The following is a 60948-nucleotide window of genomic DNA, read 5'->3' on the forward strand; positions in this document are numbered from 1 at the left end:
TATTGAGGGCTTATTATGTACCTTCTGTTTAATAAGCACAGGCTCCTTTAAGACTCATAGCAGTCTACAAGGCCAGTGCTATCATCAGCATTTTGCCAGGAAGACACTGTGTGTTGACCAAGGCTAGCGAGGGCTACATCAGAATAGGAATCCAGGTGTGCCTGGCTCCAGAGCCAGTTAGCCAAGTTTTGTACTTCTTGGTATTAAACATCTTCCTAACTATTACACATTACAAATGTATGTGAAATTTATAAGACAAGGTGCCCCAGTGACACACCTCAAAGCAATGTTTACTTGCTCAGTGCTGTGGAGATGAAAAGTCACATGCTCTTGCATTGGCGAGTTCTTCACATTCTTGGCTATGAAAAACCACTTCCAAAAGGTTGTTTCCTGCAACAAGAATGCTCTTCCCTCAGACACCTGCATAGCTCATTTTCTCATCTCTTTCTAGTCTTTGCCCCAATGCCACCTTAATTTTACATTGCAATAAGAGCAGCTATATAAATACAGTTGATATTTTTCATATGTATTCGTTATGAAATACATTTTAGAAGAAAACCTGTTGTGGGCTTTGATTTGTTCCCCCTGTGGACATCCGAAGGCTCCTGAGTAGAGAAGGCTGACCTAGCAAGCTCCTCCACTCTCCCCACTTGCAGCCGTCCCCATGGCTACAGCTCAGCGGCTGGGCGGGCCTGCCTGTCACGGAGGCTGATGCTGTGCTGGAGTGCTCATTAACACAACCCAAACATGTTCAGAAGTACAATTCCTGAAGGTTGTACTTAAGGACGGAACGTGAAGCTATCACAGACATGATGCTTGTGAGTGCCTAGCACTTGTTTAATTAAAGCTGCAGTGAAGGCTCAGACAGATGCTACAGACCTAGAACGGCCTGGCCCACAGGGTGGGTGGTGCAGACCAGGATGATGAAAGGCCGGGCACAGGCTGCTTCCTGCTCACCCTGGGGAGGGTGTGCAGGGATTCCCCAGTGAAGGATTGGAAGTTAACCTCTGAGCTGAATGACTTCTTATTTGCTATTAGACTTAATTATGCTTAGTCAACTTTTGAGCAAAACTACCTTCACTTTCTTTTCCATGGTATGAGGGTTGTAGTTTTCAATTATTCATCGTTTAGGTTTTGTTAGCTTTCAAGCAATAGAGACTTGTGGATGACATCTGGAATGGGTGGGCCCAAATGGTGATTTTGGTCAAAATTTTTGTTCCTAGACTGAGCCCTAATAGTGAGCAGAAGCAGCCCCTTCTTCTCTCGCCGCCCCCACCCCCCACCCCGCATCCTGCTTCATAGGCTCATGTCTATAAAGCACCTCGCAGCGCCAGCTCATGGCAAACACCACAGATAATGGCTCTCTCTGCCCAGACAGACTTCTTTCTCAGCACTGCTTATATTTCCCATGAATAACAATCACTGTCATTAACAAGGAGGGTGGTAGTCACACCCCGTTCATCTCCAGTCAGATCATACCTTAAAGAGAGACACTAACAAAATTCTCCCAGCCAAGATGACAAGTCAGGTCTTCTGAGTGAAAAGGAATTTTTGGACTGGAACACGTGGTGTTCCCCTGGACTGGAACCCAGATTCTTTGTCCCCTGGAGTAGAAGAATGAATCCACGGACAGAGGGTAGTATAGCAAAGATGGAGATTTACTGAACAACAAGTACAGACTCCCACCCACGTGGGGAGAGGGGAAGAGTCCCACAGGATGGACTCCCACATAGGGAGGGGGAAAGGTTCCCACTGAGTTCCTTTTCCCTATGGCTTATAAAGGCTGCAGATTTTTGTGCCTTGATATCCCCTCTGATTGGTCACTATTCCCTTAGACTGGTTACTATAGTAACTCCTAAGCTCAAAGGTCAACCTCACAGGGGACATGTGAGGTTCTTCCCCCTCCTTCCTTATTGTTTTCTTATTCCCTTTGGGCTTTCTTCCTTTCCTTCTGGATGAAGGGCTTCCTTCTCTTTATTTTGTAAATATAGACCTTTGGCTGCTCCCAGCTCCCTCATTCTATGGAAATGTACCTGTTGCAGCTTTTCAGCTTCCCTATTGTATGGAAATATAACTTCTGCTGCTCTGCAGCCCTGTGCTTCCTCCATGGTCCCCTTAATTTCTAAAATTTCCTAAAACCTGTCTTTTTCACCCCCCAAAATTCCTGTTTCATGAGGAATACTAGATGTATTGGGGTTGTTTAACCTGGACCAAGCATATCAAACTCAAAGGCTAACATGGGCCAAATAAACGAGGCCTGTGGGCCATGGGCCGCGAGTTTGACATGCTTGGCCTGGACTAAAGAAGTTTTTGAAGAAACGTTTGGTAGATATTTGATAGATATCTTCAGCTATATGATGGGCTGTCGTGTTAAAGAGGGTTTTGATAATGTCCAGGCCCCAGAGGACTGACATAGGGTGAATGAGTTAAAGCATGGCAACAATTATTTTTTATGTCTACCTGCTTTATTAGGGTGGTTCTCAGGAATCCTGGGCTAACTTGAGACAATACTGACACTGTTGGTTTGAAAATTCAGGAGACCATGCATACTCTTATTCTAGCCCAAATCAGAACATGAAAATTTCACGGAGATCTTACAAGCTACAAAATTGAGCCCTGCTCACAATGTAGTCCCCTTCCTCACCATGACCTGTAATAGAAGAGACAGGAGATGTCTCTAACTATAGCTCGTCTGGGACCCTGTCTCGGCCCTTGACAGCGAAAGATTTGTAACACTAGCACACAGCTCAGTATTATACTTTAAAGAAGCAAAACCCCAAATATTATTAGTACATATGCTTGATCAGTTCCTAGGGGTAGGGGTCTGCTGGAAATAATAATGTCATTCTAAAGCAATTTGTTGGGAATAATAGAAAAGCAAACTAGGCAAGCCATTATGTAAAAATGAGTTTGTTCGTAGCAATTCAAACCCAACTGCCTTGATGGAATAATGACAGTAGAAGGGATATGAAAGTCTTCCTCCAGCTGAGTTATTATCCCTCCTTGCCGTTAATACCAGGCCTGCGTGATTATTGATGCTATTTCCCAACACTCCTGCCTATTTTCTCTCCTAGGAGAAGGCAGTCTTCCTGCTGCGTCTCTGCTAGGTGTTCATCCTTGAAACCCCAAAATCCCCAACATCCATCATGCTACCAACGCCCCTCTGGGCTTAGAGAAATGGTAATGGGCTTGCAATGAGAGAGGAAGAGGAAACATGCTTATGGTGATGAGGAGGTGGTCTCTCTTCCTGATCTCGGTTGTCTTGAGATAACCAGGTGGCCATTTGTTCACTCCCGTGAGCAGTAACTGAGCACAACGCTGGCTGTGAAAGGAAGGGGGTGGACACATGTATAGACATAGCTTCAGATGCTGAGGAAAAGCCCATGCGTAGGCCCCAAGCCAGGACATTTCCCCTCAGGTCATATTTGTCCACTTCGGATTTCCGTTTCCAGGAGTCAGTGGGTATGTTTCAGAAGGTGAGCTTTCCAGCAACTCTCCAGGGCCCGGTCCCTTCCATGAAAAAGGTGTGGTATCCCCAAAGCCCTTATTTCTTTAATTAGCTCATTCAAGAGATGAGGTTGGTTCTTTTTACTTTCTTAAAATATGTTTTTATTGATTTCAGAGAGAGGAAGGGAGAGGGAGAGATAGAAACATAAATGAGAGAGAAGCATCAATAATGAGAGAGAATCATCAGCTGCCTCCTGCATGCCCCCTACTGGGAATCGAGCCTGCAACCTGGCATGTGCCCTGACTGGGAAGCCAACCGTGACCTCTGGGTTCATGGGTCAGCGATCAACCACTGAGACACACCGGCCAGGCAATGAGGTTGGTTCTTAACAGATAGTTTCTCCTTTCCAACATTCCTGGGAGTAGACATTTTTGTGAGTACTGCCAAGGGAGGGAACAAAGTCTAATTCTACACCAATCAGCGGAGCCCTGTAAGTGAAATTGGGTCTTCAGGAGCTAGTGAATTTCCCATCAGTGTGTTGTGAATGGAGAGAATGAATGAACCTCAAGCAGACTCCATGGGCACAGTACTGGGAATTGTGGGGCTCACTAAGGTCCAAGGTTTTCTGAAACCTCACGCTTCCATAACCTCTAGTTAGTCTCAGGTGGCCAAAAGAAGACTGATATGTACAATCAATATGTTGATTCCACTTTCCATTCACTCTCTGAGTTCTTTGGGAATTTATTGTCTTTTTCCACAGTTTCATTGATTGTGCAATTCTGGTTCCTTTAGGAAGTCTCACAACTTCTCAGACCTTGTTGGATATTTCTTATAAATACACTGCAATTGCAACTATTGCTATTGATGGAACAATTTCTGTCCAAACCCTCTGACCAGGCTCTGAGAGAAACTCCATGTTGTATTCGAGCCTGCTTTTTATTGCCCAATGAATAGAGTTTGCTTTGGGAAGAAACAGACTGTCACGCTTTGGTTTGACTTCAAGAATTCTGGGGCAGTTTCCATTCTAGCCCAGGGAGTTTTACTGTTTTCTGACTTAATCATGCTTCAGAAAGGAGCTCTGAGGATTCATTCTGTAACAAATTTTTAAAGCTTTCAGGTTATAGTCAATGACTAGCTGAAATTCAAAATAGTGCAGGCTTAACTTTTATCTCATTCCACTGACCAAAGGCCTTTTTGAAGATTACTGTTGATTGACAGATGAAAACACACTAATGGTCCCCAAACTGAGATTGGGAGGGCATTGTGGATGGGTCTGCAGCCCCTGGGAAGAGTGCGAAGAAGCCCTGCTTTGTGTATTTCTCAGTCCTCATGTGTCACTTTTTAGGCAAAGGAGAAGAGGTGCCTGGAAAATGTGACCTTCTCCCTTATGGGCTGCCCTTTTTCCTGCTGAATCCCTGGGTGGGCATTTTCAGTGAATGTTGGTTTAGATAATAGGCCAAAAGTTTATTTATTTTGCACGATGGGATGGAGGAGGGAACAGGGGCACCCTAATGCACTTCCAAAATGAGCATTTGTGTTGTTGTTTTCCCAGGAGAGAGGGCAGGTTAATCTTCAAACAGGAGTGGTTTACCAGTAGATGAAGGGTTAGGAAGAACTTTCAGATGCAAGGTATTGCACTGCCTCCCCCGTGAAGTGATTTCCTAGGACAGTGGTCGGCAAACCACTCTGTTGACTAATGAGTTGACTCGCGAGCCACATGCGGCTCTTTGGCCCCTTGAGTGTGGCTCTTCCACAAAATACCACGTGCGGGCGCGCACGTACAGTGCAACTGAAACTTCGTGGCCCATGTGCAGAAGTCGGTTTTCAGCTCTCAAAAGAAATTTCAATCGTTGTACTGTTGATATTTGGCTCTGTTGACTAATGAGTTTGCCGACCACTGTCTTAGGAGAACAGGCAGTTCAGTGTTGTCTGGAGGTGGGAAAATGAACTATATCACCGTTCAAATTTGCTTCTGGCTGTAGAGCTCTATAATTTCTTTCTGGGTATCATTTCTGTTTGGGGAGCAGCAGAAATATTTTATTTCAAATACAGGTAGGAAAACGGGGTGTGGGTGAGCATCTGGGGCCAGAATTCTTAAAACGAGGTTTCTGGTCTCTAATGGATGAGCACCAGAAGCCTATGAACTTCCTGAAATTGTCAATATGTGAAATTGTGTGTCTGAATTTGGGGCTGGGGGTGGGGGTGGGCGGAGAACATTCATAGTCTCTATCAACTTTGCAAGAGAGTGCAGGATTCAAAAACAAAAGGAAAACCAGTAAATAATAGTTGCTCCAAAAGAAGCATTTGCTCGGTGAGGAAGGATCTTTAACGCTGATCATAGCTGTTCCTTCAAGAACCTTTGCACTGTAGACGGTAGATGAGGACCATGGGTTGGGAGGGTGGGACAGAGCCCTTCACTGAAGGAGGGCTGAGGGGCCAGCCAGCCAGAGACAGATCCCCTCCGTCACCTGCAGCAATCACCAGGGAGGGGATGCCTCAGGTCCAACACCGTGACCTCCAACTTGAAATATCACTTCACATTGACTTAATGACTCAATGCAACTGTCCAATCCCCAGGTGGCTGGATGGCATCCCAGCATCTTGTTGAACATGGGTGCTCGCTGGAGCTGTGCATTTCTGAGTTCTTTTTCCCACTGGTCTTATTCTTTAAAGAGACCTTGCATTTACTCTTTCTTTCTTTCTTTCTTTATTTTAACAAACTAGCACTTCGCTAGCATATCTGGGAATACTTCATTTCTATTTATTTTATTTTTTTTAGGCTTTTAAAGTAGCATTTGTTTTTTTAAAGTTAACATGTGCATATATAGGAAACTGAAAAACACAAGCAAAGAACAAAGCCATCCATAATCACAAGCAGTTTACAGTCTGACGTGTCCTTCTAAGTCCTGTGTATCTACACAACCAAGCTTTCATTTTTATGTAATTAAGATGGTACAGTTATGTATCATGCTTTCTCACACATCATGAATATTTACCATTTCAAAGTCCCAAAGCTATGAGTATTTTGATAACCAAGAACACCCTACACCAACTCAATCTGGAAGAAAATGTAATCCTGCCTTACTTGGTGACAAAAATTTCATAAAGGACAAAAATAGCAACAGACTTCTAGATAAAAGATATTCACAAAGTTATAATTAAAATACTGCGTTCCCTTAACGTTCCATTAAAAATGAGACCCATAGCAAGAGTACACAAAGTATAATGATTCTAAGAGAATTATGATTTATACTTTAAAGTATTAGCAAGGTGGCAAGTTTTGACTGAAGTACTTAACAACATATTGCTATAGCACAGTCTAAAGAGATGCACGCATATCAGTGGTTATCACCACCATGTGAATATGAACACATCCACACACACCCCTCGCATGAACAAGTCCTGATGTCCATTTCTCAGATGGTCCAACAACTCCATGTCCAAGATGCCTCTTTTCTAACAATTATAACAAAAAGATATTTACAAATTGGTTAATTCACTAGCTCTACTTTTTATCAGACATTGTCACCTCAGGACATCTAAAAAGCTCCAATGTTGCAAAATAAAGAACCTTGCCCACAATAAACACAGGAACTTTACAAAAATGCATATAGACCTATAGTTATAACCTAAAACTTTCTTCTAGGTATGGAGATATTAGCAAAGAGCCCTTCCCTTCACCCTTCCTCTTCTCCCTCCTCCACCACGTCAGTGACTAAATACAGAACACCTGGCTCCAAGAGGTGGATTAACAAAGACACTCCCAGACGACAGTCCTTCCTAAAAACTAACAAGAGGGCTTTTATAAAGGGATTATTTTACTACCTCTACTTTTAACATACTTTGTGCACTTCTAAACATCTAGAAAGACTAGATGTTTCAAATAAGGACTTAAGTTTGTCCACTATATACAGAGTAGTGTTGAATAAACTACACACATGTAACAATGGTTATATCTGAAAGTGTCTTCCATATAGGAACATTCTAGTCTGGAACCCTTCATTTCCTCCTGACCACCATCAACTCAATGGGTTGAGTAGGCACATGTATCATTTATAGGTAGATTTCACAATTTGATTTCCAAAGTCCTTTTCAGAAGACAGCCTTTTGATGAATTTTAACACTAAGTGTTCAAAATGTGTTAGTTTACTAACTCTACTTTTGTTATACATTGGCAACCTCTTTAATATCTAGAGACTAGATATTATAAAATTAGGACCTATTTGTCCAGTATATTCACAATATATACAGTAAAGTTAAATGAAATGCATGTAACATATAGGGCGGCATAGGATAAGCTAAAATTATCACACACTAGCAAAACATCTTTTTGCAATTTCTTCCCTCCCACCTCCCTCAACCTACTAGTGAACAAGTACATAGAGTACACTGTTCGGAGAGGTGGTTTAACAATTCCATTTCTAAAGACAGTATTTTCTAACAGGTTTTAAAAGCTATTTACAAGAAGCATTATTCTACTACTTCTACTTTTAAGTACATCAAGCACTTCTAAATGTCTAGAAAGACTAGATAGTTCATATAAGAATTTACTTGCCCACTATGTGCACAGCACTGTTAAAATTGCACATACTAACAATGGTTATAATCTGAGGTATCTACTAAATATGACCATGTTGGCCTGAAACATTCCCTCTCACTCCCTTCTCTTCACCACCAATCCAGTGGACAAGTACAGGTGTGTGTAATATTTAAAGATGGTTGAACAAATTCATATCCAAAAGTCATTTACACAAGACAATCTTTCCTATGAATTTCAACACAAAGTGTACAAAATTTGGTAATTTTACTTACTACTTTGTCATATACTGGCAACCACTTTAACATCTGAAGACTAGCTATTGCAATTTTAGGACTTATTTGTCCATTATATACACAGCAAAACAAAATGCACATAACATATAAAAATGGTTTTATCTGAAAATGTCCAAATATGAACACACTAGCATATTACCTTTTGCAATTCTTTCCCTCCCACCTCCTCCAAACTATTGAACAAATATCGACTATAGTATATTGTTCACAGAGGTGGTTTAACAATTCCATTCCCAAAAGATAGTATTTCCTATGAATTTTAGTAAAAAGATATTTACAAAAGTGATACTTTACTACCTCTATATTTAACATACGTTGGGCACTTCTAAACATCTAGATGTTTCAAAAAAGGACTTAATTTGTCCACTATATATACAGCAGTTTTGAATAAACTGCACACATTTAACAGTTATAATCTGAAAGTGTCTTTGAAATATGAACATTGTAGCCTAAGACCATCTTTCCCTTCTTCCCCTCCTCCACCAACCATGTAGGCGATAATGCTCAAATATTCAGAAGCCAATCTTTCCTAGAAATTTTAGCACAAATGTAAAAAAATGCTTTAGTTTACTAACTACTTTTGTCATACACTGGCAACCTCTTTAACATCTAGAAAGACTAGATGTTGTAAATTAGGACTCATTTGTCCATTATATACACTATATACACACCTAAGTAAAACTAAATGCATGAACATAAAGGACAATGGTTAATCTGCCTCATTTTGAAACACACCAGCATCCATCTTTGCCCTTCCTTCTCCCTTGAACCAGTGCACAAATGGGTACTGTCAAAGAGGTGGTTTGGCCATTTCCCAAAATAGGAGTATTTGATATGAATTTTAACAAGATATTTACTAAAATGTCTTTTTTTTACTACCTCTACTTTTATCAGGCACTTCAGAACATATAGAAAGATAGGTATTTCAAAAAAGTACTCGGCATTGTCAACTATTATACAATAGTGAGGAATAAAACGCACACATAAAACAATGGTTATAATATGAAAATGTCTTCTAAATATGACCAGTCTGGCATAGAACCTTCTGTTCTTCCTCCTCCAGGTCCTCTAACCACGGGGCGAACGTGGATGTGTCACTCCTGACGCCGCATGCCGTTTCTAGAGGGAGTCTGACAATTCCATCTCAAAGTCATTTCCAGAAGACATTTCTTTTGATATATATTTTTAAATGGGCGTTTGCAGGACGTGTGATTTTCTAACTCTATCATACGTTGGCAACCTCTTTCCATCTGGAAGGCCTGGATGTAGCAAAGTCCTCTTTGGAAAGGTTCGGGGGAGAGCTGAGAGCAGCTTTTCCTATCATACACACAGGCGCCTCTGAAGGGCCGGTCAATCTTCGCCAAGGGTGGTGGGCACTTCCATCAGCCAAAGGTGGCATTTCTTCTGCCCTTTCTCTTCCGAAATCAAGGTTTCTGTACCGAAGACCAACCGCCCGAAAGCCCGCGGACCGCTCCACGGCCACGGGCGGGGCTCCGCTCACCTTCGGTCCCTAAGGCCTTTGTCCATCGTGGTCAGGACGCGGTGAGGTCTCCTCCACCCGGGACGGGGGAGTCACCCTGGCGCCCATCGCGCCGCTTCAGGCCCTGAGGGTGGGCGAGCTGTGTCCACGCAGACCGCCTCTCGGCCTCCGAGGCCCTGACGGCCTCCCGCTGCGCATTCCAGCGCCGCCACTCTTCTCGCCCCGCCACGCTCAAGGCAGCGCGGCCTTGGGGGCTGGTCTCGCCCTGGGGCTGCTCACGGCGGCTTGGCCGTGGCTCCGCTAAGACCCCGGAGGGTTCGGCCTGGAGACCCTGCGGTCCACGGGATGCGCCTGGGGGAGGCCACCAACATCAGCTCGGAGATGGAGATGGGGTGGAGAGAGAGGTTCGCTGCTGCTTCCGAGCTTGGACCTGGGCAGTGCGCACCCGCGGGGAGGGCTCTGGGTCTGCAGGACTGAGCCTGCTGCCCGTCCCCGGGCCCCCCAGTTCACCCGCTGGCCGGGGCGGAGGGCCCGGAGGGGCCTGGAGGGGCCCAGAGGAGAAGGCCGCGCTCCACTTCTCACCGCGCTCTCTGCCGGAACTCTCTATTCATTTTTTAAAATCTATTTTATTGATTTCAGAGAGAAAGAGAGAGATGGAAACATCAATGATGAGAGAGAACCATTGATTGGCTGCCTCCTGCACGGTCTCCCCCACCCCCACCCCCATGGGGATCAAGCCCACAACCCGGGCATGTGCCCTTGACCAGAATTGAACCCAGGACCCTTCAGTCCACGGCTGACGTTCTATCCACTGAGCCAAACCAGCTAGGGCTCTTCTCTATTTTTGAGAGAGAAAAAATGCTGAATACCATGGCTGAATATTGTGATTAGTAAGAAGGTTTTAGATCCATTGAGTGAGAATCTCTGAAGAGGGGGTCTGGGGGTTCCACATTTTTATCAAGCTTGACAGGTGATTTTTATGCTCCCTAAAGTGAGAGAATGGCCAGAGATACAGGACCAGGGTTGTGGTTAGCAATTCCCTCTTCCAATCAAGAGTCTAGTCTGTGCTTGGCAGCTTTATTTCTTTTAGGCTTAGTCTAACATGCCTTAAATGAATGAGTGTGTGTGTGTGTGTGTGTGTGTGTGTGTGTGTGTTGAGAGAGCATCAATAGAAGATCGATATTAGTGACCATAACAATAAAAACCTCAACCAATTTCTATTGCCTGGGAGGAAAATTCCACCCTGAGTCATAGGCAGGCAGTGCCAGGCGGCTCCCAGCTGGCAAGCCGGGCTCCCCAGGCTTCTCCTCCTCCTGGCTGCCCACCAGGGAGCAGGGGAAGGGTCTGACCGGCCCTCACTTCAAGTCTCCCTTTTAAAGCCCTTGTCGCCTTCTACACTCCGATCCTCCCCGAGTTCTGCCAGTTTCTTTCCAGTTCCTGTCTCTGTAGCCGAAAACATCTTTGGGGGATAGCAAACTGTGCCCTCTCTGAGTGTGGGCACGGGAAATTTAATCCTGAACCATTGTGCTGCTCAGCAGCCAGGGCCATGGGCCACGGCCAGTACCACACTCAAAGCCCGTGGCGCATGTTCCCTGGGCCACGTCCAAGCAGCTCCCTGTGGCCCAGCGCCTCCCTGCTCCGTCTCCTCCAGACCATAGACGCGGCCTCACCTTTCTGTGGTGAAAGGGACCCCTGGAGCCTCGTTCCCCAAGTTGGTTTGTTTACCTGAGTTGCATTTTTCAATAAATAATGTAATGAGCAGGCGGCCGTCAAAGTCTTTTTAACTCCCAGGAGGCCCGAATTGCAGTACTGTCCTAACTGCACGGCTTCGGTTCTCTTTCCTGAACATGCAGATGGTTTCACATGATCTGAGTGATGGCCCACGTGGTGGGGGTGGGCGGGTCAGTGAGGATCAGGAGTGGGTGGGAAAGGGGTGTGGGGGCGCTCTGCCTCTGACGGGAGGGGAGCCAAGAAAACTGTTCCTGAGCCCCAGCAGCTCCATAATCCTCTGTCCTGCACGAGAGGGGCTCCCTGCCTGGAGGTAGTCTCAAATGGGGGACACAGGACGGGAAGGGGGGGCGGGGAGGGGGCAGGAAGGGACTTTTCCGGGGTCCTGGAGTCATTCGCAGGTGAGGGTTTGTTGATGAGACATGGCCCACCTGTTATTTATTTATCTCCATTATAGCCTTCCTATCCACTCTCTCAAGACCAGTACGGGAAACATTTCACATTTCATGAGATTACCCTGCTCTTTAATATTTCTGACAGGTGTCCTGTGGGTCCTTTTGGAGTGGCAATCTGTCCCTTTCTTCTGTTATGCAAATGTGCTCACCCTATTTTCGTTGTCAGGGAGAGGATCAGAGAGGAAAGATGTCCCTCCTCACCACGCTCTTCTGTCACTGGTGGATTATAAATACTGTGAAGCATCCAGAAGGCACAGACAGACCTCAGAGCTTGCTCCTGACTGCAAACCATGCCGTTTCTCTCACGCTTTTCCTTGCACTGTGTGGCGTTCGGGTGGCTTTTCCTGCAGGGTGCCCTCCCTGCCTCTGCTGCCGCAGCTTCGGTGGTGTTTATGTGTACGTTGAGGTCCCTGCCTGGCATAGCTGACCTTTGCGGAGGCAGAAAGCACTGGGGAGAGCTGGACTGTCAGAGGCGAGGACCGATGGCATGGGGCTGGCGGCAGCAGAGTGCTTGCTTACCCACAGCATCTGTACTGGGTTATCTTTTCAAGACGATACCAAATTTAAATTGCATAAGATTGAAATATTCTTTAGAGCCAAACCATCTTCTGCCTTTAGAGGCTAACGCAGGGTTTTTAAGACTTTAAGAGCTCCAAGATTGGAAGGAGAGAAAGATGTGTTGGCAGATCACCAGAGCATGGAGTGAATTATGGCTCTTATACAAACCTGTCAATATTTGCCTACTCTCTCCTCTAAGACTATATGGATGACATTAACCCATGCGACCCTTGATAGGAGAAGTCAAAGCTTTATTTGGGGAGAGTAATACAGATGCAAAACACACAGGCTAGAATCTAGCCGTTAGAATGACAGGCTGGGTCTCACACACATCACTGTGAGAAATCTAGCTGAATGGGAGGTCAGCGAGAAGGCAAGAAACCTGTGACTCATCATTGCTTTCTGTCCTGAATTGTGATTTATAGAATCTCAGGGCTGAAGGGGAAGCTGAAGGAACTCCCAGTGCCTTTTCTCTGCCCATCTTCACCCGCCCTTCCACCCGCAGCAAGCCGCCTCCCTGCCCTGCTTGGCCATGCCCAGGCCTCAGAAGCTCTAGAGTTAGCCTTCACATTGAGAGGAAATCTATGGTCCCGCCACTCCCACCTCCTCTCGGCACTCTGAGGAGCTCAGGGATTATACATCTCTGGCAGCCTGTGACGACTAACCATCCAATCGGGCCAGAATGGATGACCTTTTTACCTATGCAGCTCCCTGGAGGACATGCTGATTCCTCAGCTTTAAGCCCCCAATCTATTGTCTACAATGGCCTACGGCCAGCGTTAGCATCATCTACGCCCCCGCCCTTCCCAGTGTAGACCATGCATCACAGACGTCAGCATCCCCCGGAACTTATTAGAAATGAAGAATCTGGAGTCCCCACCCAGACCTCCTGAATCAGTATCTGCGTTCTAACAAGATCCACTGAGCAGTTGTTTTGTCTGCACACTCCTCTGAACAGCCTCACTTCCTGTGCGGCTTATGTAGAACACTGGCCGACTCTGAGCTGTGTGCCTGACTTGGGCCCAGAACGTCGGTGCCAGAGTCTCTGGAAACCAGTGACCCCATCCAGGAAAACTGGACGTCCACCGTGATTCCAAGGAGGACCCCTTGAAAGATGACAAGCCATCAGATAAATGCTTTGGGGAGGTGACCTGGGGAGGAGCCCTGGGATGTACCCCAATACCAGGAGACACCAGCTTCAGAAAGCCTCTGCCCCCGCTCTGGTGCAGGTCACAGGCCTACTTCCTGGGAGGAGATCCAGCTCAATGACTAAGAGATTTGTTAGATTCTGGAGCCTTTGTAAATTTCCCAAGTTTTTTGTTATTGTCCTTAGTCTCTGTTTACTCCTATCATAAAAAAAAAAAAAAATGAATAGCAGTAAAAACACTGCACCAGCCACTGTCCCAAAGATGACAGGGGATCAAGGAGGTGATGAATTCATCTATCACGCACAGCCAAGCGTGCAGAAAAGATGGCATCAGTGAGGTGAAAGGGGAGTCAGGACCTGAAGGCAGGAACCGCAAGGCCTGGAGGTGGCCATCTACTGACCATCGCCTCAGGGTTTTAGTGGCAGGAGGACCGTGTTGACTAGTGAGCTATGATTAAGCACGCACCATGAGGTATTGAAAGGCAGTGCAATAAAGCTGTGGAGGGCTGGCCAGGTAACCTTGGTAAGCCCTGTAACCACTCATCGCCTCATTTCCCCATCTGTGAACGTAGGTTATAAAATAGCATTTACTTCACGGGAGCATTGTGAGGATTAATGCGAATGTACTTGTAGTGGGCGTGGCTGGGTGTGGCACTCCCTTCTGCCTCTTCCCAGCACGCATCCGGCCCCAGCTGCTGAAGGCTCTAACTAGTTCACAGAACTGACATTAAAGAAAATAAGAGTATATTATTAACAACGTTATGCCAATAAGTTTGACAATTTAGAAGACTGATTTTTAAAAAAACATATATTTTTATTGATTTCAGAGAGTAAGGGTGAGCGAGAGAGAGAGAGAGAGAGAGAAACTTCAATGATGAGAGAGAATCATTGATTGGCTGCCTCCTGCACGCCCTCTACTGAGGATTGAGCCCGAAACCCAGGCATGTGCCCTTGACCAGAATCGAACCCAGAAGAACCCTTGAGTCCACAGGCCAGTGGTGCTCCATCCACTGAGCCAAACTGGCTAGGGCTAGAAGACTGATTTTTAAATATAGAGTAACATGGTCAGACTTTCATTTCAGAAAGATTGCTCTGGCTGCAGTGCGGAGAATGGATTAGATGGGGGCAAGACCAGAGGCGGTGAGGATGTTAGGAGCCTACCGCAACAATCTAAGCAAAGATGATGATGACCCAGATTAGAAAGTGCTGGTAGGGAGACAGAAGAAGGGATCAAATGAAAGAGTAACTAAGGAAGAAAAGCTGAGGGTCGGTAATTATATGACATTACAAAACATTGTTTCCAAAAATATTTGTTGAGCATCTACTATATGCCAGGCACTGTTTGCAATGGTCAGCAAGACAGTTATGGTCCCTGCTTTAGTGATGAAAGCTTATCTAAGCGTCTTATTCCAGTTCCAAGCCTACTGAGCTTCCACCAGATACAACAGCCCAGACTTCCCCTCTGGTATAAGACCTGCTTTGTCTGTTGCATCTGATATCAGCATAACTATCCTTGTATCTGCCTTTTTAAGCCACCAAAATGGCCAGATTCTTCCAGGAAGCACTTACTGATTTAAAATTTTTATAAGATTAAGCTGAACTCCCACAAATTTCCTTGGTTTGGCTCAAAGATACATACACTAGGTATGACTATTCCAAAAATCAATATGCTTTCCTTTAAAAAAGAAGCTGGGTTCTTCGTCACAGCGGCATTTGCAATCTGCTGGGCATTAATTAGCACGCCTTCCTCGGGTAGGGCAGGCCAAGGTTTGGTGAAAATAGCTTCTTCCAACCACTTCAATCACCTTTGTCAAAAGCAAAGGATGTGGGAAGCCTGGCAGTCTGGATTCATCTGGTTTGCTTTTAGTTCCCCCTCTGAACTACGGAACCATAGAGCAGTGGGCAGGAAGGGATTGCAGAAAACATTTAATCCAACCCACGCATGTTAGAGAAGCAGAATCAAGGCCAGAGAAGTAGAGTGACTGCTAGTCGCTCAGCTCCTTTTACAGAGACCCAGGCCCGGAGGCCAGGTCTTTCCAGCGCTCTTTCCTTGAACACCAGCACACCTGCACCCAGCACCAAGGGCCAGCCCTCTCCTCCTACCTGCTTTATGTCCTGAGAAAGGAAACTTTAGTTTTTGCTCCAAACGACTATTTCTAGTTCCAATCCACTTGTCTGTGTGCATCCGGTGTTGGCTCCTCATCATTTTCTCTGCCTGAGGGGAGGCCAGAACCTAAGCTCTGCAGAGCGGAAGAAGCAGGTCCAAGTTGGGGTGGTTCCAAGGGCCCAGGGAAGGGCCTTCTTCCCACCTGCCTTAGGAACCTAAACTTTCTAAAAGACAAAAACTTTCTATTACACAACGAGAGCTGAGGACTATGGTAGGGAGGGAAAATGTGCCCTTGGGAGGGAAAATGTGGTGGCTTCAGTTGACCCTGAGCAGCAAATAATTGACGTTGAATCCCTTCCTGGAAGCATTTTTGGACAGAGTGGAAGATAGTGCACAAGCACACAGGAATCCTCGGGACAGACAGAGAAGCTCACTGCACTGGAAAAGGAATAGAAGGTATGTGTGTGGTGGGGGAGGGATGCTGTGGGGGTGGGAGTAAGAACTAACGAGGGCAAACTTCGTCTATAATGGCAACTCGCCGTCACAGCTTGGTCCTGCCTGTCGGCCTGAGGTGCCCGCCTCCTAACCCTGGGCCAGCGGGTCTGAAACACTTCCATCCCAGGTGCCAGCAATGAAGAATGTGTCTTCAAGCCAGTGAGCACCCAGCCAGCTGTACAGCAGAGATGAAGCCCAGACTAATGGCCATAGCGATTGGTTCTTTATTATAGGGGTTGTTGGGAAGAATCTCTGTGTAAAAGATTTTTAGGGCAGTGAAGCTACTCTGTGTGATGCTATAATGGTGGGTGCATGTCCTTATACATTTGTCCAAACCCAATGAACAGACAAGAGTGAACCCCAATGCAAACTATGGACTTTGGGCCACTGTGATGTGTCAGTGTAGGTTCATCCATTGTCCCAGATGTGCCACTCTGGTGGGGAGAGGGAGCATATGGAAAATCTCTGAACTTTCTGCCCAATTTTTCTGTGAACCTAAAATTTCTCTACAAAATAAAGTCTTTTAAAAATAAATTCTCAGTTCATGGTGCCTGGTGGATTGGCTGGGCTCCCTGCAGGAGCACGAAGCAGAGGTAGCAGGTGAGGTGCACGAGGCTCAGACTGGGTCCAGAAAGCCTGGCTCTGTTCCTCACTCTGCCACTGACTGTGGGGCCTGCCTGACCTCCGTTTCCTCTGCTGGAAGAGGAGGAGGATGGGCTTGAGGGACCACAGATGCATTCTGATGTTATGGTCTTTATTAAACACATTTTTCCAGGTTGTCTTCTTGAAAGAAACACTGTGTCTTGGCATTAAGGGATAACTAGGCGCCAAAAAGAGATCCCATTTTCTCAGTGGAGGCCCTCAGGGCTTTCTCTGGTTTGTTTGGCCTGATCCAGAAGTATTGCCATGATCCCGCCAAGGCTTTGTCCTTATCTGAGAGCTCTGTGCTCTGGGCCCTACTCAGAGTAGGTGTTGGGGCTGCTGGTTGGGGGATAGACTCTCTTCTGTGCCTCCCACAAGCTGGCCTCTCACCCAGAAGGTCATTATCTTCCGGGGAAGAGCTTTAGCCATGGGCTGAGCTGGGGAGTGTGGTGTTGGCATCCAGGCCTGGAGGTCTCTTGCCTCCACCTGTGTGGTTGTTCCCCCTTCCCTCCCTCCTCACTAGGCCTCCCCAGGAGCCATCCGTGGGTCAGCAGGAGCCTCAGAGACATGCTTATCTTGTGCAGCTCCTAGCAGACAGTGATTCTCCCCGAAGCAGTTATTATCTTTAACATCAGCCAGCAAGCAGTTCCCAAGTCTCTCACCTTCTGCCTGGGACTGTTCTTTCAGCTCTGTGCCAGTGGGGCCTTCCAGTGCCTCTCATTCAATATCTTATTTTCCTTAAGATCCAAGAGGAAAGTTTCTGATAAACCCCCGGGAGCATGAGAGGATGCCAAGGGCTTACAGCAGCTTCCTCCTCTCCCAGGTCCGCCCCCTCCATGGCCTCCAAGGAGCCATAGAAGAGAAAAAGATGAGGCTGTCAGGAGGGCTGAAAGCTGGATGCTGAGTTCATCCTGGGGTCAGGTCAGACAAGCTAAATGGCAGAAACTCTGTCTGGAAGGAGAGGCTGAGTCTACAAGTGAGGGCCAAGGTGAGAGGTCAAGGTGAGAGGGTGCCTGGGATAGGGACAGCAGTGGCTGGTCAGCTTCTCAGAAGAAAGTCCTCAGGCAGGGCTTTGTCCACTCCTGGCTTCTACAGGGCATTCTGAATCTCCCCTCCCCGCTCAGCCAGCAGGCAGGAACTCAAGTACAAATTTAAAACAATGTATTCTCCCTTCCAAGGTCATTTGCATTGTAAGCTTTAGCTCCAATTGCAAAATGAAAGCCATTTCACCTTATAAAGGACGAACACCCAAGGGGCTCACAAAGAGGAGAGAAATTTCAGGGTAGGAACATTTTCTGGACTTTGGAACTTGAGTTTCCTTCCAACTCCAGTCCCTCTCAGGAGATAAATAGGAGGCTGCTTCCAAGGTGTGAGCTCTAGTTGGGAGCCTTTCCTCTACTTTTTCTTCAATACTACCTGAAATTTTAATCCTGAACTCTTACAAAGGACAGGGGCATTATCGTGACTGGACAAGGGACAATCATATTTATTTTCACCTTGTAGGTGCCTCTCAGACCTGGGCAGGACACAGAACAAGTTCATTTTATGTCCAGAAGAGGAAAGAAACATAATGTGGTAGAAAGAAACAACATTTTTAAAAATGTATCTTCATTGTTGAAAGTATTACAGATGTCCCCGCCCCACTACCCCCCCCCCCCCATTGACCCTCTCCATCCCCCACCTGCCCCTCCCAGGCCTTCACCACATAGAAAGGGACTTGAATGTAAAGCCATCAGACCTGAGTCTCCTAATAGCTATATTGTTTTGAATAAATTGCTTATCTCTTATATCCTCATCTGCAAAATGAACTGCCAGCTGTTTTTCACAGGATGGTTGTGAGACTCAAAAGAAAGAGTGTATGTGAAAGAACTTTTAAAATTGCAAGTCCTATAAAAATGTAAGTTTTTGTAATATTTGACTGTGAGACTCAACTCCTTAGATTGGTCCCTTCAAGATGACTGGGCCTGCAATTCAGGTTCCTGCCACTAGAGGGACAGTGTTGTCTACTAACCTGTGAAAACCAAGTATGGTGCACTTCCTTAGGCACTTGAAACTGAAGTCCAAGCGCAGTTACCTGGAGGATTCCATGCATGCTGGGACCCTAGGCTTGGGTAATGGCCCCTTCACAACAGTTGTGAACTTTATTTGCTCTACATCGAGACCTGGAACTAAGTCTGTACTTCTTTTTAGAGCCTTCTAGTCCCTGAAAGTGGTAAAGGAGCCCAAGAGTAAATGTTTTTAATAAATCAAGTCATGAGCTCTGCCTGATGTCATTTCGATAAATCAAATTCTCTCACAGCCTGAACACAAGGCTATGGGTTCCATCTTGCTCTTGGTTTCACAAAGCCAGAATGCTATGTATTTCTTCCCAATTCCGTATTCAATGACATCATGTTGACAGCTTGACACTGGCCACAGTGGAGGTGTTTACACCACAGACATCAGCAAATGCTACTAATCAGTCCTGTGTTCTGCTGGTTGTTAAATACTTCTCTGCACTGCACTGCAGGAGGTCATATAATGGGGAGGGGTAAGCTAACCTGGGGGTGGTAGGTGTGGAGAGATAATCAGGGAAGGTGTAGCAGATGCACTAGCTATTTGTTCATACTTATTCCTTTTTCTAAATTTTTTTGTAGCTACTATTTATTTATTTATTTGTTTGTTTTTCTTTATTGATTAAGGTCCTTATCCCCTCTTTGCTTCCCCCCCTCCCCCACTGTTCATATAATTTATTCTTAGCTTTGCCATTAAAACACAGCCACTGCTTTGTTCAGGGTGGCAATTTGCTCAGATTAAAAACCCCATATCCCAGCCTCCGCTGGGGTTGGAGTCACATGACTAATTCTGGCCAGTGAGGCAGAACTAGAAATCTGCCGGGGAAAGGTCTTGCTTCGTGATGTGGGCACCACCTCTTAGTCCTTAATTTCTGCTGCTTCTTTGTTTTGCCTGGACTGATGGCTAGAGCCCCCTGAACTGCCTACTTCTGGGCTTCCTCTTAGGTGAAAAATAATTCCTATTTATCTAAACTTCTCAGTTAGGTCTCTTTACAAGCAGCCAAATACAATCTTTTACTAAGAAAGAAGACTTTCCTGAAAAAGTAACGTTTGTGCTGATTTGACCGGAAGAGGCAGGAGCTAAACGGAAATGGAGTGTTTACTTTGTGCCCAGTACGCCATTCGCTGGGTTGCAGCTCTCAGATTTGTACCCCTGTGCTCTTGCCCTCTTCCTTGCCCAAAGTGCCTGGAATTTGTCAGGTGAGAGGGAAGACCATGGCAACCACAGTTTTCTTGTCCCTAGCTGTATCATTTCATGGATTAATTGGCGGTAGTGGTGGGCTTCCATACCAGAGGCTGGAAAATGAATTCTGGCTGCAACCAGCCCTCCTACACTGCAAGCAGCAACCTCTCTTCCTCCCTCTTCCTATGCTAGGCCACCAACAGCCTTCCAATCTTATTTCCAGATTCTCAGCCCCTGGGCAGACAAGCCCACCGCTCCCTGCCTGCCACAAGCTGCTTTCCCAGGGAGAGGCCTTTTGAAATCAAGTACAGAAAATTCTCATTTTAAAAAAGCCTTCAACCAGTTGCTAGGGTTTTGTGTGTCCTGCTTACCTAGCTTCCTGAGGAAAGAGACTTGTCTCCATAGAAACTGCTACGTCACACGGGCTCCGACAGCAGCTCTAAGACTGCCTCTTCCAGGACAGGCTTCCTATCAGAACCCGTCTCCCTAAGTGCATGCCTGGGGGTTGGGGGAGGGCCTGAAGTCATCGGTGGATTTAAGTCAATCTCTCAATCTCTCTCTCTCTCCATTTTCATCCTTTTTTTTTATTGCAAACAGATGGAGGAGGCAATTACACTAATAAAGAACATTTCTCTCTGTATTTTTTCTTCTTAGGTTCTTACTGGTGTGTGTGTGTGTGTGTGTGTGTGTGTGTGTGTGTGTGTGTGTGTTTGTGTGTGTGTTCGAGTTAGATGCATAGAGGGGGTGCATTTGATGGGACACTCAGGGACAGCATCTCTCTTGAGGACTCCAGGCTAACTCAAGCCCACTTTCCAAAAAACCCTTGAGTCAGCTTAAGGTAAGTAGGTTCACGTGGGGCGAGTCTGGGTTGTGGGGGAACTCTCTTTCTTGTCTTAGAGAGGAACACAAGGTCATCTAGGCAGTTATTCTCCTCCTACACAAATACAAATGGACCTTGCTTCTAAATAGTGCAATCGTACAGTTCATCCAAATGAGGACGTTGATGAGTCTGCAGGCTCTATCCACCAAGCCAAACCAGCTAGGGCCCTACCTGTGTCTTCTTAAACCTTTCAGGCATTGTCTCTGCAATGTTCTTTAGAACCAAATCGTTCTTCTTGGGTCTGGCCCGTCCTCCTGTATTCACAGTCAGACTTTCGTCTCCTCAAAACTTCAGTGCTGCTGACGACAACATGAAGTGGGTCACCTCAGGCCTGTGCATGAGGAAGGTGCAGCCCTTCCAGATGGAAGGAGCCAGCTTCTTCATCACATGGTACAAAATCCCGGAAGGCAAACCTCTGCTGCTCTCCTTTTCCAGAAATTCTGGTTCGTTTGTGCTTGTTAGTTTTTCAAAGCAAACTTTACTAGTAGAATCAACTAATGGCTTCCAATTTTTTTTTTCTTGAAGGATTGTTTTGGGCATTAACATAAAGGTTAGCTTAGGGGGAATGACATCTTTATGTTGCTAAGTCTTGGTGTACCTTTCCATTTTGTTTGTTTTCTTTTGTGTTAGGTGTTTGTTTTCTTTTAATACAAATATTTGGGCCACAACTGGACAATCTGATTTAGTATATTTGGAGCTGGGCCAGTGCAAAGAAGGTCAGGGGTAGAGGAAAAGAGCCTGGGGGTCAGGGGTCAAGCTTAGCAAAGCCCATTTCACATTGTTAGGTTACAGATCATTTCACACCCCATTTGGGTCTGCCTGTAATCCTGAAATTGGGAGGCAAATATTTTTCCTAAATTGCAGGAGAAATAATTGTGGGTAAAACAGCCTTTTGCGTGTTGAACCAGGCACTTGGCCAAGTGTGTTGATGTAGAAAGAGATTGGGCTTAGCACCCCAGGACGTGGGTTAGAGGACTGGCGTTGCTGCTCTCAGCTCCGTGAACTTGGAAAATTTGACTTCGTTTCTCTGTGTCTCTTTCCCCACCATCTGTAATGTGGACTAATAATACTTCCTACCCAGAATTATTGTGAGGATCAAATGAAATCACATATCCATTTATAATGAACAACTGAACAACATCTAAAAACTATAAAGTGATTGAAGAGTGAGATGTCATTACTATAGCTTTTTCTAATGGGACATTATATTTTGCTAGGTGTACCAGTTAATAATGCGGATTTTTTTCAATAGATGGAGTTACACATATGTTGATATATATGCGATTTGATATGTATGCTATTTTGTTGTATTGACAGCAAGCTTCAAAACTTCATATGTCAAATTTGCTGAAGGTGTTAACATCATGATATTTTTACGCTTAAAAATGTCGAATGTCGAGAAACCAAGATGGCGGCATAGGTAAACACCTAAACTGCTGCCTCGCACAACAATTTCAAAACTACAACTAAAAGACAGAACGGACACCATCCAGAACCACAGGAAAGCTGGCTGAGTGAAAATTCTACAACTAGAAGGAAAGAGAAAAGCTCACAGAGAATTGGAGGTACAGCAAAGGGTCTTTGTGCGCGCAGAGAGGAAGGGCGGCTGAGAGCCTGGATGACTTTCTCTGGCGGAAGGGGGAAGGAAGCCCCCGACCGCACTGAACCCCAGCTCTGACTGCACTGAACCCCAGTTCCGGGCAAGCCCCTGGGGACCCATGCTCTTACGGGGGGAGTCTGGACTCTTGGGCGGAGACTCGGGAGCCGGGGAAGGCGGAGGACTGAAAGCGCGCGCGTGCCAGTGCGCACAAAGGCTGCGGAGGTTGCCACAGGCTTTCCCTAGTGGAAGGGAGTCAGAGGCTCCTGAATGCACTGAGCCCCAGTTCTGACTGCAGTGAACCCCAGTTCCAGGCGAGCCCCTGGGGACCCACGCTCTTGTGGGGGGAGTCTGGACTCTCGGGCGGAGACTCGGGAGCCGGGAAGGCAGAGGTCTGAAGGCACGCACGTGCACGCAAGGGCAAGGCTGACGGGAAGCCAAGACTGAGACTCCACCCCATCCAAGCTGAGCACAGAGGCTATTGCAATTTGGCAAGTCTAATCCTATAAGGCTGTCTCCAGCACCGAACTTCTCCCAGCATAGACACAGCTGATCCTTACAGCCAACTGGCCTGGAGGTCAATTCTTCCCAGGGATACCAACAACAATAAAGACTTAATTACAACAAGGCTGTACACACAGTCCACAAAGGGGTGCACCAAGAGTGTCCACCTCAGGTTAACTGGGGAGGCAGACCCACTGGGCCATATTGGAAACCTAGCACACAAATCTACCTTACCAACTCAGGGAAGCAGTGAAAATGCGGCGTCAAAGAATCAGATCACAAACGAAAGAAATGGAGGAAAACAAACAACTGGATATAGAATTCAAAACCACGGTTATAAGGCTTTTTAAGAATATCCTAGAAAAGGCCGATAAATATAACGAGACCCTCAAAGATATGAAAAAGGACCAACTAGAAATTAAACATACACTGACTGAAATAAAAAATATTATACAGAGACCCAAAAACAGACAAGAGGAACACAAAAATCAAGTCAAAGAATTGAATTACAAAGAAGCAAAAAACACTCAACAGAAAAAGCAAAATGCAAAAAAAAAAAATCCAAAAAGTTGAAGATAATGTAAGAAGACTCTGGGACAACTTCAAGCGTACCAACATCAGAATTATGGGGGTGCCAGAAGAAGAGAGAGAGCAAGATACTGAAAACCTATTTGAAGAAATAATGACTGAAAACTTCCCCCACCTGGTGAAAGAAATAGACTTACAAGTCCAGGAAGCCCACAGAACCCCAAACAAAAGGAATCCAAAGAGGACCACACCAAGACACATCATAATTAAAATGCCAAGAGCAAAAGACAAAGAGAGAATATTAAAAGCAGCAAGAGAAAAACAGTTAGTTACCTACAAGGGAGCACCCATACGACTGTCAGCTGACTTTTCAACAGAAACTATGCAGGCCAGACGGGAGTGGCAAGAAATTTTCAATGTAATGAATAGCAGGAACCTACAACCAAGATTACTCTACCCAGCAAAGCTATCATTCAGAATTGAAGGGCAGATAAAGAGTTTCACAGACAAGAAAAAGCTAAAGGAGTTCATCACCACCAAACCAGTATTATATGAAATGCTGAAAGGTATTCTGAAAGAAGAGGAAGAAGAAAAAAGTAAAGATAAAAATTATGAACAACAAATACATATCTATCAACAAGTGAACCTAAAAATCAAGTGAATTAAAAACCTGAGGAACAGAATAATCTGGTGAATATAATAGAATCAGGGTCATAGAAAGGGAGTGGACTGATAATTCTCAGGGGGAAAGGGGTATTGGGGGGTTCATGAAGAGACTGGACAAAAATCATACACCTATGGATGAGGACAGTGGGGGGGAGGTAAGGGCAGAAGGTGGGGTGGGAAATGGATGGAGGGGGAGCTATGGGGGGGAAAAGGAGAAATAATTGTAATAATCTGAATAAAGATTTATTTTAAAAAAAACAAAACAAAACAAGAAAACATGGTAATAAATTATCTAACCCTAAAACTCAAAGAGTTACAAGGAGAGCAACACGAAAAGCCCAGCATAAGCATAAGGAAGGAAATAATAAAGATCAGAGCGGAGATAAATGACATAGAGACCAAACCAAAAAAAAAAAAAGATCAACAAAACCGCCCTGACTGGTTTGGCTCAGTGGATAGAGCGTCGGCCTGCGGACTGAAAGGTCCCAGGTTCAATTCCGGTCAAGGGCATGTACCTTGGTTGCGGGCACATCCCAGTGGGAGGTGTGCAGGAGGCAGCTGATCGATGTTTCTCTCTCATCGATGTTTCTAACTCTCTATCCCTTTCCCTTCCTCTCTGTAAAAAATCAATAAAATATATTTAAAAAAAAAATGTCGAATGTCATACCAAAAAAAGAGCATTTGCGGGAAGTTTTAATTCATTACTTTATTTTGAAGAAAAAGTTATCGTATACTTCAGGAAGCTTATGGTGAACATACTCCATCTCAAGATACTTGTGAGCGATGGTTTAAACATTTTAAAAGTGATGATTTCGATGTGAAAGATAAAGAACGGCCAGGTCAACCAAAAAAGTTTGAAGACCAACAATTACAAGCATTATTGGATGAAGATGCGTGTCAAACTCAAAAACAACTTGCAGAAAGATTAAATGTTGCTCAGCAAACAATTTCTGATCATTTACAAGCAATGGGAAAGATTTTAAAGGAAGGAAACTGGGTGCCACATCAACTGAACGAAAGACAAATGGAAAACCGAAAAGTCATCAGTAAAATGTTGTTTCAACAGCATGAAAGAAAGTCTTTTTTGCATCGAATTGTTACTGGTGATGAAAAGTGGATTTATTTTGAGAATCCCAAATGCACAAAATCATAGGTTGATCCAGGTCAACTATCAACATTGACTGCAAGGCCAAATCACTTCGGAAAGAAGACAATGCTCTGCGTTTGGTGGGATCAGGAAGGTGTGGTGTATTAGGAGCTTCTAAAACCAGGTGAAACCATTAATACTGATCACTACCAACAACAAATAATCAATTTGAACCACACTTTGATCGTGAAACAACCGGAATGTTCCTGAAGACATGGCAAAATAATTTTGCTTCATGATAACCCACCATCACACACTTCAAAACCAGTTAAAGACACTTTAAAAGATCTTGCCTGGGAAGTATTAACCAACCCGCTGTATTCACCACACCTTGCTCCTTCAGGTTACCACTTGTTCCAATCGATGGCACACACGTTTTCTGAGCAGCACTTCAAAATGTACGAAGAAGTGGAAAATTGGGTCTCTGAATGGTTTGCCTCAAAACAAGAAAGTTCTATTGGGATGGTATCCACAAATTACCTGAAAGATGGGGGAAATGTGTAGCTAGTGATGGACATTACTTTGCATTAAGCACTTTTGATGTTTTTCTTGAAATTATCATGTTTTCTTTGATTACAAAATCTGCCATTATTAACCGGTGCACCTAGTAAGCTACAAACATCTGAATGTAGCTTTTGAAATCTGATATGCCCCTGAGCTTGGAATTCTTACAGACGGCAAGAATTCCGTCTATGTTTCCCATGTGCTTCAAGACAGAAACCCCATCACAGATCACAGCGAGGTTATCTCTAAGGATGCGTCAACAGAAGACTACCTGGGCACACGGGTTGACTTTGTTTAGTTTGACACAACCTGGGACTCTCAAAACAAGAGACTGTCAGCCCAGTATTGCAATAGCAATATACCTGTGGGTGCTCTTTATTTAAATGAAATTCACTTGTGGGAAACTAAAGACTCTTTAAAAACTGACACCCCTTCTCCCATTTACTAAAGGGCTTGGTAAATGACCCTAGCACTTAGCAACCCTAAGTTCTACCTTCTGCCAATTGCTGGGCATGTGGAGATCATTTCACACTCTGCTGATGGGAAAAGTATCTACCCCCCACCTCCCAAGGACACATCCAAACTATCCTAATATATAAAAACCCTGGGTCCGTCACATCCTCAATGACCAGAGGCTCGACCAACCGGAAGTCAGTCCTGCAGTCAGTGCTGGGTTGCCATGGCGACCCAGCACTGACTGTTGAGGCTGCAGGTGTGGTGACACAGCACTGACTGCTGAGGGGGCTGTGAATCAGGCCCAGAGAGAGACCTGAAGAGAGAATCAGGGTCTGATCCATAGCCTCTGTGGCAGCTGTTGATCAGCACTTGCCTCTCTCTTTTACTCTAGACCTGGCCAGCAGCCGGGCCTCCATTTCTCTCCAGGCCTCCACCCAGGCTGCTGATCAGCCCTGCCTTTCTGATCAGGCCCCATTGATAGGCCCAGAGACGCTGACTGGCATAGAAACCGACCAATCAGAACCAAATCTGGGTCAACTGTGAGGAGCCAATGGCTGCCTAGGAGGCAGAGCTTTTGACACTGACTGGCATAGAAACTGACCAATCAGAACCAAATCTGGGTCAACTGTGAGGAGCCAATGGCTGCCTAGGAGGCGGAGCTTGTGATGCTGACTGGCATAGAAACCAGCCAATCAGAACCAAATTGGCCAGCAGAGGAGGGCAGTTGGGGGCAAGATCAGGCTGGCAGGGGAGGGCAGTTGGGGGGGGACCAGGCCTGCAGGGGAGGGCAGTTGGGGGGGGAACCAGGCTTGCAGGGGAGGGCAGTTGGGGGCCATCAGGTCAGCAGGGGAGGGCAGTTGGGGGTAAGATCAGGCCGTCAGGGGCGGGCAGTTGGGGGCGATCGGGCCAACAGGGGAGCAGTTAGGTGTTAATCAGGCCGGCAGGGGAGCGGTTAGGGGGTGATCAGGCTGGCAGGCAGAAGCAGTTAGGGGCAATAGGCAGGCAGGCATGTGAGTGGTTAGCAGTCCCAGATTGTGAGGGGGATGTCCGAGGGGTCCCAGATTGGAGAGGGTGCAGGCTGGGCTGAGGGACACCCCCCTCCCCCTGTGCATGAATTTCGTGCAACGGGCCTCTAGTTAAAAATAAATGGGCAGTGTATGAGAACTGAAGTACCAAAAAGCACCACTAGTAAAACTTCATGACCAATAGGCTACTTTATGAAATGCCTGGAAGTTAAAGGGAGAGAGAATGGGGTCTTTCACAGATTAGCCCCATGCGTGAGCTATCTCCTTTTAAAGATGAAGAGCTATTCTTCTTTCCAATGCCCCTTCTGACCTCACCTGGTAGGTTTCAGGACTATCTATATCCTGTTTGTAAAGGCTCTTTACAGTTATTCCTCATGCCTTCTGTCTCTTTCAATGTCCTCCTATCCTGCCTTTCTCTTCTTGAACATATAAAATTGTATTTTATTTTCTCTTGAAAAGAACCACCTCCACAACTATACGTCTGTTCACATTTTTTTGGAAGCTCTAACGATGTTATGTGACAAAAAGTCCACAACAGTGTTCACATTCTTTGACCTATTAATTTTAACACTGGGAAATGGTTCCAAAATAGCAACTCAAATGAATGAAAAGAAAAAGAAAAGAGAAACTACATGTAAAAAAAAAAAAAAAAAGGTGTTTATAGCAAAATGTCCAATGATTGAACCCAATAAACTTGTGCTGAATTTATAAGTTAAAATATTACACAACTTTAAAGGGGGAAATGAAAGACTTTGTAGAAACATTTTTAATTGCTTTGACCAATGAAAAAGAAATAATAGAAAATAGTATACATATTACAATTACATAGCAATCATGTTAATACATTGAAATAATCAAATAGTCAGAAGAGAACAGAGAGAGCAGAAGGCTCACAATACCTGATGGAGCTGCTTTAATAACAGGAACGGAAAAGAAAGGTGCTCTCACCGCTCCCCAGGCTGCTCACCCTTCCTTCCCGCCTTCCCTGCCCGTTCCAGAATATTGTAAGAAAAAAGAAAAATTTTGCATCAAATAATATTAAAACTCGTATTTGCTAAAGAATAAATGTGACCTTTTGACAGCTTCCCATTGCCACTCCAAGTACCCCAACTGCCACTAGAATAAGATCGTTCTGCGGTTTCCTATAGACATTGCACAAGTGGTATTAAATAGAGGTATTGTGATCATTTTAAACATGTTGACTCGATTTCCTAAAGCAGGACACCTCCTCAGGCTTGGGAGTAGCGGCGGAGGATGAAACATAGCCTGTATTTTAAATGTATTTAAAACTTTTAAAAATGCCAGTAACACTCTTCCCAAATTTTGGCAGAAACAGGGACTCGAGTCACACCAGGAATCAAAAGCAGGGACAGAAATACCAGCGTGCTGGAGCTCAGACATAAATAGTTTATTTGTCAAGCCATAAACCTAACTTAAAAAAAGTAAACTATTTTAAATTGGTACAAAACCTACCTAATAATTTAAAATATTCTATAAAAGGTAGGAATGCATTATCCTATTCAAGTCCTTTACACTTGAATCATGAATTTTTTCCTAACTACTTTGTAAAATGTACATCTACTTTGTTGCAGTTTATTTTTTAAAGCCCTATACTCACTTATCTCGCGCTTGAAAAGGAAAATCAAAAACGACTATCACAGTTAGGAGGAAATTGGAGACGCCAAGTCAAAGTGTACTCTGCTACACGTGAGGGGCAAGCCAGCGGCCCCCACCCATCAGGCAGGGTCTAGTGTTCTAGGTACCCATGGAGATTACCAGCCTTGCTCCCAGGAATGGGGTGAAGAAAGAGAGGCCTGGGTTCGCTGGACACTGTTCCTTACCTCCCAGGACAAGGACAGGCTGGTTGGTGTCTAAGTTCTTCTTGCTGCACAGCCTGCCGAGGCCTGTGACATCTCACCGGGATCTGCTTCTATGGAGTTCTTTGGCATAAGCGTCTCTCCTACCCTGATCACTGTAGATAAAAGCACTTGACTTTTAATTAATGGGAGCAAATGCATTCTTTAATACACATAGAAGTAAAAGATGGATCTGTGTCTTTTGCACACACATAGGGACAACTTAATTTAATGTCACTGAAGGGGGCCTGGAAAAGGTCTTAGCAAGACCCATCTGGCCCCCTCCCATTTAGCACGGATCACTTCCTCCTCATGACAGAGATGCTAATTGTGAGCCCTGCTTCCCAACACCATAGGATGTGGGGTAATTACTGTTCCTAAAAGAATTCCAAACAGGGCTCTGTTTTGAATTTGATGAAACATAATGAGAAATCTCTGTGGCAGATGACAATATTCTCCTTTCAATTAATGGGATACTTGCTCAGAGCCATCCCAAAAACCATTAGGCACCAATTAGAGAGATTTATGGCCTTTGAAAGGACCAAGCACAAACATTTTTCAATTAGAAAGTGTGGTAAAACTATCTCTTTGGAGGACATTTATTTAAATGAAATATGAGAAGACAGTACAAATAACAGCTCTGACAAGGGGTTAATATTCAAACTAAATAAAGAACTCATACAACTCAACACCAAACAAACAAACAAACAATTCAGTTTAAAAAGTGGGCAGAGGACCTGAACAGGCATTTTTCCCAAGAAGACGTACTAACAGCCAACAAATATATGAAAAGATGTTCAACTTTACTAGCTGTTAGGGAAATGCAAATCAAAACTACAATGAGAGATCACCTCACATCTGTTAGAACGGTTATTATCAACAAGACAGGTGATAACAAATGTTGGAGAGGTTGTGGAGAGAAAAGAACCCTCATTCACTGCTGGTGGGAATGTAAACTGGTACAGCCACTATAGAAAATAGTATTAAGACTCCTCACAAAATTAAGAACAGCAATCAATATGACACAGCAATCCCTCTTCTGGGTACCTGCCTGAAAAACTTGAAAACATTTATTCACAAAGATATATGCACCTCTTTGTTCATTGCAGCATTATTGACAGTGGCCAAGACATGGGAACAACCAAATTGTCCTTTGACAGAGGATTGGATAAAGAAGATGTGGTACATATACACAATGGAATACTACTCAGCCCTAAGAAAAGATGAAATACTGCCATTAGTGACTATATGGATGGACCTTGAGAATATTATGCTAAGCGAAATAAGTCAGTAAGAAAAAGTGAAGAACCCTATGATTTCACTCATATGTGGCATATAAAACTTAAGCTCACAGACATAGACAACAATATGGCGCTTACCAGAGGAAGGGGGTCAGGGGATAGTAAAGAATAAAGGGGACCAAATATATGGTGATGGAAGATGATTTTAACTTTGGGTGGTGAGCACACAATGCAATATGCAGATCATGTATCATAGAAAGGCACACTTGAAACCTATATGACCCTATTAACTAATGTCACCCCAATAAATTTAATAAGTTTTAAAAAGAAATATTAGCAGACAGAAGAATTTTCTAGAACATTTTCCATCCGATCTGAAAGTCCAATTGCCAGATGCAAATCTCATTAGGCCATTTTATAGAATTTCATTTATTCCTTCTCTTCTTCAGTCATTCACTAGTAAAAATGATCTAATAGATATTTATGAAAGGTTATCATGAGTAAGGTATAGGACTTGGCTGTGTTAAACTGTAACGATGAATAAGAGGGGAACTTTCCCATTAGAGGACTCTGCATGTTTGAAAAAAAAAAAAGATATGAAGTTAGAAATCCCGAATTCAAGTTCGAGCTTCACCCATTGCTGGTATATGACTTTGAGCAAATCACTTACCCGCTCTGAGCCTCAAAGTCTTCAAAATGAGGATAAGAATGCCTACCTTTTAAACCTCCTAGAATTGCTCTGAGTAAAATGATGTACACTAAATCTGACCATAAAGTGCTACATAATCAATAGCAAGAGGCTATTGGTATTCAGAAACTTACAGTCCAGGAGGGGAGATTTAAAGCATACAGAAATACCTACAGTACAAGGCGAAAGCCAATGTAAATTTGATAGAGGTATGAATTTATTTATCGGTTCAAAATATCTATTGAGTCTGAAATGGTCCAGATGATGCTCAGATGAAGCGCAAAGGAATTAGGAAGAGATTGAATTATCTCCTTGTTCCTTCAGTGCTCCCCACTACAATTATTCCCCAGAATTTGCAGTATCCCTGCAATTATCAGTGTGCCTCTCACGCTTTCCAACTGTTATAAAACTTATTGTGCACAGTTTGATTTCCTTTCGTTACAAGGATCTGCCGTTGCTCTGGAAACAATCTTACTCTCCCCTCACTTGAAGAGGAGAAGGTGAGCAGATGGATTAGCTTTTTTTTTTTTTTTTTTTTAAATAAATCTTTATTCAGATTATTACAATTATTTCTCCTTTTTCCCCCCATAGCTCCCCTCCACCCCTTTCCCACCCCACCTTCTGCCCTTACCTCCCCCCCACTGTCCTCATCCATAGGTGTATGATTTTTGTCCATTCTCTTCATGAACCCCCCCATACCCCTTTCTCCCTGAGAATTATCAGCCCACTCCCTTTCTATGCCCCTGATTCTATTATATTCACCAGATTATTCTGCTCCTCAGGTTTTTAATTCACTTGATTTTTAGGTTGGCTTGTTGATAGATATGTATTTGTTGTTCATAATTTTTTCTCTTTACTTTTTTCTTCTTCCTCTTCTTTAAGAATACCTTTCAGCATTTCATATAGTACTGGTTTGGTGGTGATGAACTCCTTCAGCTTTTTCTTATCTGTGAAGCTCTTTATCTGCCCTTCAATTCTGAATGATAGCTTTGCTGGGTAGAGTAATCTTGGTTGTAGGTTCTTGCTATTCATCACATTGAAAATTTCTTGCCACTCCCGTCTGGCCTGCATAGTTTCTGTTGAGAAGTCAGCTGACAGTCGTATGGGTGCTCCCTTGTAGGTAATTAACTGTTTTTCTCTTGCTGCTTTTAATATTCTCTCTTTGTCTTTTGCTCTTGGCATTTTAATTATGATGTGTCTTGGTGTGGTCCTCTTTGGATTCCTTTTGTTTGGGGTTCTGTGGGCTTCCTGGACTTGTAAGTCTATTTCTTTCACCAGGTGGGGGAAGTTTTCGGTCATTATTTCTTCCAATAGGTTTTCAGTATCTTGCTCTCTCTCTTCTTCTGGCACCCCCATAATTCTGATGTTGGTACGCTTGAAGTTGTCCCAGAGTCTTCTTACATTATCTTCAACTTTTTGGATTTTTTTTTTTGCTTTTTGCTTTTTCGGTTGAGTGTTTTTTGCTTCTTTGTATTTCAATTCTTTGACTTGATTCTTGGGTTCCTCTATTCTGTTTCTGGGTCTCTGTATAATATTTTTTATTTCAGTCAGTGTATGTTTAATTTCTAGTTGGTCCTTTTTCATATCTTCGAGGGTCTCGTTATATTTATCGGCCTTTTCTAGGATATTCTTAAAAAGTCTTATAACGGTGGTTTTGAATTCTATATCCAGTCGTTTGTTTTCCTCCATTTCTTTCGTTTGTGATCTGATTCTTTGACCCCGCATTTTCACTGAATCCCTGAGTTGGTAAGGTAGATATTTGTGCTAGGTTTCCAATATGGCCCAGTGGGTCTGCTTCCCCAGTTAACCTGAGGTGGACACTCTTGGTGCACCCCTTTGTGGACTGTGTGTACAGCCTTGTTGTAATTAAGTCTTTATTGTTGTTGGTATCACTGGGAAGAATTGACCTCCGGGCCAGTTGGCTGTAAGGATCAGCTGTGTCTATGCTGGGAGAAGCCCGGTGCTGGAGACAGCCTTATAGGATTAGACTTGCCAAATTGCAATAGCCTCTGTGCTCAGCTTGGATGGGGTGGAGTCTCAGTCTTGACTTCCTGTCAGCCCCGCCCTTGCGCGCATGTGCGCTTTCAGTCCTCCGCCTTCCCCAGCTCGAGTCTCCGCCTGAGAGTCCAGACTCCCCCCACAAGAGCGTGGGTCCCCAGGGGCTCGCCTGGAACTGGGGTTCACTGCAGTCAGAACTGGGGCTCGGTGCAGTCAGAATCCTCTGACTCCCCTCCACTAGGGAAAGCCTGTGGCGACCCCCGCAGCCTTTGTGCGCACCGGCGCGGCGCGTGTGCGCACTTTCAGTCCTCCGCCTTCCCCGGCTCCTGAGTCTCCGCCCGAGAGTCCAGACTCCCCCTACAAGAGCGTGGGTCCCCAGGGGCTCGCCTGGAACCGGGGTTCACTGCAGTCAGAACTGGGGCTCAGTCAGGATCCTCTGACTCCCTTTCACTAGGGAAAGCCTATGGCTACCTCCGCAGCCTTTGTGCGCACTGGCCCGTGTGCGCCTTCAGACTTCTGCCTTTCCCAGCTCGCGGTCCGAGGCTTCCTTCCCCCTTCCGCCAGTGGAAGTCAGCCAAGCTCTCAGCCGCCCTTCCTCTCTGCGCGCACAAAGCCCCTTTGCCGTACCTCCAATTCTCTGTGAGCTTTTCTCCTTCCTTCTAGTTGTAGAATTTTCACTCAGCCTGCTTTCCTGTGGTTCTGGATGGTGTCCGTTCTGTCTTTTAGTTGTAGTTTTGAAATTGTTGTGCGAGGCAGCAGTTTAGGTGTTTACCTATGCCGCCATCTTGGTTTCTCCTGGATTAGCTTTAAAGACACACAGACCTGCCTGGACTCTGCCTTGTCCAAGCCAGGGAGATGGGGGAAAGACATCTCCATGACTTGGCGAGCTCCTCTGTACGGGGGAAATGATACTGACCTGGTAGTGTCCTGTAGGGTGAGAGCAGTTTATGGAAAGCTTTTGACACATCGAACACACTCAGCAATTGCAGCTATCATTATTGTAACAAAGGCCATTTTAATCCATTTTTCTGCGTTCCTCCATTCACAGAATGGCTCAGGTTTTGATAGAGTTGATTCGATCGAGTCATAGGTGTTCTATTTTCTCATTTATTGATTTGAGAGAAGAAAAATGACCGTGGTTAAGTTTTTTTTCAATTCCCTTTAAACCAGTCATTCAAGAAGTCTTGACACAAGAAGGTGGCCTTGTAGGCAGAGCCCTTGCTGCTTCTTGACGATCGCAGAGCGGCCGCTTCTCTTTCTGGTCTATTTTGAGCCTCCGCAATCATTTTCCATATGGCCTAGTGTATATTTCTTCCACCAAAGGCAGGAGGTGCCACTTTTTGGTTTGGCCTCTCTAGTTGCAACAATTCAGTTTACAATTATGTTTTACTTTTAAGCACATAGTGAGGTGAAACTGGCAAATCATCCAAATGCTAAAAAAAAGTGGTGCGGCAGAGACTCCCCTTCACCAGTGGGTGCCCGCTTGGCAACGAGAAGATGGGTGAGGACAGCTCTGCATTCCATCAAGACCAGCTGGATAGTGCAACGTGGTTATGCTTTTTTCACAGGGATGATCCCCTGCGATCCCAGAGAGACTGGAGAAAGATAAGATTTGGGCCAGTCCTCATCTAATCAAGATTCAGAACCCGGAGTTCAGTCATTGCCCTTGGCCACTCAGCGGGAAACTTCCAAATCATGGCAGTGGACAAGAATTTGATCTGACAAGTCTAAGCACGTTCACAGGAGCTAACGGAACTTGGGATTACAGAGACACTTCAAAATAGCTTTGGACGAAGGCTTTTCTCCGTGGCAGTTATTTCTGTTTCCCTGCATTTCTGAAAATGTCCAGAGAGTGGATATTTGAAAGCCCTGCCTGCTCAATCACCTCTTCATCCAGCTGTGGATGGTTTAATTATTTTACTTTTTTTTTAGTGGAGGAATTTTATGTACTGTGTCCTGAGGCCTCCTTTGCTACTTTGGGTCCTCTGAGCAGATGCCAAACAGAATAAAACCTGCAGAAGGGAAGGTTTGTGAAGGGTACAGGGGAGAGGGGGCCGGAGAGGGCAGGGAGAGCCTTCAGACCCCTATGATAGCTGTGCAAGGAGAGGGGAAAGGAGAACTGGTAAAGTCTCAGCCGGGCCGATAGGGAGCCCTTGTGCAAAAATGGCCTTTAGAGGAGTCCCACCCTGGGAAGCAAGGCTTCCACATGAATGCTGCATTAGATCCCAAGGTGCAGAGCGGGAGGCTGCCCATGAACTACTCTCGTCGCAGCTTCTCTTGAAGGAGATGAGAGCGCAGTACCTGCATGGCTGCCAAGTCTGCTAGTGCCATAGAGACCCATTTCTCTAGGCGTGTTCAGCGAGCAGCTCCTCCCCAGTTCCCGTGGGCGTTTCTTCTAGAGGAGAAACGTAGAAGACGTTAGTTGTGCAAAACAGTCCCATCTCTGCACTTGGTCACTGTCTCCCTTCTCCAATTCCACCATGGCTTTCTACCAAACCATTGTTCACCTTTGAGAGCCCAGAGTTCTGCATTTCAGTATCAAAACAAAATCCTTTTGGTTGCTCAGACACCTCCAAATTCATTGAGATCTTTTGCATCAAACTCTCTTTGCAAACTTTGTCACGTCTGTTGTCTGGTAGACATTCAGGGCCAGTGTTCAGTCCTGTGGCCATTGTATAGTGCTGTCAATTTGCCATCTGTCCTTGTTTTCAAGACAAGCACTTCTTTCCCAGCTCCATCTCGTCATAATGACATCTTTGGAAGATCAGCAAAGCATTTCAGGCATTTAAACTTGCATGTGCACTGGGTGGCAAAGTACAGGACAGAGACCCCAGCTGGTAAAAGGGAATAGACTTGCCAAAACCGGTTTGGCTCAGTGGATAGAGCGTCAGCCTGCAGACTGAAAAGGTCCCAGGTTCGATTCCGGTCAAGGGCATGTAACTTGGTTGTGGGCACATCCCCAGTAGGAGGTGTGCAAGAGGCAACTGATCGATGTTTCTCTCTCATCGATGTTTCTGACTACCTATCCCTCTTCCTTCCTCTCTGTAAAAAATCAATAAAATATATTTTTTTAAAAAAAGGGAATAGACTTTATTTTTCACATGGCCTAAGCTGCCCCTGGTGATAAGCTGGCCACCTTTGTAGGCGTTTTAACTCTGCTGAACGGTATTTTGCTATTCCCAGTATGTTCCATAGGCTCTCAGGCCTCTGTCTGCACTGTGTCCTTATCGGAAACGTGCCTCTGCCTGTTCAAACCATCACATAGCCAACCGTACACTTTTCAACTGACATGTATAAAAATCCCCTTCATGTGTCGGGCTCTTTAAGCATTTAGGCTACAATATATAAAACAAATAGTCCTTGTCATGTAGATTCATGTAGATTCTGAGAGCTTAGTGGAGAAGAAGGAAAGACACACACACACACACACACACACACACACACACACACACACACACAGTAGTTCAGAATGTGGGCTTTGGCATCAGAGGACATGGGTTCAATTCCCATCCGTTGCATTTCCTGGGGACCTGGCTCTAAACCAGACAGGCAAAATCCCTCCCAAGTGAAGCTGGCATTCTGATGTTAACAAACATATTAATAATGAAACAACAGATACATAATATGTCATATAATAGTAAGTGTGTTGAAGAAAAATAGAGCAGGGTGAGATGATAGTGAGCAGCAGAGGTCACTGTGGCAGATAGGTCAGGGAATTCCTCTGTGAAGAGGACACATTGGACAAGATCTGGGTGGGCTGGCAGAGGGCGTGTAGCAGTCTGGAAGAAGAGCAAGGCAGAGAGATAAGCAAGGCCCTGGGGTGGGAGCACACTGCTGTGGCCAACCAATACAAGGGCCCAGGGTGGCCGAGAGCTGTGAGCAAAGGGGCAGGTGTGGGGGGAGGAAAAGGAGCTGAGGCTGCGGTCAGGTCATGTTTTGCTCTGTAGACCCAGGTAAGAACAAAGTTAATGGAGTGCATCATAGCAGCTTCCGTTTAGGGTTGTTGTTTGGGTAAATGAGGTCGTGAATGCTAGGGATCTGACATTCAGTAAGCACTTAGTGTGCATCAGCCATTACACCCGGGGGGAAGAACAGTAAGCAAGCTCTGAGCCAAGCCATGAGAAAGCACAGCAGAAAGTGAAATAAGCGAATATTCTAGAAAAATTAATGGTACTGGACAAAAAGCTGTTCCTAAAGTGTTAACTAAAATTTTTATTGGTAGTTCATCTCATGGTAAAATTGTGTAACATGTAATGAACCTAAAGCAGACATATTTTAGTGCAAAAAATTAAAATTTAAGAGCTATCAAGACTACATTATAAAATTTCCAAAAGCCTCCTAATATTTAAATAAAAAAAGGGGGGTTACTAGAAGAATATCATGTAAGGAAAAATATCCTGTAAGTAAATTACATCTAGAAAATTTTTACTTTAGAAAATTAACTTTCATTTGTAATGCTAACAGCAAGACACCCATGAAAAACACACATGGTGTCAAAACTAGCCAAAGGAAAATCATTTGGGCACAAAATGAAAAAGGATTCCAAGTCAAATTTATAGAAAAGATTCCTTTATTAACTTTTGGTCGAGAATATGTTTGTATATTTTCAGAAAACACCTCCAAGACCACGTGGATTCCTGCAACAGAGAGGAATTGACAGGATTGCTCTAGCCATGAAGACAGAAGAGAAACAGTCCAGAGATGGAAGACGCTGACGACGCCTTGCCATACTAGCAGTCAGCAGCTGTGCGTCGCTGCAGGTTGCCCAGGACCAAACCAGAGAGGGTTGGACCTGCATTACCACCATTTGTCCACCATCCAGAACTGAAATATCATTGCTGACATGTACACATAAGGAACTGTTTGACATTGAAATTGGGACTCAAAAGAACTGTTGGCCCAGAAAGAAACTCACTACAGACTGATTCATTTACCTCTCAGCATAACCATTATTGCTTGTCTCATTTTCGGCTCTATAAGTGTATTTCTAGTATCACATGATCTCTCTCATCTAGGGGAAATAATGAACAACATAAACTGATGAACAAAAACAGACCTGGAGACAGGGAAGCATCGATCAGACTGTCAAAACTCAGAGGGAAGGTAGGGGAGGGTGGGGGTAAGGGGGAGAGATCAACCAAAGGACTTGTATGCATGCATATAAGCCTAACCAGTGGTCACGGACAACTGGGGGTGGGGGCTGGGGGCATGTGTGGGGAGGGGTTTGGGATGGGAATGGGGGGATGAAGACAAATATGTGATACCTTAATCAATAAAGAAATTAATAAAATTAAAAAAAGAAACCACAAAAAAAAGAAAGCACAGCAGAGGGCTCTGAGGAAAGGCACCAAAATGAAACAATTTACACTCTCAAGGAGTTTAAAATCTAGTGGAGGGAATAAAATGGGAACCCAAATATATGCCTATGATAAATAAACTAGGGCATGAGACCGTGGGAGAGTCTTCTGTTCTTCTGAAATGAGTGCCATGTTTTCCCTTGAAGATCATCGTAAGATCCATGAGAGAAGATGTGGACCTTCCTTATTGCAATGTCCATGAGGCCAAGCACAGTGTCCTGCACATAGTAGGCACTCAATCAATACAGGGTGAGGCAAAAGTAGGTTTCCAGTTGTGAGTACTCAAAACACGGAGTTTATTCTTATATTATTATTTATTAATTATTGTGTTATTTTCCTTATGGACAACTGTAAACCTACTTTTGCCCCACTCTGTGTTTGTTGAATGGTTCTACAAACTGATTTGATGAGAGTAACCACATATGTGAAAACATTTTTAACTTTTTGGTCCCAACAATACTAGTTTCTTAAACTTTCAGATGCAAATAAAATGATCTTGTACATATGCACAGGGCCAATCATTAGGTGCTTAACTAGGTCACTGAGATTCTTGGAAACTGAAGACAAAGAATCTCTTCTCTTGAACGCAGTAGAGTGGTCATGAGGAAGTGTCAGCAGTCTCTGAAAGAGGATGGCTAGGCTCCTTACGAGACGCATGGCCCGCAGCATCGGTGTTCCCATCTGGTTTGTTTTGTTTGGGGCCAAGCTCTGTACAGCGAAAGGACAGCAGAAGTGCTCAGAGGTCATTCTAGCCAGCACTCACAAGCAGTATGCTTGTATGGTGAAAGTAACCAATTTAAAGTTTAACACACACACACACACACACACACACACACACACACACACACAAACTTGTCCTATATAATTTCTCAGCTCACCCTGACTAAAGAACATCTTCCTGGTCCACATGCAGAGCTGGAGATTAGTCTAGATGCAATTGCAGGCCACGTGATGTCACCAATCATCCACGATGTCCAATTCCACTCTCCGTTGGCCAGGAGCTGTCACTTGGGGGCCCCTCTGAGTATCCAGCAACAAGGGTCAGAGGATGGGGGTGGGCAACTAAGGGTAAGGCATTCACATAGCTGGTAGAAGGGCTCTTCCCAAGCTCAGAGAGAAATTCAGAAGCTAATGAAGGAGGAGGAGATTAACCCAGCAAAGTCAGCATCAAACCGGGTTGCTAGGAAACAAGAAGACCTTGATACAGTGGGATCCTGGCAATCAAGGCTAGGTGAAACAGGAAAAAGGTAGGAGAGGAAATAAAACATGAATGATTTCAGGAACTTGCAAGGGAAATGTGTGAATTGTCAAGGTGCCAAATTCATTTTTAAAAGCCATACCAAAAATAAATAAATAAAAGAAAGAAAGAAATGAAATGGGGCATTTGGAGAGACCTGAAAAAACCTGAACAACAGAAGTGGATGAAAAGTAAGGTTAAGCTAGTAGAGGGGTCTCTCATTGTACAAACGTGCCAATAACTGTCCTCACTTTCCTCTGAGTAGTCTGGCTCCTCTCTTACCCCCGTGACTACAGGTACTGCCATGGGAATTTTTGTGATAAACCTTGGAGCCTTGTGAATCTCTGAGACTGGTGCTCAGAAAGAAAAGAAGATGTTATAACCAGCAAAAGGAAGCTAAACTCCAGAGCAAAAGCCCAGACTGAACCTGAAATCTTGCCCACAATACCCCCTGACCTTTTCTGCTCTGCAAAATAGCCACTGATACTGCCTGAAATTATACTGGTTAAAGATGCATACATATCACTGTATATCCTCTTTTAAAAAGACAAAAATCTAATGGGAATGTAAAGTATAGCTATAGCATAGGGAATATGGTTAATAATATTATAGTAACAATGTATGGTGTCAAATTGGTACTAGATTTATCAGGGTAATCACTTCATAAGTTATGTAAATGTCTAAACACTATGTTGTTGACTGAAACTAATGTAATATTGTAATAATAACTCAAAAATTTTAAAAATTATTAAAGAAAAAGACAAAAAACTCCCAGGATGTATTAGAGGTATTACCTAGTCGTTCACACATTAGTATAAATGAGTCCATCCATTTTTCTTTTTAACATCTAGCTGAGATTACTTGCTCTGGGAAAGGGGTTTTCATTAAGGATGAAAGTTAATAAGTAACTCTATATTTTCTCATGTATTTTTTAAAATATATTTTTATTATATTTCAGAGAGGAAGTGAAAGGGAGATACAAATATCAATGATGAAAGAGAATCATTGACTGGCTGCCTCCTGCATGCCCCCCACTGGGGATTGAGCCTACAACCTGGGCATGTGCCCTGACAGGGAATCTAACCATGACCTCCTGGTTCATAGGTCGGTGCTCAACCACTGAGCCACGCCAGTTGGGCTCTCATGTATTTTTTTTTACTTTACATTCCTGCTACTTCTGAAAAGAATTTGAGACAGCAAATATTGTTGCATTTTGAGGATTTTATGGATTAAGATAGAATAATTGTACTCTCCCTCCCATACATACACATAAAACAGTGATGCTGTCTGTAGTTGAAGGTATAGCTGGAACATGGTTGGGGGAGGGATGGAAACTCAAATTGCAGTGACCCCTGAGAACAAAGAAACTAAATTGTTTCCTGTTAGTTAAACTACAAAATCCACACATGTTGGACCAGAACAAACTGAGTAATATTACATCAATTTTAAAGAATCAGAATGGCTCCCAGGCCTACCAATTTTGGCTTTAATCTGATTGAAGAAATCACCACGATTAGAACAAGAATGTGTGTGGCCAAAGGCCAGGAAGCCTAGGAAAAGGAGAGTGAAAGAAGCAAGCCTGAGTCCTGATTATGCATGTGTGGCCAGAGGAGAGATAGTGGGGCTTAAAGGTGCCTGTCCCGTCCTGAGACAGTTGATGCCCTAACCTAAGTGAGGTCTACCGCTAGCTTTCTTTCTTTTTTTTTTTTTTTTTTAATATATTTTATTGATTTTTTATAGAGAGGAAGGGAGAGGGATAGAGAGTTAGAAACATCGATCAGCTGCCTCCTGCACACCTCCCACTGGGGATGTGCCCGCAACCAAGGTACATGCCCTTGACTGGAATCGAACCCGGGACCCCTCAGTCCGCAGGCCGACGCTCTATCCACTGAGCCAAACCAGTTAGGGCTACCGCTAGCTTTCTGATCCCCCTCCAGCTTCCCTTGCATACTTGCTTCCAAGGAGGAAATGTACTGGTAGTCACATGCTTATTATCCGCAGGGCTTGATAGCCAGCAATGCTGGTGAGTAACCTGCCATTCTGGTCAGTACATCAAGCTGGTATAAGTTTGTTTAACGTGGGTCAGACCTGAACTCCAATCATTTCTGGCTCTAAGGCCACACACGAGGCTGCCTACATAAGACCTGATTACTATAAACTGTGGCCTATTTCTTTATTACTATAAAGAAAGCAGGAAAATTCCATCTCCCCTCTTATCCCAGTCCCCAGACCCTCTTCTGTACCACACAGATATTCTGTACTAGATCCCCTATTTGCATTACAATTCGGCTTCATTGTGGATAAAATGGCTTCAGAGGAACATCCTGAGCCCCCCACTCTTCCATCATTCTGATGAGAAAAAACAGTGTTAATTCCAATTGCTGATTCTCAAATGAATTTGGAGCATGACCCAGTGATAACTTGGGGACATTTTGTTCCTGTAAATTAGTCTTTCTAGCCAGTGTCTAGGAGCTGGAGGGGAAATGCAGTTAGTAAATCACTCCCAGTGATTTGAGAAGGACAGAGAAGGTTCTAGAAGAGATGAGTCAGGCTGGGGGGTGGATAGTGTGGAGGGGACAGGAACAGGGAGCCAAGCAATATTCTGAAAATGGAATTTGTACCCATCCAGAAATAACTGTCTAATCAGGTCTGGCTAACGACTTGCTGAAATGATGAAGCAAATATTAACAGAGAAATCTTTAAACGCTTCTCTCAGGGAAGATCGCATTCTTCTTGGTGATAAGGAGGTGGGTTTATAAATAACAGGCTCTGCCAGGCGATCTTGATAAGGCCTGTTCTCCCGTTTAGAGCTGGAAATTGACTGTATCTCCACAAGAATATAGCGTCTGCTGCAGTGCCGCACCCAATCGCTCTGGCCCAATGGCTGACATGAGCACGATGATGTCACACTGACTCCAACAAAACAAAAGGACAAAGGTCAGCTTACTTCTAAGCCCCTAAGTGGAAATGGCGGGCTGGGGTGGGAATAGCCCAGTACTCACTGGACTCCCTCTTACCTGGCTAGTGTGTGAGTCTGTGTGTAGGCTTCTGTTTGGCAGCCATGGGCGGGGTCTGGGATGAACAGGAGAGAAGGAAAGAGACAGAAGTCAGAACAAGGCAGTTGCCACGATCTTTCTACCCTGAAATTAAGCATGTGTCTCCTTTCAAGTTCTGTCAGAGTGCCATGATTGTACATATTAAAAGCTTCATTCATTCATTCATTCATTCATCAATTATTTATTGGCTATCCACTGTGTTCCAGGTACTGCTGGGCTAGAAGAGTACACAGTTGCAACCTTGTAGGAAAAGGGAGTGTGCCCGAGGGGCTTTGAAAGTACACAGGACAAGCATAGGAGGGGGGCGGGAGAGGGAGAGATGGCCCTGGCAGGTTTAGTTCCAGATGGTCGATGGCATGGAGAAGAGCAGTGCCTCCAAAAAGGGATGGGGCAGAAAGGCTGAATCTGAAAAAGAAACAAAAACACTCAAACCTGAACCCAAACAAGCCACACCAAATAAACCGACACACCGATGACCGTCTTGCCATACGCACGTGTGGGAGCCAGATGATAGCCCAGGTGACAGGGAGCCGGAGCTTTCCCATGGAAAGCAAGGACCAGCTGACGGCAGACACACTGCGGTACTGACAGCGCCCAGCGACCTTGATTTACTCAGCGTCCCCACCGCTTCCCAAGTAATCTGACAACTCAGAAGACAGTGGCAGGGCAGTCACAGAGCAAGACTGGCTGATTCCAGTTTGGGGTTAGGGCAAGTGTCCTGGCTCTGGGCTCAGAGTTTCTAGCGGAGCTTTACCAATGTCTATACCTCAGTGTCTTCATCTGTAAAATGGGGAGAATAAGAGAGCCAACCTCTCAGAATGGCTTCAGAGCAAGGATGACAGAAAATTGCTGTACGAACTTTGCGCATAACAAGCAGTTTGCATACGTTAGCTATATGGTTACAGCAATGAAGGAAGGCTATTCCTACTGGGTGTCTGGGAAGAGGGTGCTATCGGCTATCAATGGGAGGCAGAGCTGCAGCTTTTAGACTTGATAGAAACGAGCCAGGGGAGGGGACTGCACTCCCACCTCTGGGGTCCTCACCTGCCCAAGCAAATTAAGCAAGATACAGTGATCCTTTACCAGGGTCTTGTGAGCCCATCCCCCAAAGATCTGCTGCTCCCTGGACCCCCCTCCACACACACACACACTTGCACACAAGCTTCAAGGCTACTGTGGATAGGAACTGAAGTAGGGGAAGACAGAAAGGAAAGTGGCCAGGAGGCCTCTTTCTGAAGAAAAAAGGATTCCTCCTCGTATAGGGGGAAGGGAAAAGGTGGGGATTTGGCCAGACAACGCCCCTGCAGATCTAACACACCATCATACAACAAGGGCAAGGCCACAGAGGACCTCCTGAGGTCTCTGAAGAGAGGGGAAACTGAGGTTTAAGAAAGAAAAGGCCATCAGTGCTATCAAGGGGCCAGCCAGCCAGTTGGCCAACGGGAACAGTGTCCCAGCCAGGCCACATCCACAGTTCCCGGAAAGAGCCACAGCAGCAGGTAGGGAATGGTCCAGAGTGTACACTTAGGAAGTCGGAGAGCCTGTGGAAAGAAACTCAGAGGATCTGGAAAGCATTCAGAGATGCAAGCCAAAAATGAGGAGAAGACAGGGAGGCCGGATGGTAAATGGTAGGGCCAGTCATCACCTCTCAGTGGGTGGGCAGGACAAGGGCAGTGAGAACATCCACCCTTAGAATAGTTTTTAAAAAATGATCCTCGCTAATGAACCTGGGGTGTACTCTTTAATTAATTTATTTGCATAAGGATATCCATGGGAGTCTGGAAATTCATGTCAAACAAAGGATATCAGTGGAGATGTGAGAACCAACTTGGACGGAGCATCTCAGTTCCTTGTCTTGCTAACAGCTCTGGTCCCCACCTCATTCCCGGGAACAGAGGCATCACCTCAGAGCACTGCCAAGACCTGCCCCAGCAGAACCACTCTGAGGGACTGCTTGCTGTTCACAGCCCCGAAGAGAAGGAAGGCGTGTGTTGTTCACAAGGTCTCACCAGGTATATCGAGGTGAGCACTGGGAACTTTCGACCCTTCCTTTTGTGTCTTCTAATAGTCTGAATACCCCACTAGACTCCATCAGCCCAATTGTAGCTGGCCAGAATGTCAGGAAGAAGTTACATGCGTAAAGAGGATAGTAGGGCTAGGAAAAGAAAATAAACAACTGGTATGAATGGCCCCTGATTATGGTTTTTAATCCTAGTTTTTCCCTTAATCCAAAGGTTGTCAATCAATGTAAGAATATTGACATAGAGATTCCTAGATAGAAGCCTCTTTATCAGGATAAATGGTAAAGAGAAACCCAGTACAACCCTCCTGCTTCCTGCCCGCCCCCCTCCCCCCGACACATCTACCCCAATCCTAGGCTATTTCTTATAGCGAGGGTTCTGCAGACTTGGGGGATTTTTGAGGAGAAAAATAATGGATGTATTAGATTCTTCTAGAATTGATCCTAGACACCTGACCTTTGCTGGGACCCCAATATCATTCATCCGGGGGGAGACAGAGCAAGGATGGGAATCTGGGATGTTCAAGAGAGACGTACAGCAACTAATTAGCACAGAATTTTGTGCCTGATTCTCTACTTACAGTTGAAGAGGAGAAAGAGCCGAGGATTGGTCAGTGAGCCCTCATGCCTGGTCAGCGTTCTCCTCATAGCTGCTCCCAGATACTCTCCCTGTCTCATGTGTGTGCAGCTTGGGCACTTCTCAGTCCCTTTCCCCTCATGCGCCCGGCCCAGGAGCTGTGCAGGCCGACCCAGAAGTTGCTTCACTTTAACACAGTGCAGTACATGGGCATATGCAGACAGTGTGGAACTGCCAGGTCCACCTGGAAGGTGAGGCCTTCCTAATACTGCCTTTACCATTCCATCAAAATCTTAGACAGGAGAGAGTTGATTGTACATTCAGAGCGACATGTTCCTAGAAATATCTCTTCCATCTCATGCCCCTTAAAGTAGAAGCTATGACCTGCAACCTGAAAAAAGATGCTCCTAAAAGCAGAATCCTTATGATAGGCAACGTATGGAACTCTGATGATTTTAAATGATATGACGCTTCAAGGTCCTCTTAGGGGGATGTTTTATCAGAAAATACTCTGGGCCACAAACACTCTGCAGAATCCCCCAAGAGAAGAAGAGGCACGTCAGACTGACAAACAGAGCAGTAACGTATAAATAATTTAGAACTCCTTGATATTATCCTGCCTACTCACCATGTACGTCCTTAATAATTAAATCAGCCCAGTCTTTAAAGAAATTCTCTCTACGCAACTTAAATCATTCTCTCTGCTTTGCCTGTGAAAAACAGGATAGCAGTTCCTGTTTGGAACTGGTCCTTCCCGAGTGAGGACATTTATTTGCAAGGAGACATTTTCCTGCTGTTGTTGGTTTCCATGGATGTGTTCTGCACATGCTCAGTGAGCATCATGGTTCTGATCAGAACTCTCCTTAAGGTACAATAGCTGTTCTAGTGTTTTATGTTTATTGACATAGTTCCCACAGCAATCCTATCACCCCCTGTTATTTCTCTATTTTACAGATGTAGAAAATGGTTAAATAACTTGACTAGAAAGCTCCCTTCACACCTGTCTGCCCCAAACAGTGATTGATCATTGCCTGGCATATTCACCATGGGAACAAGGTTGTATATAACTCACCATGGTGTTAACTGGGTTCATTTTGTGTAGAAAAAAAAAAAGGTCTGTTTCAGAAGAAGCTGGTCCCTTTAAATATCGATAACTGAGTCCTGCTAAATCATTCACACCCGGGAAGCCTTGGGGGCGGGGGAAAGGAAGCGACTGGGTAATTGAAAATAGCTGGGGAATAGGGGCATCAACTGTTTCCAATAGGAAGGACAGAGGGATACCAGGGCAGAAGATTTAGAGGTCTAGGAAAGGGAACAGGAGCATGTTCAGGTTTTGTAGAATCCAGTTTGTTTCAGAAATGGAAATGATTCCAGGAAGTTTAGAGAGAAGTCGGTGCAGTAGATGAAAAGGCCAGAGTTGAACAGAGACCCCAAGATCCAAAAAAGAGTAAGATCAGGTAAATTCACAACACTGTGACACTAAGAAACTTCATATCAAAGTGGGGTTTACAATGGAATTCACGCCCTGAGGCTTTGCCTCTTTAAAATGGCCGAGCAGGACAAACAAACCAGAGGCGTCCCAGGTTGGGAAAACACACCGTATGATTATTTTACTGTACACTTTTATTTCCTGTCTCACTTGCACATGCTATTTATTTGGCCTTGTTTTTCAATTGTAGTTAACATTTAACATTATTTTATATTAGTGTCAGGTGTATAGCATAGTGGTTAGACCAGGGGTGGGCAAACTTTTTGACTCGAGGGCCACAATGGGTTCTTAAACTGGACCGGAGGGCCGGAACAAAAGCATGGATGGAGTGTTTGTGTGAACTAATATAAATTCAAAGTAAACATCATTACATAAAAGGGTACGGTCTTTTTTTTTTATTTCAATAGTTTTATTCATTTCAAACATTTTAACAAGAAGAATGTAAACACTAACTATTATAATTTGAAACTTCAAAAAATGGAGGAATCATAGCACAATAACATACCTTATATTGAAGATGGCAAAGGCAAAATAAAATTGCCTAACAAAGGAAAGGTACAAAAGCCTTTCAAATTAAACTTAAATATAATAAAATAATTTAAAACTAAAACAAATAGAAAAGAACAAAATGTGTAAACAGTAAATTAAACATTTTCTTTAGTGCAACTTGCAAATTATGCCCGGGACGTAGATGTAGATGGCAATGTAGACTGGGTTGAAAGGTTTTTGGTCTTTAAAACATCAACTTCAGTGGGAACAGTGTTGTTGGTCTCCTTTTTAGCTAATGCTCTGATACTGTGCTCTCCAGGGGCATGTCTCCCTACATCACCACGATAACGTGTCTACGCATTCCCAGGGTGATGTCGGGGGACTAGTCCGCGGGCATTACAAGGAGCCTCTGGAAGATTGAGAGGTTGTTCCTTCTACTGAATGGGCGGATATAAATCCGCCCACTCAGAAGAAGGAGCTGCGGCCGTGTTTCTCGACGTTGCCATGTTAACACTGCTGCTGGTGAAGGAGCGGAGGGGAGAGCAAGAGAACCCTCCGCTCTTTCGGCTCCGCGGTCCGGATAGAACAGCCGAACGGGCCGGATCCGGCCCGCGGGCCGTAGTTTGCCCACGGCTGGGTTAGACAATCCTAGGCTTTACAAAGTGTTTCCCCTGATATTTCCAGTACCCAATTGGCACCGAACGTAGTTACTATACTATTGTTGACTATATTCCCTAGGCTGTACTTCACATCCCCATGACTGTTTTGTAACTACCAACCTGTACTTCTCAGTTCCTTCACCATTTTCGCCCAGTCCCCCAGCCCCTCTCCCCTAGGGCAGCCACCAGTTGGTTCTCTGTGTCTATGAGTCCGTTTCTCTTTTGTTTACTTGCTAATATTGTTCTTTAGATTCCACATGTAAGTAAAATCATATGGTATTTGTCTTTCTCGGACTTATTTAACTTAGCATAATACCCTCTAGGTCCATCCATGCTGTTGCAAATGGTAAGATTTTGTTCTTTTTTATGCCCAAATAATATTCCATTTTATCTAGTTTGTATCACAGCTTTTTTTTTTTTTTTTTATCCACTTGTCTATTCAGGGATATTTGTTTTTTTAAGTGAGATATAATGTGTAAAGTACACATTATATGAGTATAGCTTAATGAATATACTAGTATATACATCAACTTATGCTCTGCAGTCCTGATTATGGCCTCCATTATTGCCCATGGTCCACATTATCGCCTGGGACCCCTGACTTCACGTTGGGTGTGTAGAATAAGCAAGTACAATGGAACCTCATGAACCTTCTCTCTTCATTGTCCAGGAATGGTGAGAAAGACAAATGACTCATTTTGCTTTTAAGAATGATGAAACAGTTTTCAAAATAGGGCATATTCATAACCTTATTTGTTCTTAGCACTTTCAGAAGAAATTAGAATGTCCTCTCTGAATGCAAAGGTGTTGGAGGCGCTCATTTTATTGCAGGAGACCATTTCTCTCAGAGCCTGGTGTCCCTTTCTGCCCCCCAGGCCTCTGCAGCTTTCTCCTTCAGGCTGGCATGTCCCCGCACCTGGTCTAAGGTGTCTGACCTGGGTCTGTGGCTGTGCGTGCTAATCAACAGCCTGCAAAACATCTCTGCACTCCACTTTGGAAGGAACACACTCAGTGGTATTTTATTACAATTGGTTCTCTTTGCATTTCAACTGAATATTGTAATATCACAGAAGGTCATCAGAACAATGCAAGAAGTGGATGCTGCCTTTCCTCTCAATCAGAGCCATGAGGGTAAGGGAGGGGAGGGGCGGGGGGGAAGGGGAGAACAGAGGTATTTTATTGGGTGGATGTAAGGGTACAAGGAACAGAATATTTCTAGGTTAGCTTGGGTAAGTGTGGGCTTGGCTGGGAGAGTGCACATTGAGCAATAATAGAGAGAGCATCTCAGGGACTTTGGACAAGAAGTATCCCGGGCCAACCTTCATGGATAATGGAGCTGGAGGGCAGTTCTGGACCACAAGGCTGTGTGCCCCACCCACGAAGGCTTCACGGGTGCTTCCCCTCTGTTTCTGCTCTATTTTTCTCTGCATCTCTTCTGACATAATCCTGTAAGTTTCTGTACTTCCTAGTTACATTTTGGAGGGAATTGATTGGCTGGGATAATTACTTTTTTCAGACCAGCCTATGGGTCAGCTGCTCTTAGGTCAGGTGTCTGCCAAATATTTCAGAGGTAGCCGGAAGAAGTTGGGTTGTTATACATGACTTCAAATGAGCTGCCTACGTCTGTGCCCTCCGCAGAGGCTGCTTTTTCTCCTAAGTGAGTCTATAGTGGCAGTCATCATGTTTAACATGTCAACAAGAAGAAAAAAAAAAAGAGATGAGCTGCATGAGCAGTAGGGTTTGTCTTCTTCAAAGATTAATTCCAAGTATGGCTCCCAGGGGAAAGACAGTGGCTGTGAGCTGGGGCTGCGGTGAACTCACAAGTAGGTATTGCCTATCAGCTTATGACTATAAGATGGCAACTAAACTTTCAAAAACCACACCTGTGAATTTTCAACCTACGTTTGCACACGGATTAATCAACTATTTCTATAATAACGCTGCATAACAACTCTCATTCTTGCATCTGAGTTGTGGCTCTGTTGGGCTCAGCTGACCTAAACTGGAGTTAGCTATGTGTGGCCCTAGACTGCAGGTCAGAGTCAAGTCTGCCCCTTGAGTCTCTCATTTGGGATCTAGGATGAAGAAACTACTGGGGACGTGTCCCTCTCATGGTGGATGGAAGAACTGCAAGAGATGGAGCCAAACTCTACAAGCACCATTAAAGCCTCTAATATTGTATCTGCCAAACTTTCAATGGCCAAGACAGGTCACACAGCCAAGCCCAACATGGATGGGGAAGTACACTCTTCCCATGGGTTGAAGGTGTAGGGGAGAGGGAATATTTGTTGAACGATAACATAGGCCATGTATTTCTCCCTGCTGCCCTGAATCACAGTCTCATTGCCAAACAAGACAGTTGACAGCACTCCGGCTGACACCATAATCTCCTTGAAAAATGAAACCACATCTCAATTTCTTTTGTGCTCAATTTAAAGTATCTAACCCTAAGTACCACTCTCTGAAGGTGCTCAATAAAATGCCCTTTAATTTATCTAAGTTATCAAAGTTCTGGACTAGGATAAGCATCAAGCAACATGGGACTATGGTCAAATCAATATTTTCTCTGCTTGAAGAGTTTTGTGTATATAGAAGATAAAATGGCAAAATGTGGCAGTTAAGAGCATGGGTTCTAAAGTCAAAAGGCCTAGGTTCTAATCCTAATTCACAACTTCCTAGCTGTGTGACTTTGGGCAAGTTGCTGAGCCACTCTGTCTCAGTCTCCTCATTTATAGAGTGACAATAATAGTGACTGCCTGATCGGGTTGTTCTGAGGATGACATGGTATATTCATGGAAAGCCCATCAAGGGGGGCCTGCCCCATGGTAAGTATTGAGTTGTTGAAAGCAAACTTAAAAAAATAAGTAAGCAACAGCAGGGGGGTGAGGGCATGTACGGAAGTGGGGTGGGGGGGGCATTGGGGGGTTAGGAACACATAAGTAATACCTTAATCAATTAAAAAAAATCAGTAAGCAATGTCTGCCTGTTAAGAGAGGCAGGATCATAAAGTAGAAAGAGCTGGAATTTGGAGTTTAAAAAGTGTTGAGTCCCACCTCTTCTAGTCGCACCACCTATGACCTTGACAAAGTCCCAGTTTCCTCTCCTGGGAAATAATGGCTCCCTCCCCTGCCGGTGTGAGGATCGGGTAACATGTATGAAGGCACCTCTGCAAAGTAAAAACCATCAGAAAAATGAACTGCTTTTATAAAATTATTTCTTTTTTTGCATTGCTTCTCTGATGACAACTAATGGACGGTGAAGGACATTCCTAATTCCATTTTTAGAGGCGTGTCAATGACACATGCATTTCTCCCGAGCTCTTGGTGGCGTACATCATCGTCCTCTCTAACCTGGCAAACACCCAGCAAGCTGATCCTCACAGATGCCCACAGACAGGAGTGTGTCCCTTTTTCCCAAACAATGACTTGGACTTTCCAAAATTCCACAACATTGACAATGGCTGTCTTGAGATTTTTGCCGAGTATTTGCTTTGTGCTGCTGTTCGGCCTGTACCTGTGGTCTTCACTTTCCCTCGGCCCATCCCCTGTGGACCCCCTGCATTCCACTGCAGCTGCTCTGGTCAAGGTCACGGATGACTGCAGCATTGCCAACTCCAGTGGTCACTGCTCAGCAAATCTCACTCAACCTATCAGCAGTTTGATTTGATAGTTGATCACTGCCTCCTCTTTGAAAGACTTTCTTCAACTAACCTGTGAGACATCAGCCTCCTGCTTCTCCTCCTCTTGCCCGGGCTGCTCCTTCGCCGTTCTCTAAATTGGAGAATGGTCCTCAGATCTCTTGTCACCTTTGTGTACACTCACTCCCTGGGTGATCTCATTCAGCCTAGTGGCCTTAAATACCATCTCCTTGTAGACAACGCCACAATTTAATTCTTTAGCTTAGACATCACCCCCTCCCCGACCCCCACCACCAAAGGGGTCATAAATCCAACTGCCGGCTTGTCACCTCCACTTGGATGGCTAAGTGATGTCTCAGATGTGATGTGTCCAAAACTAGGCTCCTGCTGTCCTGACGTTGATCTGTTTTCCTCTCCCCCAACCCCCACCCCGTATGCCAATTCTCAGTAAACAGCAACTCTGTTCTTCTTGTTGCTCAGGACAAAAACATAGGAATCATTCTCACTCCTCTCTCTCTTATGCCCCACCTGCAATTTATTAGTAATCCCTTAGGCTCTGTCTTCAAGTTACATCCAGAATCTAACCCCGCTTTTTTTTTTTTTTTTTTTTTTTTTTTTTTTTTTTTTTTTAGCCACCTCTTCCATTTGCACCCTCAGCTGAGCCAGCATCATCACTCGCCTGGATTACTGAAATGACTTCCTGTTCCTACCCTTGTCCCTCTCCCAAGAAGCCAGGTCATTTTAAAAGATTAGTCATGTATGTCATTCTCTTGCTGAATATCCTTGCGTGGCTTCCAGAATAAAACCCCAAATCCTTATTCCGACCTGCAAGAACCTCTAAGTTCCAGCCCCCATTTATCCCTCTGGCCTCTTTTCACGTTCTCCCTCTTGCTGTTGGCTTACTCTGCTCGGCCCGCTGGTCTCCTTGTTCTTCCTTGGACACACCAGCCAGCTCCCACTGCAGAGCCTTTGCACTTGCCATCAGCACGTTCTGCTTTCAAAACGCTGTGTGACCAGTGTGTGTCTCCAGAAATGGGATTTTGAAACTTACTTTCTCCTTTATGCTTTTTAAAACTTTTCTAATTATTTTCAATGACCACTATACACTTACCTCGTAATCATGAAATAAATATGATTTAAGTCAAAGCCAAGATCATCAAGGACAGTGCTGTGTATTTAAATGCAGTTGCTTAACTACATCGTAAATAGGCTGTGTCATCAGTGCAGGCTCCTCCTGCAGCCCAGACAGCGATCCAGCCACAGGGAGGCCCACACCAAGCCCACCCTCTCCTCTGGGTCTCGTCCCCCCAACTCTCTGCGTCTTTTTCATTCCCCCACAATCCCCCAGTTAATGAGCTTCACACCAGGCTGGTGATAACTGATCTCCCAGTGAAGATTCTGACTCACCAGATTAAAATGAAATGAAATGCGTTTTAATATGTAATCTAGCATGATGAGTAAATTGATATTTTCCCCTTGTGAGTGGCATTACCTGTCATTCTAAAAATTAATCTCATTTAAGAGATGCTTAAAGTATGGAGCAATAGCACAGTTCTTCAGCCCAAGCCATTAAAGGGTAATTTTTATGTGTGAGTGATGATTCTCAATACTATCAATGCTAGTTTCCTTTCGAGCTATTAGTTGCTCTCTCTTTTTTTCTCAGTTGCTACAGAGATGTACCTTCTGGTTTTACTGTGTTCTCTCTGTAAAGTGGAAACAAAGGCTATTGGCCTAGTTAAACTTAATGTAAACAACAAAAAGTTCTTCAGGTTCAGTAAACGATAAAGGTCAGGATAACATGGTTGAGGGATCTCCCTCAGGTGTGGCAGGTGCATATAAACAAGGTGACTCCCACTTCCTCCAGGCCACACCTCCATCTTCCAGTAATTCCCCAAAAGGCCCAACACAAAGGGAGAGAGGAGAGGCACCTGCTGTATGTTCTCTAGGCCTCTTAGAAAACATGGAGTTATTCCTTCGGCCACATATATGCGAGTCTGTGGTAGACATCAAGGGAGTGGGCGCTGTTCAAACAGGAATACCCCACAAATGTTACCATGGCAGAGCTGGCGGAGTCCACAATGTCACCCAGCAAGCAGTGGGCATTGTTGTAAACAAACAAGTTAAGGGCAACATTCTTGCCAGGAGAATTAATGTGCGTATTGAGCATATTAAGCACTCTAAGAGCCGAGATAGCTTCCTGAAACGTGTGAAGGAAAATGATCAGAAAAAGAAGGAAGCCAAAGAGAAAGGTACCTGGGTTCAACTGAAGCGCCAGCCTGCTCCACCCAGAGGAGCTCACTTTGGGAGAACCAATGGGAAGGAGCCTGAGCTGCTGGAACCCGTTCCCTGTGAACTCATGGCATGGTACCTGTAAACAAATGAAAGATCTCCGTGCTGTTTTTTGTTGTTTGTTTGTTTTTTAAGTGACTCCTATTTTCTTTGGAAGAAAAATGACGTGGTGTGCCAGTCGCTGTAGCACTGCTAGCGGCACTGGTTTCAACTTCATTTTAAAAATCCGCATGTACCCTGAAAGATAATTAGACAAAGAATTGTGGCATGAGGTGAGAGACGGAGTGGGGAGACCCAGTCCTCACAGATTTTATTACGTGTTTCAAACCCTTTGTGTATGTCTTTCAGGCTCTACAGAAATATGCAGCTGAGCTCTGCGTTTGAATGTCGGTGGCCTTTATAGGCCTCTGCAGTTTGTTCTGTGCCTTGGAGAGACCTGTAGACTCTCTGTAGAGGAACAGACTTTGTTCAGCCTCAGGCCTTGTCCTGTGTTTGCACTTGCGCTTGATACTGGATTGCCCCATCCAAGGCCTGGGAGCCTATGACATAAGGAAGGCACAGCTTTTGCTAGACCCAGCATTACTCAGCTGTCCTGTGCTTAGAAATGCAATAGATGCACATCATGGGAGTAGCCCTGTGGTTGACAGAACTCCACCAGACTTCACCAAGATTTATTGGTTCTGTGTAAGAGAAACACCAAATTTGAATGGTTTGCCTTCTTTTCTGCAGAGAGTTTGACCTCTGAGCCACTGTAGGTAACTCAGACCTCTACTTTCTCATTTTGGAAATGGTGTGTGCTCCCACCTCCCCTACCGTAACACCGACCAACGGCCTGTCAGCACCCAGGGACCATGTCTGTCTTGTGCGTTATTGTCACCCAGAGCCCAGTGCCGAGTTTGGCACATGAAAATGCTCAATAAATATTTGTTGAATAAATGGCTGGGGAATTAACAGATGAATGCTGTCACATCCCTCTGCGAGTCCCGACGGATGTTTTCTCCGACCTTGCCTCCAGATTGCCAGCAGCTCTGAGTGCACACGACTTGCTGAGGAGGAGGCTGGATGCTGACTGCCCACGAGCTCCTCCTCGCCATGGGCTTGGCTCTGCATTTGCAAAAAGCCCTGATCCCGTCATTCCTGCCCAGGCCTTGGGAACTTGGTGTTGCTGTTCCTGATGAATCTAAAACACAAGGCAGGACTTCGTAATCGTGTAAGCAATATGTGAACTGACTAATGACTCTAAATGTCCTGGGTGTGTTCCCCAGCACTGTCATCTAAGCCGTGATGGCTGTTCCTTTTCTTTACCACAAGTGGCTGTGTGAAGAAGGGGCGGTCCCTCGGCTGGCACGAGGTAGAGCCACCCAAGAAGCTTCAGATCCTACTCTTTGTTATTTGTCCCTGGCCACTGCTGGACTCGATGTGTTCCTGAATTTTCATTGCATCCTGGACAGTGGGGTCTCTCCTCTGGTGTTCAATTTGCAGAGTGGTCAGAGCTGCTCTTCTCCAGGAGAAATCAGCCCTAGGCTCCAGGTGTGCAGAACAGAAGAAAGCCAAGTTCCACTACTGGTCCTACTAGTAACTACAGAGCCAACCAGTACATCCCCAACCAAACAGCCAGAGCAGAGCATCCACCGAGGCCTCCCTGGCAGCAGCATTTCCAGACAACCCAAAACCAAGCCCTTGAGGAAACTTCATATTGCAGATGCCCCGGGCTAGACACCTGCCGAATTTCAAGTACTCCTGCCTACAGTGATTTCCTTCCACTGATGCCACCATTACTATCACGAAACCATAAATATATGAGTCGAACTGCTTTTATACTGGACTTTTATATTCAGCAGTTCACTTAGCCAACTTGATAAACTTGCCAAGTCTCATAACCCGTGCCTTCATTCTGGGCACACCCCATGCTCTCCCTGTAAGTCAGCCTTTCAGTTGGTTGACCCATGGCTTATATTCTCCCATATTACTTCTTTAAGGATATGCTTCTGCTATATTTATAAGATACTCTCAGTCGACCTGGGCTATCCTCACTGACCCACCATAAAAATAAAGCCATACTCCATGTCCTTCCTTCTGATGCCTATCTGATAAAGATTTTGCTGCTGCACATGGAGGGACCTGGAGAGTATTATGCTAAGTGAAATAAGCCAGTCAGAGAAAGACAAGTATCACATGATCTCATTCATATGTGGAATCTAAAAAACAAAATACACTGATGAACAAAATAGATCCAGAGACATAGAAGCATGAACAGACTGATGAATCTCAGAGGGAAGGCGGGGGAGGGTGGGCGGGTGGGAAGTGATCAACCAAAGAACTTGTATGCATAAATGCATAACACATACAATAGGACACAGACAATAGGTTGGTGAAGGCCTGGGGTGGTGGATGGGGGTGGCCTAGAAGGGGGACAATCGGGGGAAAATAGGGGACATATGTAATACTTTCAACAATAAAATTAAAAAAAAAGATTTTAAAATATTTTGCTGCTGCAGACAAAGTGAGGCACGTTGGCTGATATTCCAGGTGCCTTGTGTATGTCAGCTGAGGACAGGGATTGTTGGAGCATTTAGAAAAGGAGCCATTACTCCAGCACTGCCTACTTATCTCAGCTTATAGAAATAAATATTTACCCAATAATATGGCAGGTTTATGAGCCGCATTTAATGTTGTAATGAAAAAGTCTATCATCAAGTGAGAAAGAAAGAGAAAGGGAAGAGTTAAGGTTGCCATGGGAGCCTTTGCACCTTTATGATTATGAACAATAATTAGATGAGATGCTTTATGGTTGTGAAGAAGCTTGTGGGCTCCTGATAATTGTAAAGTGTTTGGCAATTAACTCGCCCTCCCTGGGAGGCAGGTTGGTGTAATTAACCCCATGAGGATAATGGGAGTCACGTGGGAAGAGCCACTCCGATTTGCGATGGCAGTCCTTGCCTCGAACCATCTCGTCACAGATCTCTGCCACAGACCTCCTTCTTGTCCCCAGGCACTCTGCTCAGAGGGCTGGGCTGGGTCGTGAGGGGCCTGCACTGTGGAGAGGTGGGGGGGACCCAAGCCCAGGCATCAGCCCTCCGTGTTTCATTTCATCTGATGTGGACACGCACAGCTGTGACAGAGGGACGCAGAAAGCCACCTGGGGAAGGGATAGTTGGGGATATGCTGCTCAGATGTAACCAGCCAAATCTTCATGAAATCAATACTTTTGTCCTCTCTTCCCAAGCATGTGGGATCTGGGGTTGGCCCTTAGTATGCAGCTACTCTTAGGCACTTACAGAAAGCTGGGGAGTCTTAATGCAAAGTGTTATTGACTATACAGATATGACAATAGACATATATGTTATCATATTATGTTATTGTGAATTAATTTAAATTATATATTTAAATAAATTGTTTTTTAAAAATATATATTTTATTGATTGATTTTTTACAGAGAGGAAGGGAGAGGAATAGAGAGTTAGAAACATTAGTGAGAGAGAAACATCAATCAGCTGCCTCCTGCACGCCCCCTACTGGGGATGTACCCACAACCAAGGTACATGCCCTTGACCAGAATTGAACTTGGGACCCTTCAGTCCCCAGGCTGATGCCCTATCAACTGAGCCAAACCGGTTAGGGATAAATAAATTGTTATATTATATTATATAAACATCTCTCTCTCTCTCTCTCTCTCTCTCTCTCTCTCTATATATATATATATATATATATATATATAAAAGATGTAATATGCAAATTAGGCCAGGACTCCATAACGGGTCATGACCAGACAGGAGGTTGCGTGCGCAGGTGAGGCCCGGAGCGGAGATGGAGACAGAGGCAGGGGGGCCTGCCCAAACCACTGCGGTGGCTCAGGCGGCCCTGGAGTGGACACAGGCAGGGGGGCCAGGGAACGCTGTGAGTCAGGCGCAGGTCCCGGCCCCCTGTGGGGTGCCTCCTTGTGTGATTTCAATCGCATGCTGGGCCTCTAGTATTATATATAAATGTGTATACATTATACAAAACTAGCAGCCAGATGCACAAAATTCATGCCAAGAGTAGGCCTTCCTCCCCTCAGCTGCTGGCATCAGCTTCCCTTGGGCCCTGGGCCCCGGGCTTCCCTCACAGCCCTGGCTTCATCCAGAAGGTCATTTGGAAGGACTTCTGGAAGGATGTCCAGTCTAATTAGCATATTATGTTTTTCTTATTATAGATATGTATATATTTGCAAGTAAATTCCTGAAACAAGTGGGTCATGTACTTTCTCCAAAGGAAAACAAAGTATAACTCATGAAAATTTCAGCCAACACCCCTTTTGTTTCAACTTAAATTTTTTTTTAATTTTAATAAATCTTTATTCAGATTATTACAATTGTTTCTCCTTTTTCCCCCCATAACTCCCCTCCACCCAGTTCCCACCCCACCTTCTGCCCTTACCTCCCCCCACACTGTCCTCATCCATAGGTGTATGATTTTTGTCCAGTCTCTTCATGAACCCCCCATACCCCTTTCCCCCTGAGAATTATCAGTCCACTCCCTTTCTATGCCCCTGATTCTATTATATTCACCAGTTTATTTTGTTCCTCAGTTTTTTAATTCACTTGATTTTTAGGTTCACTTGTTGAGAGATATGTATTTGTTGTTCATAATTTTTATCTTTACTTTTTTCTTCTTCCTCTTCTTTAAGAATACCTTTCAGCATTTCATATAATACTGGTTTGGTGGTGATGAACTCCTTTAGCTTTTTCTTATCTGTGAAGCTCTTTATCTGCCCTTCAATTCTGAATGATAGCTTTGCTGGGTAGAGTAATCTTGGTTGTAGGTTCTTGCTATTCATCACATTGAAAATTTCTTGCCACTCCCGTCTGGCCTGCATAGTTTCTGTTGAGAAATCAGCTGACAATCCTATGGGTGCTCCCTTGTAGGTAATTAACTGTTTTTCTCTTGTTGCTTTTAAGATTCTCTCTTTGTCTTTTGCTCTTGGCATTTTAATTATGATGTGTCTTGGTCTGGTCCTCTTTGGATTCCTTTTGTTTGGGGTTCTGTGCGCTTCCTGGACTTGTAAGTCTATTTCTTTCACCAGGTGGGGGAAGTTTTCAGTCATTATTTCTTCAAATAGGTTTTCAGTATCTTGCTCTCTTTCTTCTTCTGGCACTCCCATAATTCTGATGTTGGTACACTTGAAGTTGTCCCAGAGTCTTCTTACACTATCTTCAACTTTTTGGATTTTTTTTTTTTTGCTTTTTGCTTTTTCGATTGAGTGTTTTTTGCTTCTTTGTATTTCAATTCTTTGACTTGATTTTTGTGTTCCTCTTGTCTGTTTTTGGGTCTCTGTATAATATTTTTTATTTCAGTCAGTGTATGTTTAATTTCTAGTTGGTCCTTTTTCATATCTTCGAGGGTCTCGTTATATTTATCGGCCTTTTCTAGGATATTCTTGAAAAGCCTTATAACCGTGGTTTTGAATTCTATATCCAGTTGTTTGTTTTCCTCCATTTCTTTCGTTTGTGATCTGATTCTTTGACGCCGCATTTTCACTGCTTCCCTGAGTTGGTAGGGTAGATTTGTGTGCTAGGTTTCCAATATGGCCCAGTGGGTCTGCCTCCCCAGTTAACCTGAGGTGGACACTCTTGGTGCACCCCTTTGTGGACTGTGTGTACAGCCTTGTTGTAATTAAGTCTTTATTGTTGTTGGTATCCCTGGGAAGAATTGACCTCCAGGCCAGTTGGCTGTGAGGATCAGCTGTGTCTATGCTGGGAGAAGTTCGGTGCTGGAGACAGCCTTATAGGATTAGACTTGCCAAATTGCAATAGCCTCTGTGCTCAGCTTGGATGGGGTGGAGTCTCAGTCTTGGCTTCCCGTCAGCCTTGCCCTTGCGAGCACATGCGCGCCTTCAGACCTCTGCCTTCCCGGCTCCCGAGTCTCCGCCCGAGAGTCCAGACTCCCCCCACAAGAGCGTGGGTGCCCAGGGACTCGCCTGGACCTGGGGTTCAGTGCAGTCAGTGCGGTCAGAGGCTTCCTTCCCCCTCCCGCCAGAGAAAGTCAGCCAGGCTCTCAGCCGCCCTTCCTCTCTGTGCGCACAAAGACCCTTTGCCATACCTCCAATTCTCTGTGAGCTTTTCTCTTTCCTTCTAGTTGTAGAATTTCCACTCAGCCAGCTTTCCTGTGGTTCTGGATGGTGTCCGTTCTGTCTTTTAGTTGTAGTTTTGAAATTGTTATGCGAGGCAGCAGTTTAGGTGCTTACCTATGCCGCCATCTTGGTTTCTCAATCTCTCAACTTAAATTTCCATGGACTAACTAAAACATTTTATTTTCTTGGTTGAAGGCTATTCATTCTGTTGCTGACAGATTCTGATGAGGGAATGTGTTGGATTACTGCCATTGACAAACCTCATTTCTCATACCCCTGTCCAATACCCACACAGCTCCAATAGCATTTGGGAATGGATTACAGCATCAGCTCAAGACATGCAGGTGAGAGGTCCCTACGGTTGGCATTTAGGACCATCTTTGCCAGTGCTGTGCTGAACAGGAAGACACATGAGTCTCACTCTTACCTTTCCAGCAGGAACAACACCTGATCCCATTAGTGGGTACAGCTGAGTCAGGGATGGAGGGAACACGTTAGGTAAGCCATATCTTTTGCTTGACTCCAGGGAAGAATCTGCAGCACGAAGACGCAAGTATATTTTGAAAGAGCATTCTGTGCCATAAAAGCTAATTTGCTGTGATTAGTTCCATTACATTTGTGAGACTGTCAGTCTACGTGTCTTTGGGAGGCAGGTTAGAGTCCATTTAGGTGATTTTCCTCTGGGCACTGAAGGACTCTCCAAAACTTCTAACAACAACAGAAAGCCCAACCCAAATGCAACCATGGGTAATAGTTCCTGGGTCCTACGAAACAGAGATGCTCACGTGCCATGAGCAAAAGAAAGTCTT

The 60948-nt window shown here is 44.7% G+C and overlaps 1 pseudogene across 1 annotated transcript; it reads left to right on the forward strand.

The window, feature by feature from the left end:
- The first annotated feature begins 20037 nt into the window (after nucleotides 1–20037).
- On the forward strand, nucleotides 20038–54115 carry LOC308252768 (large ribosomal subunit protein eL21-like; annotated as a pseudogene). The gene is made up of 3 exons: nucleotides 20038–20147; nucleotides 21230–21400; nucleotides 53640–54115. The product of its transcript is annotated as a large ribosomal subunit protein eL21-like (transcript).
- The last annotated feature ends 6833 nt before the right edge of the window (nucleotides 54116–60948 follow it).

This window comes from Plecotus auritus (genome assembly GCF_963455305.1).
Source record: "Plecotus auritus genome assembly, chromosome: 7".
In the NCBI taxonomy this organism is placed as follows: domain Eukaryota; kingdom Metazoa; phylum Chordata; class Mammalia; order Chiroptera; family Vespertilionidae; genus Plecotus; species Plecotus auritus.